The sequence below is a fragment of the Vigna angularis genome, chromosome 9 (assembly GCF_016808095.1).
Source record: "Vigna angularis cultivar LongXiaoDou No.4 chromosome 9, ASM1680809v1, whole genome shotgun sequence".
In the NCBI taxonomy this organism is placed as follows: domain Eukaryota; kingdom Viridiplantae; phylum Streptophyta; class Magnoliopsida; order Fabales; family Fabaceae; genus Vigna; species Vigna angularis.
The window spans coordinates 25,058,687-25,130,251 of NC_068978.1; the positions used below are offsets into that span (position 1 = coordinate 25,058,687).

At 32.9% G+C, this 71,565-nt stretch overlaps 7 protein-coding genes across 12 annotated transcripts; 2 read left to right on the forward strand and 5 right to left on the reverse strand.

The window, feature by feature from the left end:
- Window positions 1-13,253: 13,253 nt before the first annotated feature.
- On the reverse strand, window positions 13,254-15,870 carry LOC108346293 (alpha-amylase). Its single transcript, NM_001329839.1, has 4 exons — window positions 15,754-15,870; window positions 15,390-15,519; window positions 14,150-14,955; window positions 13,254-13,681 (listed from the first exon to the last, which is right to left on the reverse strand). The coding sequence occupies exons 1-4, from the start codon at window positions 15,835-15,837 to the stop codon at window positions 13,436-13,438; spliced, it is 1,266 nt and encodes a 421-aa protein (NP_001316768.1). The 5' UTR covers window positions 15,838-15,870; the 3' UTR covers window positions 13,254-13,435.
- Window positions 15,871-22,420: 6,550 nt separating this feature from the next.
- Window positions 22,421-38,667, reverse strand: LOC108318801 (NADPH-dependent aldo-keto reductase, chloroplastic). 6 transcript variants are annotated; one of them, XM_052867969.1, is made up of 9 exons: window positions 38,356-38,487; window positions 37,916-37,948; window positions 37,480-37,530; window positions 35,454-35,530; window positions 28,174-28,261; window positions 27,800-28,054; window positions 27,258-27,497; window positions 26,950-27,025; window positions 22,421-22,581 (listed from the first exon to the last, which is right to left on the reverse strand). In XM_052867969.1, exons 4-9 carry the CDS (start codon window positions 35,474-35,476, stop codon window positions 22,436-22,438), a joined length of 828 nt encoding a protein of 275 aa, XP_052723929.1. In that variant the 5' UTR covers window positions 35,477-35,530; window positions 37,480-37,530; window positions 37,916-37,948; window positions 38,356-38,487; the 3' UTR covers window positions 22,421-22,435. The 6 variants fall into 6 exon arrangements, with proteins under 6 accessions (XP_052723929.1, XP_052723924.1, XP_052723926.1 ...); XM_052867964.1 differs by lacking the exon at window positions 37,916-37,948 and having other exon boundaries at window positions 38,356-38,667; XM_052867966.1 differs by lacking the exons at window positions 22,421-22,581; window positions 37,916-37,948 and adding an exon at window positions 24,423-24,918 and having other exon boundaries at window positions 38,356-38,664.
- Window positions 38,668-40,249: 1,582 nt separating this feature from the next.
- Window positions 40,250-41,881, reverse strand: LOC108346671 (uncharacterized). The gene is made up of 2 exons (XM_017585733.1): window positions 40,741-41,881; window positions 40,250-40,647 (listed from the first exon to the last, which is right to left on the reverse strand). The coding sequence occupies exons 1-2, from the start codon at window positions 41,879-41,881 to the stop codon at window positions 40,250-40,252; spliced, it is 1,539 nt and encodes a 512-aa protein (XP_017441222.1).
- Window positions 41,882-43,164: 1,283 nt separating this feature from the next.
- Window positions 43,165-44,085, forward strand: LOC108346672 (protein MAIN-LIKE 1-like). The gene is made up of 2 exons (XM_017585734.1): window positions 43,165-43,407; window positions 43,516-44,085. The coding sequence occupies exons 1-2, from the start codon at window positions 43,165-43,167 to the stop codon at window positions 44,083-44,085; spliced, it is 813 nt and encodes a 270-aa protein (XP_017441223.1).
- A 13,470-nt stretch (window positions 44,086-57,555) lies between these two features.
- Window positions 57,556-59,209, reverse strand: LOC128193946 (lysine histidine transporter-like 8). Its single transcript, XM_052868147.1, has 4 exons — window positions 59,144-59,209; window positions 58,452-58,631; window positions 58,226-58,357; window positions 57,556-58,135 (listed from the first exon to the last, which is right to left on the reverse strand). The coding sequence occupies exons 1-4, from the start codon at window positions 59,207-59,209 to the stop codon at window positions 57,650-57,652; spliced, it is 864 nt and encodes a 287-aa protein (XP_052724107.1). The 3' UTR covers window positions 57,556-57,649.
- A 38-nt stretch (window positions 59,210-59,247) lies between these two features.
- LOC108347058 (metallothionein-like protein type 2) lies at window positions 59,248-60,369 on the forward strand. Its single transcript, XM_017586172.2, has 2 exons — window positions 59,248-59,388; window positions 59,943-60,369. The coding sequence occupies exons 1-2, from the start codon at window positions 59,324-59,326 to the stop codon at window positions 60,094-60,096; spliced, it is 219 nt and encodes a 72-aa protein (XP_017441661.1). The 5' UTR covers window positions 59,248-59,323; the 3' UTR covers window positions 60,097-60,369.
- Window positions 60,370-66,108: 5,739 nt separating this feature from the next.
- LOC108347211 (mitochondrial import inner membrane translocase subunit Tim9) lies at window positions 66,109-67,907 on the reverse strand. Its single transcript, XM_017586374.2, has 3 exons — window positions 67,618-67,907; window positions 66,888-67,075; window positions 66,109-66,423 (listed from the first exon to the last, which is right to left on the reverse strand). Exons 1-3 carry the CDS (start codon window positions 67,710-67,712, stop codon window positions 66,383-66,385), a joined length of 324 nt encoding a protein of 107 aa, XP_017441863.1. The 5' UTR covers window positions 67,713-67,907; the 3' UTR covers window positions 66,109-66,382.
- Between the last annotated feature and the right edge of the window lie 3,658 nt (window positions 67,908-71,565).

A 71,565-nucleotide genomic window follows, 5' to 3' on the forward strand; every position in this document is an offset into this window, starting at 1 on the left:
TAGGCCTTGTATTCGGCCATGTAGTATAGGTTTGATTAAGGCTTGTATTAAGGCCTAAGTAGCATAGGATTTTTCCTAAGTTAGATATTCAAACTAAGTGAAAAGTGTGTGTCATGTGTCATGCTTCCCTTGGAGAGGATTTGGTTTTTAAAAGGTAGCCACATGACACCCTAAGAGTGGAGAGGATTTCTTTTTGGTAGTGGCTACATGTCCCTCCACCATTCGAGATGATTTGCTTTTAGTAGTAGCCACATGACACTCTAGGAATGGAGAGGATTGTGTTTTGTGATTGGTCACATGTCCTCCCATCATTGAAGAGGTTAGAAGGCATCATTTTTTACCAATGAGAGCAAAGGTAAGAGATCATGCTCTTAGGGTTAGAATGAGACACCCTTGGCCTATAAATAGAGGTGTTTTCACCCTTGTATTTCTTCTTGGATTAATGTAATGTTATGCTACAAAATTATGGCCATATAGTTAGCAATCTAAAAGACTATTCTCATCTTGAATCCATATTATGACATTACCCTCATTTAGTTAGATAGTCCATATGTTAGTTTAGATCACACCCTTTTGTGTAAACAAAGTTTCCTATCCAAGAGTTAATAAGGTTAAAATACTACTTAGTTTTTAGTCATGAATGATTGAGTCTAAATAATACTCAATGTTTAGCCAAGAGTGGGTAGGTTCAAAGATTACTCGTTTTGTACCTTGCAACATTTGTATACTAGTCAAACTTTATCATATTAATCTAGACATGAACATAGTTTAGGTTTCTAAAAAAATCAGAATACAAACATGTTATGCATATCTCACTTTACTCTTATCTTTTTAAATCACATATTATTCTTAAAACTAATTGAAGAAAGAGAATTTTGTAAAAACAAGTTTTAGAAAGTGTTTTTAATGGTGCATCTATCAATTTAAAGTTGCATTTGACATTCTTCATCACACTTGTTAAAATTTTTAAAGTCTTAAATACATAATTTAACTCTCCTTTCTTATTTATTTTATCCATTTTCATAAAACTTTCCATCATGAAAGTTTTCCTTGGTTTATTTGGATCAACAAAAAATAAAAATGGGTAAGTAATTGTAATAAATTTCTAAAGAGAACATAATGAGAATAAGATGATGAGTTTTAGGCTAATGAAAATTGTGTATAAACATTTGATCTTCATAGAATTACCATTTTTGGATAACATTTAAACATTATCTTCTAGTACTCGTAAAATAGATCCTTATAAGGAGAATATGATAGTAATGGAGAATACATATGTCTTGATGTGATATTAATAATAGAAGTACTAATGGTAATATGGTAGTATTGAAATTATTGATTTTGTTTAGTTACTACTTTGATTTAAATGGTTTTCAGAATGATCACGTAGTCATAGTAACAACACATAAGGATCGAAGTGGAGATATATATAATAATAAAAATTATAATTACTAAATGTCGTAAAGCTATTTTAATAAAGGGAATATTAAAATCTATATATATATATATATATATATATATATATATATATATATATATATATATATATATATTAAAGTATTTTATTATTTTATTAAAATAATCCCATCCTGTTCTTTTTTCAAAGTTGTTCTTACCGGGTTTGGTCAAGAAATCTTTGATGTGAGCTAAGGAACCAGGCTCCGAATTTCAGAGTAAGAAAATCCACTTGCGAAATTATTCGACTCTCAAGTCAAGAAAAAACTTTTGAGTAAGTATTTTTGAGTAAGAGATAATGATATGAATTATACTTTTATTATAGGTTATAGGTAGCAAGTGTACATTAAATAATAAATATTATGAATGACTTTTGTTTCTATCATAATCATATATCACATAAATACTATTTTCTTATTTCACGGGATGGTTAAAATATCATATTTGGATCCTTAACTAGTAAACCTATTTGAGCTTGCTAACCTACATTATTAATTAGTGCCCAGATAGGTACTAGTATCCACGGACTATGTCCAAGCAATTTGTCTGTGAATCTTAAAATAATTATATGCTTAAATTATTTTATTATGTATTTACTTAAATAAAGTTTATTTTATCAACACAACTTCAATTTTATCCACGTTTAAATAAATTTTGAAATGAAATTTCCCTACAAAAGTTTTAATGGTGTGTATGAATAATATATATATTTTATTTATTTATAGTGCTTTTAGCTCATTAAACTAATATTTTTTCATTTGGGTTGGATTTTATACAGACATGATAATAACCAAGTAAGAAGAAAATGTGGATTTGAAATAACTAAATTTTATGAAATGTTAATATAATTGAGATGTTAAGTACACAATAATACTTAATATGGATTCAAAAGAACAACTAATTTTTACTAATATAAAAAGTTTTAAATCTTAACCAGATAAAAATCATTGTTAAAATTTAGACAAAGGTTCGTATCAGTTCTTATCTACGAACTTTCGTCGTAGAGTTAACAGTGAATAGTTAATTGGTTCTTTGGCAAGATCGAAGTTAGACTTCGGTTCAATCTTGTTAATGGAATTCATACTATATAAATAAAAAATGACATTCAAAAGTACTGAGACAAATTTCGAAAAAAATTAACTTCTGACAATATACAAAATTTTACATAATTATTATCGAGACTTAAACAAGAATGATCCCACATAATCTTTTTTAACATATATCTCACCGTGAGAGAATATGAGATAACTTCTAAAAGGCAAAACTACTAAAATAATGTTCTAAGTTGTTTAATTTAAGTGATTATTCTACTTATTTTATCCGATAATGATAAGATGATATATTCGATTATATGACTAGTATGTTGAGACTTTGTGTTATTTGCTTAGAGTGGTTGACTCTCGGAAATGATAATAGATGAAGATGTTTACAAGACATTATATTATTTATTCTTATATATGTATGGTTAAAAAATATAATGTCATATTTTCAGTATGTTTAAAATAGATTTAATATTATATTTATACGCATAGATCAGTAAGAGAACTTCACCCGTGTTATCCTTTGATCTAGTTTGTGTTAAAATCGTAGGATCAATATATTTCAATTAAGAGGAGTGAAATCTTGCAACCTACAAATCCAAATTTATATCTCAAAACTTTTCGATCAACTCCAACTACTTCACAATCAAGGCAAACATTTGAATTCTCATCGTACTCAAAGCACTTGCAACGATATTTGTTTTACCTAGGCATTACAATTCAAAGTTATAGTGCTTCATGTCCTACATCCACCTCTTTTATGTAACGCTCAAAATTCTGAAATGCCACAGGTTATTACAAAAGTCGGTAATTTTCAAAACCTTTTTTATATCGCACAAACGTATTTTAAAAAACTTCAGCATTTAAACTTGCATTGCATAATAGTTCTAAAATATTTGTCCAATTGCATTATATCAATAAAATCAAAATAACGAAGAAAATAAAATAGCTTCGATTACATTGTCTTTAAAACTAAATTGCAATAGCTTTAAATAAAACCCTAAGTTTGTCCCATCATCTCACGAATCTATCATGCTTTACCTTCATCTCTAGCATCAGCTGCTCCCATATAACACATCATATATTATACGATCATCGCAATCACATGCACAAACACAAACATGTATGGAGTAAGCTACCAATAAAACAATCATAACAACAAGATACATACATGATGATTATATAAACCATAATCAAACACACAACAACATACATACCTTCTGATTATATCACCCATAATCAAACACACAATAAGATACATACCTTGTGATTGTATCAACAATAATCAAACAACCATCAAATTTTCCATTTTTAACAAAAATACACTATGATAATCAATTATCACTTTTGATAATCGATTATATAAGTGAAAATCACCTAAAAACATCGTGCAAGAAGGGATAATCCATTATCATAAGTGATAATCGATTATTCTCGCAACCATACTCAATATCGACGTGCAATAATCGATTATCATTAGTGATAATCGATTATCTGCGAAACAAAACACAACTTGGACATAATTCAAGTTTGTAAACACCCATGCAATAACCCTAAAACACGAGGGAAATCCCCTAAAACATCATTAATGCATGCAAGCATCACATACCCTTGTAAACATACTCAAACACATACATCACAACAGTTGAATCATCCAAATTCAATCATTATACATATTATAACCCAAAAACCACAATTATAATGCATATGATTATTACCACACCTTACACATACATTTGCATGGAAAACCTCCAAGCCTCATAACTTTATTCTCCCTTGGCATCAAACCCTCTGTTGGGATAACCCAACAACCAGAAATACATTCATAGGGAAAACCCAACCCAAATATTACATAAACCTTACACCCATGGATACATAAACTCTTGCCCAACAAGAGTAACATACAACCATAATCATATTCGTATAAACATATCAACAAAGATTATTAATCAAAATAACCAAGAACACATATAACATACAATAATTAACAAATAAAGGTAACATTCCCCATACCTTGGCCAATCCTAGGGCTTTATCTAACTTCAAACTACCAGAAGTCCTCCCTTGCATTAAGGTACTTTGTAGCTCTTCCTCTTTTATCCTAGAAAATGTCTTTTCTTTCCTTTAACTCTTTCATTTTTCGTTTTTAGGAATTAGGTTTACAATGTGCATACCTCTTTTACACTTTTCCTTATTATCTTCTCTTATTCACTAGTGAAAAAACCACGTATAACATCACGCGTTCAACGTTCAACCACTGAATAACCAACGTTAAAAATGACCGGTGACATTTTTGTAACTAAATGCAATTATTAGACGTCGTTTAGAATTGTAATTCGACATCAATTTGTTATATGAGGTAAATTTTGCAAAAATGTTTGGCGCGAAGGTGAAAATGTATTTATGTATGACGTCGTATTCCTTAGAATTAGACGTTAAAAGGATATAAAACGTCGAATGTCCCTTCGTTAGACATTAAAAGGTTAGTGAATTCAATAAAAATTTGAGCAGGAGATTGAAAATTCATTCTCTTTATCTTAGCGCACGATACCCTCTTCTCTGCTCAAACTTTTCTGGAATGAAGTTTGATGACCATCACATGTAATATTTCTTTCATTGTTACAAATGCATGTTAATTAACTACTTTAGGTGTGTTTTTTGTTTGTTTTGACCGATTATTTTCGTGTTCTTGTACTTCATAGGTGTATTCTGCTTTCTCTTTCACTGGTGGCAATACTTTATTTCGATGAACCCACTTTTGAAGGTTAGTTTTCATTTTCGTTTTGAAGAACTTATTTGTTGAACTTGTTTATTTTTTTTTTAAACTTTTTTTGTTGTTTTTGTTTGGTTGAACCTGTTTGTTGTTATTGTTTGATTGAACTTGTTTAATATTTGTTATTATTGTTTGTTGTTGATATTATACTACACGTTCATAGTTCATGCTTTATAAAATATCAAAAATTGAAATTTGTTGTTTTCATGCTTTTGAAGTCTCATAGAGTTGTAAAAAAGGATCACAATTAATTAAAAAAAACAAAAAAATTTGATTAACATCAAATATTAACAAAATTCGACGTTAATTTGATTGACATCGAATTGTTCTATGTTCGACGTAAATTTAACGTCTCCCGATATGACGTCGATCTCGAATTCGACGTGTAAGGCCGAAAAAGAACGATGTTATATGGTGTTTTTGTACTAATGATTTTATATCTATTTTTTTAATTAAAATCATATCTCTCACTTAATCTATAAAACCAGCAAGATTTCCTCTTATTCTCTCTTAACTACTTTTTAAAATATCAATAACCACTAAATCTTTCTAAAATCCACTAAATCTTTTAAATTTCAGATTTATTTTTATTCATTTACTTCCTATACCCTTTTCATTAATTCTACACCAATTCATAAAGGTAAAAGACACTTTTGCCCTTGGGCCCAAATATACAAATTAAACAAAAGGTTACCTTAACTCTTTTTCTTTCTAGAATTTGGCCCACGCCTATTCAATCCTAAATCACCCCTCTACCATTAAGCCCACACATTACATTGGAAATATCACACACATACAAATCATCACAGTAACAACATATCAATCATGTGTTCCACTTAACATAATAATAATTATAATTGTAGAACACATTTAATCACCAAACATTAATTTTCAAACAAAATATCAAAGTCTCAAGACTACTTTATTTCTGAGACCCCTATTTTCTTGGGTGTTACACTCTGACACGTGTTCAACTCCTTATGACCAAACAAGTACTTCAGACTCTTATGATCACTGAAGACTTGAAACTGTGTCCCATAAAAATAGTCTTCCTCTTTTATCCTAGAAAACGTCTTTTCTCTCCTTTAACTCTTTAATTTTTCGTTTTTAGGAATTAGGTTAATAATGTGTAGATCTCTTTTACTCTTTTCCATATTATCTTCTTCTATTTTATCTCTATCTTTTTAATGAAAATCATATCTCTCACTTAATCTATAAAATCACCAAGATTTCCTCTTATTATCTCTTAACTACTTTTTAAAATATCAACAACCACTAAATCTTTCTAAGATCCACTAAATCTTTTAAATTTTAGATTTATTTTTATTGATTTACTTCCTACACCCTTTACATTAATTATACACCAATTAATAAATATAAAAGACACTTTTATCCTTGGGTCAAAATATACAAATTAAACAAAAGTTTACCTTAACTCTTTTTCTTTCTAGAATTTGGCTCACACCTATTCAATCCTAAATCAACCTTCTACCATCAAGCTCACACATCACATTGGTAATATCTTGATTATCTTGAAAGGTAATGTTGTTTTAATGCACGTGTATGTATGATAATATGTTCTGCATGGTGATATGACATATTATGTTTGTGTTAGGTTTTCCGTAATAAAGTATATACGGTTTTGTTGGGTTATCCCATGATAATATGTATTGATGTTAAGGGAGAACAAAGGTATGTTGTTTGAGGTTTATACAACGTAAATATCTATTATAAAGAGTGGTATGATGATCATATGCAGTATGTTGGGTTTGTTTAGGTTGTAATCTACATAATGATGGGTTTTGGACGATTAAGTGATGTAATGTGTGTATTAGGGTCTGTTCATAAGGCTATATGAGGTTTGAATCCATGCATGATGTATTGGGTATGTTCTCTAATGATTTAGGATTGATGTGTGTGTGTTTTGAAAACTTGAATTCTATCCAAGATGTGTTTTTATTCAACAATAGTCGATTATCATGAGTTATAATCAATTATCTGCTCTTTGGTTTCAAGTTTTGTCTTGAGAACAATCGATTATGTAGGATGATAATCAATTATCCTTTCATGTGTGATGAATATCGAAATTTGAAGTGGTGGAGCCACTAAAATAATTGATTATCATAAGTGATAATTAATTATCACAGTATATTCTATGTGATTATGAACTAATCGGAAATAATCGATTATCACTTATGATAATCGATTATCCTAGTGCATTTTTGTTAAAATTGGCGAATTTGATTGATAATTCTTAATTTCTTTTAGTCTTTAATTGTATAGAATAAGGTTAATTTTAAGACTTTTCTTTAAATTTGAAGTTTTATCAAATCGTAGTTAGAAATAGGTTTTTAGGAGTATTTTTGGTGTTTGAATATAATTAGGAAAATTAAGATTTGTTTAAAATATCTTTTAATACATATAGGCTAAAACACTCAAACCATGGTTAAACGTTACTGTGCCAAAAGCGTCCAAGAGAGTTTAGGTAAAACGCTTAATGTTTATCATAACTGAAAGAGATATTCAACATAACTCTCAGAAACAAAACAGTCAAGACAATGTCTCTACAAAACACTTTAAATTAGATTAATTGCAAAAGTTATCTAATAGTAAGAAATCAAAAAGCACTTTGTTGTTCTGAGCAAACATTATATGACATTAAATGCTCAATGTTCAAAAATAACAAAAGTGATAAGAAAAGACATATTTGGTGCATGCACAATTTACTATACTCTTTGATGATAAGCTATTCTACATGCATCCACAGAACTACAAATCAAATATCAAAAGTGGACGTTAGAGAAAAAGGAGATATTCACAAAATTTTATTCTATTGAAGTCGTACCCAAAAGAAGCGCACAACCTACTTCAAACAAAGTACTGAAAAAGCATACCTACTTTGACAAGTTGACTTACCTAACGACTATTGTACGAAGAAGAAAGAGAAAGCACGAGTATCAAGGCTAAAAGTTTAGCTTAACAGAAAAATATTCATGAAGCCTTAAAAAATAAGAGCTTTCGAAAAGAAAATCAAGAGGATAACTTAAAAGGATAGTCAAGTGAGAAGCTTACAACGAAAAATCCATCCTATAAGCATTAAAGAGAGAAGAAAGCAAAATGATTAAGAAAAACAATACATCTGATCTACAAAAGTGAAAAAAGAAGAGAAAAGAATAGAAAAAGAGAAAATAAATCCTTTTAAACTTCATTGTTCTATTGCTTACTATTGTAAGTAAAAAGAGCAAAAAACTTGTGAGTGTTTAGACTACTTTATATTGTAATCAAATCCTCCATGTGACAACTATAATTTAAACTACTTGTAAGGAATCATTGATTGTAATTCTAAAGAGAATTAAAATACTTACAACTGAACTCAATTTAAGATGAGGAATGTTAGCATGTTTGCTAAGTACCAAAAGTCATTCGAATACTGAAAGGAAATCTCGGCTAGGGTTGCTGAGTACCAGGAGTGGTGCGAATACTCAAAGGAAATCTTGACTAAGGTTGTTGAGTACCAGAAGTGTTACGAATACTCAAAGGAATTCTCAACTAGGGTTGTTGAGTACCAAGAGTGGTGTTAATACTCAGACCAGGAGTAATGTTAATACTCATTTGTAATCGTATGAAGATTATAGTGGAACCCTCTGCAGAGGAGAGTGGACACAGCTCAGTTGGAGCGAACCAGTATAAAATCACTTGTGCAATTATCTATTCTTTTGTATAAATGATCCTCTTACAAATACCTACAGTTACACTTTACTTTCTAAATACAAGAATCTTCCAATCTAAACGATCATTTTTTAAAAGGAAGTTTTTACAAAACGTTGCAGTATATATTTTGAATAGCACGTCAAAATTAATATCGTTCATATATATTTATCAAGTCGACCACCTAAGCATTTAAAGGATAATTTTGAGAGCTCGACAACGTGCTATATCAAGAGGGTTACCAAAAATTTTATATTAACACTATTCAACCCCCCACCCGTTCTACTATTTTTCAGGTACTTTAATTGATATGAGATTTAAGCTCGCAAGGTTAGTTCTGAGCAGAACTCGATGAAACGATCCAAAGCAATGGAAAACGAAGTATACGTCATCAACTATCAAATAAAGAGAGAGAAGTTTGACTACTAAAAGCAAAGAATGTTCGAAAATGAAAACATCCAAAGCATGTTCAGCAGGTTCTAAATGATCCTTAACGAGCTTAAATCTTTGGGAAAATCATATGACAACTTTTATCATATTAATAAAATTCTACAAAGTCTTCCCAAGCAATGGAGACTGTTGATAGGGGGAGCTAAACCTACCTTATATACCTTGGTTATTTATGATGAATAAAAGAATGGTTTTATGGTTTCTTACAGAACAAATGGCATAACAATTGCTTTATCTTTATTATGTTTGCGCTTGATATATTAATTCATTGTTGCTAAAGAATCATGCTTTAAATAGATTGAATATATCTTTTCTAGTTGAAACAATTGATAAACATTGTATATAATCTGTTAGATTTCACTAAATCACCTTGTATGCTTAACAGGGGCAAACTGCTCTATAGTAATCGATTACATAAGTTGTCTAATTGATTAAAACAGAAAGCAATGCCTTAATATGTTTCATAAGTGGGGTAATCGTTTTAGAATGAAAATTGTATTAAAAAGTTGCTTAATTGTATAATTAATCGATTACATAAGTTGTCTAATCGATTAAATCATATTGATTTGTTTAAATACATTTCATTTAATAGCTTAATCTGTTATAGTGGTCAAATGAATTTATAACTGGCTAGTATGATTAAATAATCGATTATATGCTAAGGATAATCTATTAAAATAGAAGCAAAACTATTAAAGTAGAAGGAAAAACTTAACAGATTACATAAAAACCTTAATCAATTATAACGCGCTAGGATTAAAAAAATCCTATATATATAGACAGGTAAACAAAAACTACACAAGTCGGCCTAAGCCAAGTAAATGCCTGATATGACCACATACACCAAACTAAACTCCCGAGACTAGTGGGGCTTATGTTCCTACCCGACTCAATAGACATATTAAAGAGTGTGTACCAATAAGGTCCTTTAAGCCTCTTCAATATGGAACAATTTAAATCTACACCTCTTTGGGTCATATATTACATATTATAACTAAATCTTGATAGTTTAATGTGTTATTATTATTTATCATTCTGTTACTATTTATTATACTACTATTATACTCCTCAGGTAAGTATTATTTCAAGAGGAACATAAGCCTGCAACCCATGTTGATCCTATAAATATAATTAGTATTCCCCGAAAAATACTCACTTTCTCTCATAAACATTGATAGTTACAATTTATACAAAGATACTAACTCTCTTACTTATTTGACGATCAAAGAGTTCTCTACAGGTAGATTCCCCCCTTTCAACAGCAAGGAGAGCCTTTCTTGCCTCAGGAGGAGTCTCCAAATTCTTAGAGTTCATATTTAAACTCATGTAAAATGTTTTATGGTCAAGTATAAAATTTTTTGGTTGTTGTTTACTTTCTGTTTTTTAATTTATGTCTTTGTTTATAATTATTTTTCTTTTGACTGTGTCCACTAACCTGCACGCAAAAGACAAGAACAATAAAAAATGTGAAGCACACAAACGTACAAAGTAAGAATATACATCGTTTAAATGTGTCTTTGTTAAACATAAAAAAGGGGACGATTGTTGAGACAACATTGTCTATACGCCTAAATGCTCTCATGTTTTGAAGTTTAACTAAATAACATTAAACAGAAGAGTAATCTAAAAAATAACATAGGATAAAAATACAAAGACTTATAACTAAAATCTCCAACACAGAAAACTTTATGAAAACACTTAGGATTTTAGGAACAGAAAAATAGCTAAGTCAAACACACATACGCAATGATAAAAGAAGTAAAAAAGGTCTAAGAGAGTTGAAGCTAAAAGCGTAAAGCTTATCATACCTAAAGGGTATTCATATTTGCTCTCGGGGAAAAGAAACAATGTCAAAGACGATGTCATTGACAAAACACACTTAAAGACTAAACTTAAAACATAAACAAAGTTAAACATTGTTTGTCTGTAAAGGAAAAATAACAAAAGCATTTACTATGCCTAAACGATACCATAAGTTAAAAAGTTACTTCGTCAGATGATGAAGCCCTTAACCCATGTGTGGTATCTTTGGAAGAAGAGCTTAATTGTCAAGGGCTACCTCAACGGTAGGAAATCAAAAAAATATTTGTTGTTTTGAGTAAGCATCAAATGACATTAAATATTCAACGTTCAAAAACAACACAAGTTTAAGAAAAGACATATCTGATGCATGTACAATTTACTCTATTATTTGCAGATGAGTTATTCTACATGTAACCACAAAACCTCAAATCAAAATATCATAAGTGAATGTTAGAGATAAAAGAGATATTCATAGAATGTTCTTCACTTGAAGTCATGTCTAAAAGAATATACAACCTACTTCAAGCAAATGATTGAAAAAGCATGTCTGCTTTAACAAGTTGACTTTATCCAATAGCTCTTGTACACGAAGAAAGAGAAAAGACAAGATTATAATGGATCCCTCTGCGGAGGAGATTAGAAGTAACTTAGTTGGAGTGAACCACTATAATATATTTATGAAATTACTTCATCTCTTGCCTAAATGCTTCTCTTACAAAACTTGTAATTAAAATTTTACTTCTAAACGCATTAAAAGAAATAGAAGGGTGGCGAAAAGTGTTTTTCTATTAACACTATTCACCAACACCCCCCCCCCCTTTCTAGTGTTTTTCAAATACTTTAGACTCAACTCTCAAAACCACTTTTTTTCCTACTGACTACATTTTTTCTTGGGTGTTACAAACTGCATTTGTTGATGTTTCACACTGTAGTCCAGTACATGCTACCGAGGAGGAAAGATTGAGGAATAAATTGTTAGAGGTTGTAGGTGGAAGGTACAAGGGACACTTATATGACATAGGAAATGTTAATTCTCAAGATGACTGTGTTGACAGTTATATTCGACAGACGTAAGCATATCTAGTCAGCAACCAAATGTAGAGGACATTATTTAATTTGAAATGCAAATAGCAATTCATGATGAAAAAATTCGACAAATCAATTCTCAATTTCAAAACTTTATTGGCGCCATCATGCAGTGTCTTCCTCCATCGACAATCGCAGCTGCACAACAATTTTTCCAACCGCCTATTAATGAACAACAAATGAGCTAAATAATGATGTCTAACCAGAAGATCAACCAGTAGAAGAACAAGTTAATTATCGTGATTATTAGCATTAGGCGGTTAAGAACAATATCTTTGAGTGTATGGCTTTATTTTATAATGTATTTATATTTAATTGTACTTTATGTGTAATAGAACAATATATTTTTATGCAATGAAACAATATTTCTGTTTTGTCAAATACTTTATTGTTATTTTCCAGGTTTGTTAATCATAAAAAAAAAACTAATTTTGGCAATATGTTAGGTCATTACATACGAAAAAATTTGTATGTAACATACTTATTTGTCCGTGTTTAATCCGTAATTAATGTTGTTTTATCTACATATTTTTTATATGCTACATACAAATTTGGGTGGTAGGTAACTAGGATTTTCTTGTAGTGTATAAATAGTTATTTGTTACATTAACGTGCATTTTTTCTAGAAATACATGAGTTTAATAAAGTGCAATGATGAAATAAATATATTATTTAGTTTAGGAATAAAACACAATTTTTTTTAAAATATTTTGAGAAAGAAAACACATTTATCATTATTTTTTATTATTTAAATTTAATATATATATATATATATATTAATTTTAATGTTTCTTTTCTTAAATCAATTTTAATTTATTTTTTTTAATACTTTTAATTATATGAACGAAATTAAGTGTACATTTTATAATAAACCATTATTAATAACTCTTGATGAGAAACCGATTTAGCCATAACAAAACCATCTTTTCATCCAATTTCTCACACAAGTAATAGATGAAAATTTTGCATAAAGATTTGTGATCTTGTAATTATGGTTTATAAATATTAAGGGAAATTGCATTGGGTAAAGGGGTGAATTAAACATTTCATAAAATGATCTTATACCCAATGACAAGGTAGTTTATGATAGTGTTCTTTATTGTATACTGTAATAAATTATTCACTCCCACACGGCATAGTCTTGGCCAGACGTAGCAACATGGAAATTTGAGGGAATAAGATTTCCAAGGTCCATCTTTGGTCCTATCTTCACCATGATCTTGTTGTCTATCTTTGCAACATAAAGGTCACCTTCAGATGCCAAAATTTTAACAGTGCTTTTCTCATTGATCCCATTCCTCACCCTTATGCTACTCAATTTGGCAATCTGCTCCTTCAAGCCCCAATCAAAGAAGTGGTCGTAGAACTGCATAACAACAAAGAATAATAAGAGTAAAAAAAAAACCTCATCCAACAAACAAAGTAACGTAGCCCACCATATCCTTTAAATTAAAAAGCATAATATACTAATATCCCTTAAGATTTCTTGACACATACATGATTCTATGCTATTTTAGTGTAAAATTAGCATATTGTGCCAGTACAATATACAGAGGTTAGTGTAAGAGTAAAATAGAGATGGATAAAGATTCTTTCACACAAAATAAAGCATTCATTTAATAACATTGATGGTATGGTAGGGATAAAATAGTCATAAAAAAAGAAATTTTTTTGAATTTGTTAAGAAAAAAGAGAGTGAAAGGTGGTGAAGATAATGTCAAATGAGTGTAAAAGTTTATGGTGTATCTTAGTCTTTAAATTTTTTCTGTGTTAATGCAATTTATTGGAAAAATAACTATGCATTGAAAGTTAAAGAGATTGGAGGAAATAGTACTATTGAGGGGGTGCCAGGGTGTGTTAGAATGTAGGCATATCCTTGCATGACTTTGTCAGAAGGGAATGGCCAAAGTCTCTGTGTGGAACCAGTGTCATGGTTGTCAATGAAAGTTACTGCATTTTCTGGTTTCACACCAATCATTCCAGGAGGCTTGCCATTTGGATCTATCAACCTCCACAATTCTCCTTGCACAGCAGCCTGAAGAATTCCTTTTGTTGTGAAATCAAATGCAGTAATAGCTCCACCTGCAGATTCAACCCAATTCACCAGTGCCCCACGGTGACTATCTTGGTTATAGTTTGGCTTCCCATCCTGGCCAGATGAGAGAGAATCCCATTTCTCACCTACTGCAAAATCTGGCCTAGTCTGTTCCATATAGATCTTGGAGATGCTAGGGGCATAGCCCTTCACAAAATCAAACCTCCATCCATCAAAACCAATCTCAGTTTTGAGCCAGTTCATCCATTCTGACAACTCTCTTTGCACCTGTGGATTGAGATGATCAATGTCAGGTGCAGCATCATAGCCCTCTCCACTGTCGTTGTTTCCAGTACCATCAGAATAAGCAGTGTCATCTCTGCAAATGAAAGATGGACCCCAATCAAGGCGTGAATCTGGAGTACCACCTTCAAAGATACAATATATTCCTCTCCCATCCTTCCTCTCTGCAGTTCTGTGGTTGATCACTATGTCAGCTAGGCACTTTATCCCCTTCTCATAAAAAGCAGCAATCAGGGACTTCAGTTCATTCTTGGATCCATATCTTGATGCATCAAGATCATATAGCCTTCCTGGAAGATATCCTGGATTCAAAAGTGGCATAAACGCTAAGCAGTTTTTCTAAACATCATTGGTAAAAACTAGGTTCGCACATATCATGTTTGACAAAAGAATTGAATTAGAATGCCATGTAAGTATGTAACAATTTTTACATTGTCATCTATCTAATCAGAGTGTCATGTATGGTTATGAAAGATGAAATACTTTTATAGTTGCTTATTTGATGCTAGCTTAGGATAGTTTCTGAAAATTCTCATTGTTTCGCAATTTGTGAAAACTAAACTCACACCTACTTTTCCTTTAGCCAATTCCTTGCTTTGCAAATTATATCCCAAAGTGACACATGACAATCATAAAAAAATCTGCTTGAAATTAAGTCATATCTGATGAAATTGGGTAGCAGATGCTGTTAATCATCCATTAATATTTTATTTGAGGGAGGCAGGTAGAGATGAACCTTCAGGAGAAACAGATTGAGAGGGAGGAGGGAGCCACACATGAGTGATTCCCGCATTTGCAAGGTCAGGAATAGAGTTCTTAAGAGAGTTGTACCACCCCCCTTTCTTACTTGATTCCCAGTTGAACCCCTGTGACAACATTAATCATATTCATGCAGAGTTAGTTGGAAATGTAATTCAAATAAGGGTTATGTTATGATGTACAAATATGAAACAAGTATCATATATGATATGTATTCAACATGATGACAAATTAACTTTTTAGAAAAATACAAGATATGTTAGGTTGTTTTGTTAACTGTGTTGTATGCATTTGTAAGTGTCAAACAAAATCAAAGAATAGGGGAGGTGGGGATGTGAAACCTGAAACAGCAAGGCAGGGGAAGAGAAAAGAGGAAGGAGTGAAATGAAGAGACAAAAAATGCTGAGCCGAGAGAAGGAATCCATAGCTTTGATTTTGTTTTGGCGTTGTGTTTGAGTGTTTCTGCTGCTTGCTTGCTGTGGCTTATATAGAGGAAAAAATTACCTTTTTTGCGTGTCTTAAAATCATGGTTGAGTCTTGAGTTAGGCAAATTAAGACTTGAAAGGGTGAAATTTACGTCATCAAGATAAGATACAGCATCCAAAACAAAGTGATAATCATTGAAATGGAGATGACTGAGGAAGTTCAGAAACAAGAGAGAAATCAAGGATAGTGTGAATTTGGAATAGAAACTTTTGGAGTAATTAGAGATAAGGCCTAAAGGTATGGAGACTTCATAAATTATACATGTATGATAACATATTTGGAAAACATGAACAGAAAAATACATCTCAGACACCAGTTTTGGAAGTTTTAGTGAAAAGGATGAGAAATTCTATTGTTTTTAAGAAGGAAAAGGCTGTGTAGCGTGTTTGAAAACTATTAGGGAGATGTTGACGTAGTTCATCATGTTCCCACTGAAGTAGTGGCTGTGTTTTCAATTTTTTGGAATAAGAATGCATTTATAAAGAGTGATGCATGACCCAGAATTAAATTCGTAATATTATTTTGACATCCAATCAATTTTTACATCACTTTATATTTATTATTTTACTGTTTAATTTATTTTTTCTATAAATATCAACGTTGATTTTTTAATAATTAAAGTATCTTTAAAAGTGGATTATCAACTCATGCAAGTGGAAAAAAAAAATTCCAATTTGGAGTTGGGAACCATTTTTCTGGAAAATAAGAAAAGTAAATGTAATGGTTGGTCTCTTGGAGTAATGGAAAACAAACCATAAGAGTCAAAGTCACGCATTATTAGTACAAAACGACCCTCACAAACGCGTCTAGCTTCTAATACCAAAATGACTTCTTGAGTTTTCTCATACGAAATAGAAAAGTTTATATTTTTTAACATATTTAATTACATTAAATTTAAATTAATTTTATTTTAAATTATTTCATTTTTGAAATATTTTATCTGGATAAAATAATTTTAATTTTTTTATTTGAATAAAATATTTAATTATCAGTAAATACAAAATATATTTAAATATTAAAAATTGATAATAACTAAAAAAACATTCATAATAACGTTCTTTTTTAGTTATCTAGATTCATGTTAATTTTCAATAAAAAAAATCATCAAGAAATTTAAGGAAATTTTTATTTTATCAGTGTTTATCAAGATTTTTTTTAATTAATGTTGATCACAGTAAATATGATTGGTTTTAGTCTAAAAGATATTTTCGTCGATATTATCAAACAAAGTATTAACATTTTTTCATCAAAATTTCAATCAAATCAACAATGTTTTAGTTTTATTCATGTATATACTCGGCTCAAAAATGTAAGGAAGCATGGTTTAACAAAGATTCATTAAAATTTCGATAGTTTTATTATATCTTTTAAATAGCTATTAAATGTTTCTAAATAATGTCTTTAACATGATTAGAGTACTTCAGTGTGCTATTGTTAAATATAATAGAAACTCGGTGCCTTAATACTCGAGTATAAGAACAATTCAGTATTTCAATGACCGAATATAAGAGCAACTTAGTATTTCAAAATTTGAATATAGGAAAAGTTCAACAATGACGCTATGATTAGAGAAGAGCTCGGTCAAGCATCTGTATCCCTTCAGTGCATGAAAAGAAAACAATAATCAAAGAAAAGACAATCCAAAGAGCTTAGAGAGATGTCCAAGATATCAAACTTGGTGAGATAGTAGGATAAGAAATACAGTGGCTAAGAAAATAAACAACCTCGTGTTACAATACTTTAATCGAAGAATGAACAATTTATACGGTACACCTAATCTAGAGAAAGTTTGGCAACACTCAAGACTTCAAGTAGAAAGAAAACTAGCACCCAACCAAGATGAACCGTATTTTATTATAGACTTCTCCATAATGGTCTACAAGGTAGAGGAACTTAATAGAAAGCTAATCATCGAGGTCACATCAAGACAAACTTCTAAAGTAGATAACGAAGAAAACGTCCATAGATAGAACACTGATGCATGCATTTTTATGCCCTAATATAGCCTCAAATCTTAGATTTTTAATTGGTTTTGTACTTTAAAACAATATTTTAATTAAGATTTGTTATAATTGGATTCATTGAGCATGAGATAGAAAAACATGTTAAACGTAGATTTTTCGTTGCATAAGTGTGTTTTGGATATTTTGATGTGTAGTAGTGTAGCTATAACAAAGTTAAGTACATGGAGGTGTGGAAATACAAAATATATTTAAATATTAAAATTTGATAATAACTAAAAGACATTTATAATGAGAGAGAGAGGAAAATGCTGATGTGGATAATATAAAATGATGTTGTAGCTTTTTTCAATTCCCAATTATAATTCTAAAATTTGTCCTGAAAATAATAATGGGAATAATTAAAGATCAAATAATTTAAATTAATTAAAATATGAATTATTGGTAAAATTAAGCCTAAATAGAAAAATTGAAAGCATAATGGACAATTAAGAACAATTCATTAATTAATTTCTATGCGGAAAGCTAAGTGAATAAGACAAAATAATGATACATCAATGACTCACATACTAACATTTATGATGAGAGAATTCATCAAGAGAAAAAATAATCACTACAAAATTTCTTAGAATTACTGATAAAAGTAAATCTATCGATAAATTTTTATTATTGATAAATTATACCGACACATTATGAATTATTTATGACTAAAAATAGATCCCTATTTCAATCAAATAAAAACACATTGATTTCTTCTAATTACAATACATATCAAAAAGACTTATTTGATAGAATAAGTAATATTTTTATCAAGAATTATATAGCAGAAGATACTCTTATTAGAAATATGGAAAAAAATCCGGATAGAAAATATTTGAATTGGATGGGAATCAATAGAAAAATACTAAATCGTTCCATATGCAATCCGGAATTTTGGTTCTTTTCCAAATTTGTGATATTTTATAATACATATAGGGGTAACTCGCAAATTATACCAATCAAATTATTACCAACAAAAACATTTGTTGGTAAATGAAAAATGTATTATCAAAGGATTTTTTTTGTCAGTAAATAAAAAATGTATTATCTACAAAAAAGGCATCGGTAAGTTCATCGATAAATGGAAAATGTATTATCGACAAAAAAAAACGTTAATAAATCCATCAATAAAAAGAGCAACAAATTTTGCACCTAAAATACTTTAGGTTTAGAGATATAACACATTCATCCCATCTTATGTAAGTGCCTCTCTCTTCCTTTCTTTCTCTGAATCTCATGGAGAAACTTTCAACTTTAGTTTGAATGAAGGAGCAACCACCTTCACCATTGTAGCACAACATTCCAATTTTTGTGGAAACCACCAAAACCTCCAATGCCACGGTCGTCGTTGTTAGAAAAGGTGATACCTTATATCTCAACCAAGAGTGGGTGAATTGGTTAGCCCTTTAAAATTTGATCATTTTAAAAACTTGATGAGTTCTTTTTGTTTCTTGAAATCAATATAACTATGATGAATCAACAATAAAAGAGAAATGAGAGAAAGATCAACACAATGATATATACTGGTTCGGCCAAGCCTACATCCAGTTTTCCTTCAATAACCTTAGTTGAAGGGATTCCATTATAATGATTGAGTTACAAGAATGCAAAGATATACCCTCTCAATGTACTTCTCACCATACTCAAAATCACTTATAGTACTAAGATGTGAACACCCTCACAATCTTACCAAAAGAGAGAACAATATCAGTTCTCCAAACACCTTGAAAGCAATCCCAGCTCTCAAGAAGAACAGAACAATTCTCTTCCCCTAGCAAACCTGCACAAGAACACAATCCATAGATTGCAAATGAAGAATATGATTTTCACAATAGTACACCAACAGTTGAGAATTGATCAAAATGCTTCAACTCAAATTTCCTAAAAGAATATTGATAATTAGCCCAATTTTGATCTTTGATTCTTCAAGATTGTTCTTAGACGCCCCTGCAATCAATACTAAATCAACTAGTTATAAATTTATAGTTCATAAGATTGTATTAATATAGCGCGCAAGACAATTATATATGTTTTGCAATTGATTTTTTTTTCCATTTGATGACCAATTTTATCGGTGGTTAAAATATTTTTCTTTTTTAGTACATTTACACTTAAATTTCCAACCAAATTTAGTCATCTTATTTATTTCTATCATATTTCACTATAAGCATGAGTTGATTTTAATTTATCTTCTATCTTCTATCTTCTAATATATTTCATGGATAGTGCGTAAGTAATATATTTTATGGATGATTAAGAGATTTTTGGTTTTTTACTAACTTAAGATACGAGAAAATGTAAAGAAATCCAACTTGGGGAGAATGTCCTTATTAGCTACGCATCTTTTATAACCTGAAAACGTAATATACAAAATATTAAATAAGTAGAAAATTTCCATTTTAACCCGTGTTAACCATCGACCCAAACATATATTCTAGTAGTATGAATATAAAAATAAAAGTAGGAAGAATAAAGAAAGAATCAAATGAAATAAGGTAATGATTGAAGTGACAATACAGATTAAATGACAGGGATAAGATGAGAAAGACAATTTTGGCTTTATCAAAATCTTAAGTGGTTCAGACAAAACCAGATTTAAGAGTTCGGCTGTTCATATTGCACTCTGTTCTCCAAAATGCACAATTCACAATTTCTCGTTCAACAAATAATTTCACAAACATCTATCCATGAAACACCAATTGTTTCTTCTTTAAGTGAATTTGAAAGAGTGGATTTGAGAGAATTTGAAATGATTTAAAGATAAATTTTTTTATCGTTTATTTAAGTGAATTTAAAGGTAAATGAGAGTGAATTTGAAAATAAAATTTGTAAGAATTAATATAGAATTGTATTGACGTGACAAATTAAAAAATTTTATTTCCAAATTCACTTTCATTTACTTCTAAATTCACTCAAATAAACATTAAAAAAATTTATCTTCAAATTCTCTCAAATCCCCTCAAATCCATTCAAAAAAAGAAGGCCTAAATAATTTCACAAATATTATCTATATGGTAGTAGATTTTGATTCAGAGATGAATTTCCAAAAATAATCTTCCATATGAAACAATTTATAGAACACTACGGAGTGATTCACTTTCTCAATATTTTTAATGCAAATAACCATGTTATTGAAAAGTCCCCTCCATATGGTTATCCAATTTCTTTAAAATAAGGTTAATTTTTACAAAGAAATCAGTTTATAAGTATAATAAAAATTACTTAATTAAATTTTAAATCATTTATAAATTTAGATGTTTTTAATTAAGTTTTATTAAATTTTTAATACATACTTAAAAATTTTATACTTTCTAATTGAATTTCTATCATATAATTATTTTTATTAATTTGGTGTCATAATATTAGGAAATATAAGATTTTATGATTAATAAAATATTTGTGGTTGATATAAAATGAGAAGATGACATGATAAAATAACACTTACATTATTCACTTAACGAAAAATGAAATCGTATTAACTTAAATGAAAAATATACAAATTTTAAATACTCAATAAAAAATTAAAAAAAATTCAATATAAACGTATAAAACACTTAAATGTGTATAACGATCGTGCATAACGATCCTTTCCTCGTGTAGTTAGCCTGTTTTAAATTTAGTGATTACACAAAAATTCTATTCTTTTCTCAAAATGCAAAACACTCTCTTACTAACAAAATCCCTTCACATGTTAAGGTATGAATATATGCACAGGTTTGGAAGCCCTCAAAACGCACAACATACTCTCCAAATAACAAAATCTCTTCACATATTAAGGTATGAATATATGCACAGATTTGGAAGCCTATGTATAGTATGATCATTTGGTCAGCTTAAAAATCAGATAGTTTTGTCAGTCTATAATCCTAAATGAATTAGTTGGGTAGCCAAGCGGTCAGATTAAATTGGAGTTAGTGTTGAAGATGATTATATTAAGCCTAAGCAAGACCATTCCAATTGAGTCATAATTAGGTCAGTGCTAATTTGAAGCCCAAACACAAATATATAAATACAGGCTTGTAATATTGTAGTAGGTTGATTAATGAAATAACTAGAAAATATTAGAATGGAGGGATTGAATAGTGTTGTGAAAATATTTTTGCCAAAAGGTCATTTAACAACTTTGTTACTTTGAAACAAGTAGGATATCGATTACAGCCAAGGGACAAGGCTCCCCTTCTCACAAGATGTCACAAATCTTGTTTATTCCTCTCAATTACAAAAACAACTACCCTTCTACAAGACACCCTTACCTATATATAGTCTTTCCCCCTAGGAAAACTATAACAGCATAACAACTCCAAACCACCTAACAACCTATGTTCTGTTTTTAATTCCCTTTCTCCTAACATAGACCCTCAATCCTATCATTACACGCTACAACTTGAACAACTTTGTCCTCAAGGTTAAAATCTGGAATTGATCCCATATGGTCACCTCATCCTCCCAAGTAGTTGCCTTTGGTCCCTTATTGAGTTTTTCTTCTTGTTGATTCGCCCTCTACTCTAGCACTTTATCGGAAAAACAAGTTGTCATTTTACCATGCAAGTCCTCTGGTAATTCTTTCTCCACTTGTTGAGTTCCCATCGCTACTTTTAACTGAGACACATTGCAGACTAGATGGATGTAGGCTGTATTTGGCAGTTGTAATCCGAAAGCGACTAGTCGCACATGTTGGAGCACCTGAAAGGGACCATAGTATCTAGATTACAACTTTGGGTATAATTTGGCATTAAGACTTGTCTATGAGGCCAAATTTTAAATACACTTAACCCCCCACCTTTGTCTTAAAAGGTCTGTGTCTTTTGTTAGAAAATTTCACCATTTGATCTTAAGCTCTTAATAAGTGATAGCGTAGTTTTTTGAGAGCCTCATCCCTACTCTTCAGCTCTTGTGCCACTGCCTTTACCAATGTCTCTTCTGGTAGGAAACGGGCTACGAATGAAGGGTCCTCCCATACTCTATCTCAAAGGGGGTACATTTAGTTAAACCTTGGAAAATAGTGTTGTACCAGTATTTTCCCTAGGTAGGAAATTATTCTAGCTCTTGGGCTATTTAGAACAGAAGCATCTCAAAGAGGTTTCTAGGGTTCTCTATTCAACACCTCTCTTGGTCCATTTGACTTGGGGTGATATGTTGTGCTCGTATGCAATTTTGTGCCTTGTAGTCCAAATAACTCCTTCCAAAATAAGTTTATGAAAGTAGGATCCCTGTCACTCACTATAGATGAGGGAATTTTGTGGAACTTTACTACTTCTGTTAAAAAAATATCAGTAATGGTTTTAGTTGAATAAGGGTGCTTGATGGGCATAAAGTGCCCATAACTGCTGGGCCTATTCACCAATACCAAAATGGCATCATATCCATTAGATTTAGATAGGCTTACAATAAAATACAAACTAATATTGTCCTATATGGCCTATGGAATAGGTAAAGGCTGTAACAATCTTTGTGGGGAAGAGGCCAAATATTTATGTTGCCAACAGACCGTACATGCTGCAACGAAATCCGTCACGATATTTTTCAAGCCTACCCAATACAAGGATTGGGAAACCTTCCTATACGTGCGGAACACCCCCGAATGTCCCCCTGTTTGAGTCATATGGTATTTGGCTATCAGTCTCGGTATCCATGGTGAATTAGCGGACAAGACTTATCGCCCTTTGTAGTGGAGGTGATCATGTTCCAGGGTAAGTGAAGCGTGTGATTCCACGACTGCTTCCAAATCCTTCCTGATTTTCTGTAAGGTTGGATCCCCTTCCACTTCCTCCAAGATTGTCTGAAAATCCTACCAAAAGGGCCTTGCAATCACCCTTATTTCTATCTCCCCTTCAGCCTTGTCACCAAATTTTTGTGACAATGTATCTGCCACCTTATTAGAATTCCCGGTTTTGTACACTTTCAATTTCATACCCCAATAATTTAGCCAATCAGTTCTGCTAGCTAGTTTTGGATAGTAATCCTTTTTTTCCAAGAGATATTTCAAACTCCTTTGGTTTATGTGAACCTGAAATTTGTCCCAGGACCTCCTTGAATGGCTAGAACTAAAGCCTTCAACTTTGAACAAGCCTATATAAGAGACCAAAACACCACTCCAACCCAAAACCTTAAGATAATAGTTTCATGGGTCATTCTACTTATATATTAGTCATTTCTTTTATTTTGGTCCAATGTAGGACTTCCAACTCACCTTAAAGTTTTAACACATATTATCATTGAAAGAACTTGTATTGCTTTCACTAATTTTCTGAGTAATCAATTCTTGCAACTTTTGTTGTAAGTAGGTAGTGAATTCCATAAAACGAGGATTCATCTTTTGAGACATTCTTTCTTTCATATCTTTAATACCTTGAACAGAAGGTGTAGCGTTTGCCATATGCAATTTCCAAGAAGGACTCACTGATACCAATTGTTATGTTTCCAAGAAGGACTCACTGATACCAATTGTTATGTATAGAGAAAGGGAAAGTCGCCAACACGAAGACGTACATAACAAGAACCCAAAACAGGTTGCCACAATAGAATTGAGAAGTAAAAACATTTTAATGTTTGATTACACGTATATTGACGTAGATTTATCTTCCTGTATCATACATCTTTTACAAAAGCAATCTCTATATATATCAATATATAACAGCTCAAAAAGCACTGCTTGCTACAAGCGGTTACTTTATTTATATCTATTTATATTACATGGAATGACAAAGAGTATTTTATGAAGTAAAAGTATTATTAAGTTTTAATAAAGAGGATCTTCACTTCGTTCCCTTTCCAATTTAAAAGGTCCCATTTAAAACTTAATAATACTTTAATCCCAAAGAGGAGGAAGTGTGCAGAGTGCAGCCGCAACAAATAAAGAGGATTTTCACTTCATTTCCTTTGCAATTTTCATTTTCCTGCATTATGGCTACACTGAACACTTCCTCATCTTTATTTCCTTCACCCCACTCTTTTTCCAAATTGCTTTGTTTAGGGTGTTACTCCTTCCATCACCACCACTTCTCTCTCCACCTCCCCAACCTTCTGCAAAAAAAATTTAATTACAAAAATAATCTTTCTTTACTTTCAAATATTTATTTACTTTAAACTCAAACCCTATCTTTCTATCCATTTTTACTTTTCACTTAATCCTACCTCCCAACTCTCCTTCTCTCTCTTTTCAGATTCCCACCCCCCAAACTCCACCACATCCATTTATTTTAATTACAAAAATATTAATATAATAAAATTATATATTTCGTATAATTAAACTAATAAATGATTTTTTATATAATTATAAAATTGTTAAAGAATACAAAAACCATATATAAAAAATATATATTATACAAAAGCATTAAAACAAAAAACTAATTACAATAAAGATCTTCAAAAATATAAATATAAACTAATATAATTATACGAAAAAATATAAATATAAACTAATAACAATAAAGATCTTCAAAAATACATTATTAAAATACATAAAAAATAATACATCAAAACATATAAATTACATTATTAAAATATCTCCAAAATTAATATAAAAAATAAACTAATAAAAATAAACTGGAAAATAAACATGTAATTTTAAATGGATGTGAGCATCCGTCAACGGATGTCAACATCTGTTTAAGGCAAAACGGATATCGGCATATGTTTTCCCTTAAACATATGTTGACATCCGCTAAGGGATGCTCACATTCGTTTAAAGATTATAGTTTATTTTTTTAGGGTTTATTACGCCCATTCACGATGAATCCTCCAAGTACCACCACACCACCATCACACACCGATTTTGGCACGACTGATCAATTACTTCCATGACCATTTGTAATCTCTCACTAAGCACACTAGCTAATGAAAGTCCATCACACTCGGAGACCACAATTCTATCACAACTAAAGAATGAGAGGAAGAAGTAGAACGTGAAAAAGAGGAAGAAGAGCATAATGAAACAATGAGAAAACAAACGATAAAGAAAAAGAAGAGTTGTCGTTGAATACACGTAGAAGATTAGAGTGGATAGAGGTTAAAAAATATTAACCCTAAAATTTTATTAAGAGTAAAATAGGAATGAAAAAATAAAGAGAGAGGTAAAACAAGAATGACGTGGTGGAGGAAGAAGGAGTGGTGGTCGAGGGATCAATACCCGTTTGTTTATTACCCTAAAGCACCAAAATAAAATAAAAAAAAAGGAAAAATTTGACCCATCCACCGTTTTTGTCTTTGCCTTGTGACTTTCCAAGCCCATCAAAAAGAACAAAAGTAACTGATATCACTGCAACCTTCAACACTACTGCTGCTTTGCTAGCTTTTTCCAGAGGCTCCTAATATTATTATCAACCCTCTACAACTATGACCAAGCCAAAACAACAAATAAATAAAACCCTTCTACTCAGACACAGTTTTGCTTTTACATTTAACTTCTTTTCCCCCGATTTGCCAACAAAAACCTATTTCTTCTTCTATAAACCTATTCTCCTATAGAAAACCGCTAGAACTCCACCCTCTCGCGCCTCCTCCCTGACCGCACAGAAAACGCCATTAAAAACCACTGGAATTCCACCATCTGGCGTTGTAGCACGATGAGTCAGTTGTCGTTGGTGACATCGCCAAACACCAAGCGCACCTCTCCATTGGAGTGGGACTATCCTTTCAAGAAACAGCTTGCGGAGAAAGAAAGAGAGGAGGATCGAATTGCAACGTGTAAATCTTGGTTATAAAACACATCATCCACTGAATTTAACACATGGACCCAATTGACACACTTTAAAAAAAAATCCAATTCCCAGAAATACGAGGACAAAGGTTTAAACCTATTATTAATTTTTTATGTGTCTCCATCGAATACCAAAAGAATGATATTTTTTTATTTTAAAATATAAAATAATTTGGGATGAATGAACTCAACAGTAAAAGTATTATTTTTTTATTAAGTGTCTCAATAGGAAGATCGAAAGATGTGCATATAACACTTTCTGCGTAAATTATTACAATATCATAAAGATATCTTTATTTTGCCTAAAGTCCGAGAAAAGAAAATAGGTATTACGAAAACAGTTATTTACTCACCATCCCAGAGTTCTTCAGTTGTCTTGTATCCAGGAGATGTCTTGCTAACAAAACCAGTTCCTGTAACTATTCTTTCCTGCATCAGTAAATCAGAAAATTTAAATAAATGTATGTTCTCACCGAATTTTCCTAACATTCTTGCATTGGCCTTAGCTATTAGCACATAAACTGTTTTAGTATCTTATTTGTATAGCAAGTAAAACTACGATATATGAGAAAAAAAAAATCACATGATTTGGGTATTAAACTAACTTATTTTCAAGAAAAAACATTTGTTATTGATCAGAAGACTGCGTGAAAGAACTAACCTTCTCGATGTCAGAGAAGTTGGCAAGCAAATCTGCAGGTATAGACCAATCAAACAGATCAAAGTTTTCTTTGAGCCTAGCATCATTTGTACTCTTAGGAAGTACACTGTGACCCATTTGTAGTCCCCATCTTAGAGCTATTTGTGCTGGAGTCTTCCCTAACTTCTCTGCCGTCGTGAGCAGCACTGGATTTTTAAGTATATTACTTTCACTGTATCCTTTTCCCAGAGGTGAATAACCCTGAAGAAGAGCATTAGTAAGTGGAGATAGTAAGCCAAATTCCAGTTCATAATAAAAAAAGGTTCTTGTATTCTCGTTTTTACAATAACCATACCAGGTTAAAACCTATGACCTCATGTATACTACCAAAACCCTCACCACTAGGCCGACACAAGTAGGTCACAAAACCTTTATGTATTTGAAAACAGAAGTTCATACAACATTTCTACCACACTCACTAACTCCTTCAAGATCGATATAATCGGACATATGTATTTATGTAGCATGTATAGCTATAACGACCTTAAATTCTGCATACTCACTGATAAGTGCACTCCCTTGGATTCACAGAAAGCATGCAATTTGGGTTGCTGTAATGAAGGATGCAATTCCACTTGGTTAACGGCTGGAGGCACATTCGCTATGTTCAACAGATCCTGAAGCTTCTTTACAGAGAAATTGCTGACCCCTATAGCTCTAGTCTTTCCAGAATTGTAGAGTGCCTCCATTGCTCTCCAAGTGCTAGGTATGTCAGGTTTGGTAAGCTTTCCGTCTTTTGCACTCACTGGCCAATGAATCTATAAGAATATAGACATGGAAAATAAACCTTTTGACATAAGTAGATAAATTCAACGACACTGTATAATTTTCAAACATAAATTGATGCAGAAAAAAAATGATTTTATGATTTACACACAAGGTAGAGATCCAAATAGTCCAGTTTCAATTCACGTAAAGTTCTTTCAAAAGCCTTTGGGACGTCTTCCGGCAAGTGATCATTACACCTAAAACATGGGCGAACTAAATTAGATAGAAATAATGTAATACACCATCAGACCAATGAAGTGTGTAATCAAGATTAAGAAAAAGAAAATAGCAAGCACCGATTGATTAAAAGGCAGAAATCAATTGATTTTGTTAGTGCGAAAGTCATTATGATAGGTTTCTTTGGTAATAAATCTATCTAACTCCTCTCACAGCACACACACTAACACAGAAAAGAAATGAAGGCTGTATATTTCTTCTATAACGAGCAAACAATGTACACACAAGCCTCCAAGGGAGCACTCCCCCTCGCCAGGATATAGATGTCATGTCTATACAAAAGAATTAACTAAAACTAAAAATTTACAAGAGTTCCTCAGCCTCTTATATAGGCTCCCCTCCCACTAACTAACTGATGCTAACAGTTACAATCATATCAGTGTCCTCCTAACCACCTAACAACCTTATTAATTCTTTTCCTCCTCTCATAGACTTAGTATCCTACCACATTAGCTTACCATAAACTTGTTAATGATTTTACACAATGCTATATGATCAAAACAGATATTGAACAGAGAGGAACAAATATTTTGATTGGAGAACAAATATTGAACAGTCAGGATAAGTGGAAGTATGAATTCTCCAATAATGGAATTTAGTATCATCAAAGCTTTTTCAATTCATTGTAACCTAAGAAGGCAACTCATAATACAAGTTAACTGGGGAACCTCTTCAGTGTGGATGGCTTAAGTGTAATACAGAGTGCAGCAGATATTGATGGGTTCTTGAGAGTAACATGTGGTGGGACTTTTTCGTGTATAGAGCTGCTATAAGAGGTTCCTTTTCTATTTCTCATTGTAGACACAACGGCTTTTCAGATCGAGTTCTTTGTCACTATCAATGCTATTAAGATTACTTATAACAAGAAATGGTTAGGTTTGTGGATGTAGAGAGATAGTACAAGTGTAGTTCAGGCGTTTACCACTTTTACTATTCTTCCTTGGAGGCTTTTGATTAAATTGTATGGATCTTCTTTAAGGAGAAGAAGTTTAAAGTTTCACATGCAAATAGAGCGGGTAATAGATGAGTTGACTTACATACAATACAAGATATTATATATCAAATTGAAAGGTGGTGGGATGTTATGCATTCTTTTCTTAGTATTGATTTCTTTAGAGATAGATATTATTTACCTTTATATAGGTTTGATTTTGCCCCCTATGTTATATATTGTTGTCATTAGAGGAAATATCTATAGAATCTTCTTAATTAGAAAATATTTGTAGGATCTTCTAGATTATTTTTTGTTGGAAAACAGTAGTAGGATGCTGGAATTAATTATTCTCTCATTCATGCTTTTGAAACAATACATAAGTGTTTAAAAAGAAACAAACTATTGTCTAATTAAGGTAAAAAATCTCCTGAAATAAATCAGGAGATATCTACCCAATAATACCTGATCTTAATAAAAGGAAATCTGCCCAATAATTACTAATCCTAATCCCTTAATTTTAGGGATTAGACATAATTGCAGGATTACACATAATTGCTATATTAATTGCACAATAATTCACATATTCTGACACCCCCCCTCAAGCTGAGGAATAGATATTGGTCATTCCCAGTTTGCTTATAAGATCTTGGAAGATAGGGCTATTGAGACCTTTTGTTAACACATCAGCTACTTGTTGCCTGGATGGGACATACGCCATGCATAATAGACCTTCGTCTACTTTTTCTTTGATGAAGTGTCTATCTATTTCAACGTGTTTTGTCCGGTCATGTTGAACCGGATTATGTGCAATTTCTATTGCTGATTTATTATCACAGTACAGTTTCATGGGACCCTTCAAATCAACTTTCAAATCATCCAGAATAATTTTTATCCATAATAATTCACATATTCCTTGAGCAAGTGCTCTGAACTCTGATTCAGCTGATGATCTAGACACTACATTCTGTTTTTTACTTCTCCAAGTTACTAAATTTCCACCCAGGAAAGTACAATATCCAGTAGTCGATCTTCTATCAATTAGAGATCTTGCATAGTCTGCGTCAGTGTAGGCTTCAAGGTTCAATTTTTCATTCTTCTTGAATAGGATTCCCTTTCCAGGAGTGCCTTTTAAGTAACGTAGAATCCTATAGGCAGCTTGAAGGTGAGACTCCTTTGGTTCATGCATAAACTGACTTATTACACTTACCGAATGGGCAATATCTGGTCGGGTATGCGCCAAATATATTAATTTTCCAACCAGCCTCTGGTACATCCTTTTTTCTACTTCTGGTTCATCTCCAGATTTACTCAGTTTGTGATTGGGGTCCATTGGAGTTGTTGCGGGTCTGCATCCAATAGTCTTCGTCTCAGCCAACAAATCGGTTATGTATTTTTGTTGGGATATAAAAATTCCTTGGGTAGAGTATGCTACTTCAATTCCTAGAAAATATTTCAGTTTTCCAAGCTCTTTGAGATCAAATTCTTGGACTAGTCTTTGTTTCAATTTTTCCTTTTCTTTTTCATCATTCCCAGTTACTATAATATCATCCACATACACCAAAAGAACTGTTACCTTCCCCTTTTCTGAATGTTTTATGAACAACGTGTGGTCTCCTTGGCTTTGTTTGTAGCCAAATCCCTTCATAACTTTTGAGAACCTCCCAAACCATGCTCTAGGAGATTGTTTCAGTCCATATAGTGCCTTCTTAAGTCTGCACACCTTATTTTGTCTATCTCCTTCAACCCCCTGTGGGATGTTCATGTAGATTTCTTCCTCTAGGTCTCCATGAAGAAAGGCATTTTTAACATCATACTGTAGTAGTTTCCAATCAAAATGAGCAGCTAAGGATAGAAGAATCCTTAGAGTATTCATTTTAGCAACTGGTGCAAACGTTTCTTCATAGTCTATTCCATATGCTTGAGTGTATCCTTTGGCCACCAATCTTGCTTTGTATCGTTCAAGTGACCCATCAGCATTATATTTTACTGTGAATATCCACTTACAGTCAACAATATTCTTTTCTTTGGGTTTATCCACAATTTCCCAAGTGTTATTCTTCTCTAATGCTGTCATTTCCACTTGCATAGCATCTCTCCACTCTTTCTTTGCTAGTGCTTCAGTAATATTATTTGGTATAACCACAGAATTCAAGTTTACAATAAAGCTTTTATGATTAGCTGATAATCTATCATAAGAAACATAATTTGAGAGAGGATAGAGAGGTTTTTTAGTGCAATTTCTAGTACCTTTTCGGATGGCTATTGGAAGGTCAATCTCATTTTCTGGTTTAGGTATTTCTTCATTTTCTGGTGCAGAACTTGGATTGGATTCATGGACTTGCATCATCTCTGGAATTTGCTTTCTCCTGGTGTAAACCTTGTTAAATCTCGGAGGATTGTCAGCTTCTATTCGAGTTGCTTCAATGGGGAAATTTGTATCCATAGCTTCTGATCCTCGTTCAGAATTATGTTGTATAGTTGGAGGCTCAGATCTGTTGGTTGTGATATATGGCAGAGTTAAGAACTCAGTATTTTCATGAGGGTCTTCTAGACATTGTTCTGTAGGATTGGTTTTGTTAAAAAAAGGTTTAGTTTCAAGAAAAGTAACATCAGCTGAGATATACCATTTTTTAATGATAGGATCATAACATTTATACCCTTTTTGTGTGGCTGAATATCCTAAAAAAATACATTTAACAGCCCTGGGATCCAGTTTATCTCTAGCTTGAACAGGGACATGTGCAAAGGCTGTACATCCAAATATTCTAGGAATCAGTCCATTTGATTTCTTAAAGTGAGGAAAGAAATTATTTAGGACTTCTATTGGACTCTTATTACTTAGGCCATGAGAGGGAAGTCTATTAATAAGATATGATGCAGTAAGAACAGCTTCTCCCCAATAATTTTTTGGAACATTCCCTTGAAAAAGAAGAGCCCGAGTTATATTGAGTAAATGCCCATTTTTCCTTTCTGCCACTCCATTTTGTTGTGGGGTATAAACACATGAAGAGTCATGGATGATCCCATTAGATTGAAAATACGAGGATATGGTTTGGTTGAAATAATCTCTAGCATTATCGGTCCTAAACCTTTTAATATTAACTCCAAATTGAGTTGTAATCATTGAGTGAAATATGGGAATGATAATGCTGACATCAGATTTTTGTTTAAGCAAATAGAGCCAAGTAACCCTAGTGCAATCATCAATAAATGTTACAAACCAGCGGGCCCCAGAAATATTTGGTATTGTAGACGGTCCCCATATATCACTATGAATCAATTGAAAAGGTTGAGAGCTTCTATTATTGCTGTTGGGAAAAAAAGCACGAGTATGCTTCGCTAACTCACAAGTTTCACAATGAAGTTTTGAGACATCTAAGTTTTCATACAAATGAGGAAACATAAACTGTAGCACCTTAAATGATGGATGTCCTAGACGATAGTGATACAACCATAGTTCATCCTTATTTGTTATACTGTGAAGGGATTTTGCTTGGTTGGTTTGGGATTCTTGAGATACTTCCAAGTAGTAAAGACCATCTTTTTCTTTAGCAAGTCCAATCCTCCTCCCCGAGTCCTGTTCCTGAAAAACACATAGAGATGGGGAAAACATTGCAGAACAATTGAGATCAGAGGTTAGTTTCTTTATGGAGAGAAGACTGGCTGAGAGTTTGGGAACATGGAGAACGTTTTTAAGCATAAGGTTCGGGTTTACTTGGATATTACCATATCCTGCAACAGTAGCTACTGACCCATTTGCAACAATAATTTTTCTATTACTTGGTGAGGGTGTATAAGAATGAAACAAGTGGAATAAATGTGTCATATGATCTGTAGCTCCCGAATCCACAATCCAAGAGTTCACATTATATGAGGTATTCATACAAGAAGTTTTACCTGAGAAAACAAGAGAACATGATCCAGAGGGTTCCTCCATATTCCCCAATAGCTTCTTCAATTTCTTTATTTCTTCCATATTGAAACTGTCTACTGCTGGAGATTCTTTAATCTCTGTTTGTGTTATGTGCACTTGGGACTTTTGTTGTCCTCCACGATTCACCCACTCCTTTCCTGGAGGTTTGCCATGCAATTTCCAACATTTCTCCCTTGTGTGTCTCGGTTTCTGACAATAGGTGCACCATAAATTATCTCTATTTCCTTTCCATAGAGAATTAGGAATTTGCTCATTTCCTTTCTGCACCAGTTCAGGTTTGGTAAGTAGAGCAGACCCATCCATTGGTTGAGACTCAAGCATTACACTCCTCCGACTTTCTTCTGCACGAACAATAGAGATGGTTTCTTCTAGTGAAGGAGTATCCTTTCTCCCTAGAATTTGCACTCTAACTTGATCAAATTCAGGATTTAGTCCTGCAAGAAAATCATACACACGATCCTTCTCTATGAAATTCTTCAAGAGGATTGCATCCTCAGCACACTTCATTTCAAAAACTCTGTAGTGATCAAGTTCCTGCCATAGATTCTGCAAGAGTGCCGCATATTCTGTGATTCCTCTGCTTCCCTGTTTTGTGGCTGCAGTTTTTATTTTGATTTCATATACTTGGGCAGCATCATTGGCTTTAGAATATGTGCGGTTTATGGAGTCCCAAATATCTTTAGCTGTATTAAGAAACATACAAGTGTCGCTGATGGTAGCTTCCATGGAGTCCCACAACCAAGACATAATCATGGAATCTTTTTCATCCCATGCTACAAATGTTGGATCCTCCATGCTTGGACCATTTTCAAGGAGATGAACCAGGCATCCTTTTCCCTTGAGATAGGTTCTAACAAACTGGGACCATTTGAGAAAATTTTTTCCATCCAACCTGTATGACGCTCGGAGACCTTGGAGTTCTCCATTTTTGTGTGAAGGACTAGAGACTTCTCTACTTGATGTAGCACCAGACATTGTAATCGGATGTTAGGTTAACACAGCGGAAAGAATAACAGCAGCAATTAAGGCTGCCCCTTTTTTGGACGAGAATGGCAATGAAGGCCAGCAATAGTTGAGGAAGGCAATGAAGGCCGTGAGACAAAAAACAAAGACCAGGGCTCCAGGAAAAACCTAGAGCTCTGATACCATGTTGGAAAACAGTAGTAGGATGCTGGAATTAATTATTCTCTCATTCATGCTTTTGAAACAATACATAAGTGTTTAAAAAGAAACAAACTATTGTCTAATTAAGGTAAAAAATCTCCTGAAATAAAGTCTCTAAATCAGGAGATATCTACCCAATAATACCTGATCTTAATAAAAGGAAATCTGCCCAATAATTACTAATCCTAATCCCTTAATTTTAGGGATTAGACATAATTGCAGGATTACACATAATTGCTATATTAATTGCACAATAATTCACATATTCTGACATTTTTCAGTATATTGTTTCCTTATTTTCCTTTTTTAGAATATTGATTGCTAAAAATAGAGCTAAGGAGAATGTAATTGATATGAATGAAAATAATAAAGTCACTCTCTTTTTCAAGTTGGTATCGGAGCTCCCGATCTTGGGAGCCCCAATTCCGCTGCAACAGTACTAATAATGGTATTGTTCATGAACTAACATATGTAAACATAAGTTGTAGGATTGAGTTAGGTTTAAAGTCTATTTTTTAATATATATATATATATATATATATATATATATATATATATATATATATATATATATATATATATATATAGTTTTTCTATTTTAATAATACCTAACTATGTTGCAGGTGATTGATGTTGCCTAGGATACCAAGAGTTGAAATTGCAGATAGGAGTAATGCAAGTGCATACTTCCTTTTAGTTAAAGAAAAGTAAAGGAATTATGTCCACAATTCAAGAAATAAAATCTCTGTTCAAAAGTTTGAAGAATTGAAAAACAATAACTTTTTAATTGGATTTTGCTCAAGTGTCCTCCACAAGAAGCAGTTCCACTCAAAGCAGGGTTGGGCATTAAATTGTGAGTGATTTCCATGGTTTCCCAATTTGTGGAGAACTAACCCTCTCTGCTTAATGGTGCTAATCCAAAATTTCTCCGTACCTCCTTCTAATCCTTTAAAAGATAATTCAATGAAAATACAGCAGAGTGCTGACCTCTTAAATTGTATTTCAAAAACTACAGATTAACGGGGTGAAGAAAGTGAAGACTTAAGGATTCTTCTAAAGTGATTATGTATATAAGCTTGGCAACAAAATAATTTGACAAGTATTATGTAAAAAAACAGACCATAGCTTGGAGGTGATAAACATATCTTCACGCTTAACTACACTATCAGCAAACAACTTCTTCAAGGCATCACCAATCTACATAAAATTTACAAAAAAAGTTATTAGAGAGAGTAGAGTACCAAAACAATGTTTTCAAAAAAGAAGCTACGAATTCTAACACTAAATAAATAAAAAAATCAATTCTACAACCAATGTACTCAAAGTCGACATGCACATTATTGTGGCCTTGATTATGTCTCTTGCATTAAACTACAGAATGTCTTATGCAAGGTTCTGACTTCCACTGAAGCCTTTCTTCTCTAAGAGCTTCCACCACTCTTGAGCTTGATTCCATGGATTCTCCTTCCATTAAAGAATAGAAAACAAGGAGAAGAAAAAATCTAGGCAAGGAAGATCCACCTACACGTGCTTCTTATCTATTATATTATAATTTTCCATTAACCAACCTTGATTCTCTGTGTTCATTTATGTTCCTAATGGAGATAAATATAATTCTTTTATGTACAAATACATTGAATGAGACTAGTAAAACATTTCTGCCTTTTCAAATGAGCAATCCTATTCACGAATTCATATTGGGTTAAAACATCCTAGTTTTGTGTTGGATGCCAGAGTTTGTTTTAATTCTGCTAACTTGCTTGAAGCATAAACATATGTGCTGTTTGAACTATGTTAACAGCACTGGTCTACTATGGACGTAAACTTCTTTCTAGAAACTCTAGCATTGTGTTCTAACCAATTAACCCAATTACAACATGGAGCAAACCACCACCAACTATTGCACTTATTGTTTCTCTACAAAATTGAATAAAAAGAATCCTGTATGAAGGCATAACCACAGCTCCATCAGAACTACAAAGAGTCTATTTTAGAACTGTCAAGCAATCTCAGAATGGAGAACAATAAAGCTGATATTCCCCCAAACTCCACAGCACGTCGTAGCCTTTAATGTCATTGATCTTAATCCAGAATTCTATGTGTTATACAATCCAGACAAGAGCCTGAAGGACTCAAAACATAGAGCAGACCATTTGTTCCAAGAAGATTTGGTAAGAACTAGATTCCAGAATTTCCTTTGCAGGAAGAATAAGGACTCCATTTTCACAATGCTTTAATAAAGTCTTGTTGGACTGCCTATGCTCTAATTTCATAACGTCTAAGTGATGTATTTTTACTGTAAACTGCATGTATACCCTTATGATCTCCCTATTTTGTCATCTGGTTGTTTATACCCAACAGCTAGCATTCTTACTATAGAACAGTAATTTATTTTCTGCAGCCGAACTACATGTTGAAATAAGCTCTTTGCTCAAGTTTCTTACACCCGCTAAACAGGAAAACTATTAAAATGAGTTTAAGTTTTATATTTTGTGTGTATATGTAAGTGTCAATCAAGTACAAATGACCCTTTAATTATTACAAAAGTAAATAATATCACCATTTATAAATTATCTATGATGGGAGAACAATGTGAAAAGATTTACAATATTACTGCATTCTAACTAAATTCCTAAAATATTTAATTTGTTTTAAAAAATTAATGTGTTCGTAGTTTACGAACATAGTAATGTACATGACTTTGTGGACCGCATATATTGAAGCTTTAAATTTTTATCCCATAAGTCAGAAAGGCATCAAAAGTCTTATCTCATTGAGGTTCACTGTGTAGATCCCACAATACCATTTTACTTTTAAGGCTAATTCTTAGATATATTACTCATGATTTTAACAACTTTTTTCGATGTTCTTCTTCATCTTTCTCTCCCTTTTACACACGACTAAAACTAATTTACCATCTGCACTTGTGTATTCAGTGACCTTAGTGGCAGGTGTCTTGTCTATCACCAAGACGAAAGACAACACAATGACCCAAATTCGAACAGCAGTTAAGTGACCACACCCAAACCTCAGTTACTTGTAAAAAGAAATTTAATATAAAACTACCATTGTACAATAACAAATTTACAAATATAAACACAATACAAATAACACGAGATTGTCTAAAATAAGCATAAAACTCTCACCTCCTTCTCGTTGCCATAAATTTGCGCGCAATCTATATGCCGGTACCCCACCTGCATCGACATGGTCCGCGTTGAGTCACTGTTAGCCATTTTTGCTCCAAAACCGTACACAATAGCACTAGACAAATCAACGAAGTAAATAACCAAAATACAAATAAAGGAAAATGCGTCAATTTTGGATATTTCTCTGTTTTTTTTCTCAAAATGACAAAAAATATCTACTATCATTTTATTTGTAAATGCCTTGATTTCACTCAAATAACCAATCCAAGGTTTGAAATTCTTTCTCCATTAACACTTTCAGTACCAACTTTTTTCAAACAACTGTTGCAAGATGACATGATAATAACTTTTAACAGCAAATTTATCATCATAAAGTGCAGTGTCATCAAGTGAAATTAACATTCTAACAGATTACACATATCTATAAACTTACCAACTGTTAAAACAAATTTCTTCCCAATCGCTCCTAAAAAAGCAAAATTAGAAGAAAATATAAAAAGCACTTTTCTCTAAACTAAAATTAATTTTACATACAATAATTTATATAATTTCTCATATTCTTAACTATAAAATGTAACTTTTATAAATTACTGTAAAAGCTCTCCTTCGTATTCAATTTTTTTCTACTATAAATAGTCAAGAGAAGTTTGTATGTATGTTATGTATTTAGTGAGAACTTCAGAACATTAGTCAATTCATAACCTTCTCAGTAAAGGGGAGGAAGAAAACAGATAATTGACCATTGAAAATTTAGATTAAAAACAAAACGTACAATCTGTAAAAAATTTAGAAACAAAGTGATGCTCTTAATCAAAGAGAAATTAAGAAATGAAGCAATGATGAGTAGTAGTGAGTGTAGGTAAAGTGTGAAACGTTTATTGCAGTGGCCAAAGCGTGAGCAACAACGCCAGGTTCAGCGAGCCAGGTGCCCAAACCAACTGAAGGTATCTTTGCTCCGGTGTTCAACTCGAAGAATCGGAGATCGTCGGTGGCCATTCTCTACGGTGCTGAACGGAACTGAGGTTCGGCTGTGAACCGGAGAAAGAGACAGAAGCGAACCGCACAAAGCAAATGCGAGAAGTGACGATGAAATCGAAGGACTTTTTTTACCAATCCAAATTTTCACAACACAAATATCACATTTATATAAATTATTATCAAAGCATGCCTAAGCCGTAACGATTTAAATATTATAATAATAAAAAACTTGATTAGTACATATTAAGAAATTTAAAGATGAAATTGACTGTCACGCGCAATGACAGTATTAAGGGGAGATGGCCACGGGTCAAACAAAGATGAAAGATGAAGACATGGGAGTGCACAAAGGGACACGTGAGAGGAGAGAAAATATTAAAAAGAGGGATTTCATTCCGGGATTATCAGTCGGTGGTATGTCTCTCAATTCTTCTTTTTTGATTTCAGTATGGATAAATTATCTAAATTCTTTTTTTTTATTCTTTTACAGAAATGGAACACATGGCTGAATTATGACTCATACAATTTTATTTTTTGCATGTTATTCATATATTACTTGTACTCAAACAGTTTTATTTCTCAGTAAAATTTCATTTTTCAGTTCGATTTTTATACATACCTCATTTATCACTTATCACTGTTACATTCACAAAAATTAAAAATAATAACCAGTTCACACATTCTCCTAGAAATAGAAACTACTTAACTAATTAAATCTTATTTATTTAGGCAACTAGAGAATCGCATGGTGATTAATTTGGCCGCATTCACTTGCAGGGAATGAATTAAAAATTTGCGCCACGCATGTCACGTGACTTCTCTCACAGTTAAGTCTCACGGTTTTTGCACGAAAGTAGGCAGAAATGACCAATTTATTATCGAAATAGGCAAAAATTGACCAAAAGTTAAGTCGTGGGGGTAAAAACGACTTCAAAAGAAGAAGTCGTGCCCCCCTGCACGACTTCACACTGTTCATAGGTACAGTGTTGAAGTCGTGCACCTCAAAAACGACTTCTGAGTCATGTAATCGATTACAATGAAATAGTAATCGATTACAGAGCGTTGAAATGAAGAGCCTGCAGGTTTTGAAATTTGTAGACAGAAAACGTACTGGTAATCGATTACGGCATGTGAGTAATCGATTACCAGGTTGATTGTGTAGCAAGAAGCAGTCGGGTAATCGATTACAGGGTTTGTGTAATCGATTACCAGTGTGTATTTGTTTGGTTTATGAAAATGATTTTGTATTTGACATATGTTATGTATTGGTTATGTTATAGGAAAAGAGAAAATAAATATATGTAGGAAATATTTATAGTAATATATGAGTAATGGATTTGATTACAATTTGGTAAGATTAAGAAATAACTATTGGCGAAAAGGACAATTTCCCCTATGATGACCTTCGTTGCAGCAGTAAGAGCATTTTTTTGGCTTATCTGGATTGGATTGATCCATTTCATTATGAAGCCTATTTGTATATGGTCTTCCGGATGCCTTGCGTCGCATTTTAGGATTTTGGTACGAAGTTTGGACCTGTATACAGAGACCAATAGTCTTCATTTTGGATTGGGTGAAATTGTACTTCGTATGCCTTGAAAATGTTGTTAAGACTGTATACTGGATCGATTACTTGGGTTAGTGGGATATGCGAAAATGCACAAACAACAATGACATGATGACATGGGAGACGAGTAGCCTGGAAGTGTCCACAATCACACCACCATTCATTTAGGCTGACCTTGTAGGAAAGTGGAACAGGGCGGTAGTGGTGAGGTGTTGAAATTTCTTAAACATCAAATTCAGAATTTTCACGATTGTAGCGATGAATATGACAATATGCGAATTGTTGTTGATTTTTCCTAATGATGTCGGCGATTTGTTCAGGATATTGGTGTCCTGCTTGTAGCATAGAGTTCGCCTTTAATCCGCGTTCAACAAACCATGATTGTGTCCTCTCAAATGTTGTTCTGATGAGAGCACATATTGGTAATGAACGTGCTCCCTTTAAAATGGAGTTGGTGCACTCAGCAAGATTAGTCGTCAGATGTCCATATCTTCTCCCTCCATCAAAAGCCTGAGACCATTTTTGTAATGGAATTTTATCTATCCATTGAACTTGTTGTGGGTATTGGTTTCTCAATGCAGCAAGTTTTGCCGTGACAGTTGGTTGCTTGACCTCGTAAGCTGTAATAAGGTAATAAAAAAAATACATTAAAGAATAATAATGTTAACAAAATTATAAAAGTATAAGTGTTAGAAGAATTTTTGTATGAGTACCTAAATTGATGAATTGTTTTTTTAGGTCGTGATTTTTGAATTTGCTGTTGAAGTTGGATGCTAGATGACGTATGCAATAAACAGAGTTCAAATCATCTTGTTCCCAACTAACTTCATCTGATCTTAAGGCGGATAGTATACCCTTTCCTCTGTCAATGATGATGCAAATATTTTGTTGATGACAAAGATGTTCTCGAAGTAGTTGAAAAAACCATATCAAGGCCTCCTTTGTCTCACCTTCTACAATGGCAAAGGCTAGTGGGAAAATATTTCTATTGCCATCTTGACCTATGGCGGTTAGCAAAGTTCCATGATTTTTACCCGTGAGAAATGTGCCATCAACTTGGAGAATGGATTTATAGTATTTGAATCCTTCTATGCAAGGACCGAAAGACCAGAAAACTCTTTCCATAATATAGCAATTATCGTCGGTTTCTCCATCAATATTCACAGGAGAACCAGTGCATTGTAAAATTGTACCTAGGTTTGCTTCCTTGACGGCATGCAACCACCTCGTCATGTGGTTATAAGAGTCCTCCCAGTCTCCAAACTCCATAGCAAGAGCCTTCTGTTTAGTGATCCAAGCTTTTCTGTACGACACAGAATATCCGAATCGACCCTTAATATCTGCAATCAAACTCTTGACACGAATGGATGGGTTTGTGCGGATTGAATTGGATATGATCGTGGCAATGTGAGTACTATCAAGATTTGTATGATCTTGAGATAGTATTATTGAGAAACACGAATGTTGTCCGTCTATATTTTTGATTTCCCAATATTTACGGACTTTGCTATAAGCTGCCCTCAGACGCCATTGACAACCGTTGTGATATTCCAGACAACGAATCACATAAATGTTGGGTTTGGACTCAACGACGGTGTATTTGTAATCGTTTGTAATGTGATAATGTTTGATTGCAAGAATAGTTTCCTCCTTTGACTGGAACTGCATACCTTGATTCAACTCTGGAATTACTTGTGCAGATGATTGTGTTATGTGGCCGTCGTCGTTGTTGTCATCTTCGAGTATGTTGTCTAATTCATCATCCGTGCTGAAGTCATCAACGTTATCCAATATTAAAGGTTCTTCATCAATGAACTGCGATGATGAAGATGATGGCAAGTTCCATGATGCCATTTTTTACTAAATATTAAGAAGAGTTTGGTTAGCAAGCTGTAGTAGAAGAGGTTTTGGACGTGGAGTTAGGATGTAAAGATGGACTTCTTATATAGCGTATAATACATTCACAAGTATGAGTGGGTGTTATGATGTAAAAAAGAAAGTAGTGAACAATTTTCCAGGACTATGAATATAGCACTGGACACTGTCCTCTATAGACATAGACTTTGATGTAATTATAAGGTACCAATAGTATAAGATTTATTGGTTTCGTATAAAGTGATATGAATATGGCTATCAATAGAGCACTGTGATTTTTATAGTTCCCCTAAACTAGTGATTCATAAAATAGTTTATAAATAATTTAAATTATAATAATAAAATAGTTTATAAATTAATTAAATTATAAATACATATATAAAGGATGTTTGAAAAAAAAAAGGAATTTTAAAAAAAAAATTAAAAAAGGATATTTTTGAAAAAAACAACACAAAAAAGGGAAGTTGTGGGGGTGGGGCACGACTTCAATAGGTGAAGTCGTGCACCCCCTACACGACTTCAATTGTTGAAGTCTTGTAGGGGGTACACGACTTCACCTATTGAAGTCGTGCCCCCCCCCCCCCCCCCCCCCCCAAACTTCCCTATTTAACATTTTTTTTTTCAAAATTCCTATTCCCATGACTTTTACAATTTAAAAAAATATTTGTACACTGTATTAAATTTATTAAATTGCTTGTATTATTTTTCCAATTCATAAAAATGTATTATATGAATTTAATAATATTCATTAGAAATATGTAAATTATATTTATGGATGCATTGGGCTACGGGACAAGAGATGGTACACATGCATGCTTCACATTTTCCTTTTCCTCTGACCACCAATAATGGTATTGAACTATGCTTACCAACTTTCCTATTCATCTTCCTATTCATTTGCATGCCTACATTTACATTTGCTGACCTTGAATGGTAATTGTACTTTTTCACATGGGTCTCTTATTTTTTGCAGGTTGAAGAATCTCTGAGGGGCACTTATTGTGTATTATATCAATTGTCATTTCCATGTGCTCTCTCCCGTGACTTTGAAGATTGTTGGGAATCAATTCTTCTACTTAAATTGGTACAGGGTGCATTTCATTTCTCTCAACGTCCTCTGAGTTCCAATACCCAAACCCCTTAAGCATGGTCTTTCCTTCCATATCCCTCTAGTCTACCCACTTCAAATCTGAGTTCCAATACCAAAAAGACTTCTCCTTTGTCATTGCTTGAATAACTCACTTTCACCCACAAAATTTAATATGGCTTCTGTCCGTCAACTTCTCGTTGATATGTCCCTTCTACGTCTACAAGATAAACACATCATCAATTTTATTTGGGAAGGCAATGAACAAGTCATTTGCCCTCGAAGACATGCAATTTGGTTAGCAAAGCATGTCCACGAAATTGATCAAAGAAGAAAGAATATTTTACATGGAGCAGGTTTTATCCATATTTTGCAAGCTTCAAGTCTGGAGATAAATCACAACCTTGTTACTGCTTTGGTTGAAAGGTGGAGAGTGGAGACTCATACTTTCCACTTCCCTCATGGTGAAAGTACGATTACATTGGAAGACGTTGCATTACAACTGGGGCTTACTATTGAAGGATAGGTGGTCACTGGCATCAGTAGTGGTCCCCTAACAGTATTTTGTCATCAACTACTTGGAGATGTTCCACCTGAGAATTGTGTAAGGGGAAACAGAATCAAGTTGTCATGGTTGAATAACACTTTCCGCCAATTGCCTCATCATGCAACGGAACAGGTTATTGAACAATACGCTAGAGCGTATATGTTGATAATAATTGGCAGTGTGATGATGCCAGATACATCTGCAAGCATGGTGCATTTGATGTATCTTCCCCTATTGGCCGACCTGCAAAACATTTCACAGTATAGCTGGGGATCAGCCACGCTCTCCTGCTTGTATCGTGCCCTTGATCACGGGACTAGGGCTGACCAAGACAATATCGGAGGGTGCATGATCTTGTTACAGTGCTGGGCATGGGAAAGAATAACATGTCTTTCACCAGAATTACTTGAAGTCACAGAACACGAGATTTCTTCTGTTGTAGTTTTTCCACTTGCGAAAAGATGGTGTCGCACAGCACAGTCAATATTCCAGGACACTACAACTATCAAACAATTTCGCCAGAAAATAGACGACGTATCACCTCGATAGGTATTTTTTAAATACATAACAAATATTGTGTTATAAAATTTGTGTACAATTGATGGCTTAATTAGTATACCCTAAACCAAAAACTTCATATCATGCAGTTCCTATGGACACCGTACAGACGTGCTGAAATTTCACATCTCATTCAAGTAGAAGTGCCACCGACATGTCGGGCAGTTGTGCCACTTATATGTTTCTCTGTGGTAGAATACCAACAATCAGACCGGGTCATGCGACAATTTGGTTTTAGACAAAATGTTCCCCATCCACCAATGAATCTAGATGAGGAACATAAATTGGATATGAGAGGACACGCTGATTGGAATTGGCATGAACACCATCACCAGTGGATTGCATTGTGGAATGACCGGCATAATCGTGTGTTCAACGGGATACCTTTTCAGAAAAATGGTCACTTGCGAGATGAATCGGAGTATATGCAGTGGTATATAACTCATACCATCCGCTACATTGGTTTAATAGAAGATTCAACGGACTCTGAGGTACTACAATATTCCCTCCATAAAAATTATGATAGTGTTCATATCTTGTGTTATTAACATCACAAATTGTGTTTGGCAGTATGACATGGACCACGACGAACACTTCCACCCGCCATCTCAACACCGTGCATCTTCTTCATATCATGATCCACAAAGGTCTGCCTCTGACCATGGAAACTATTAACATCCAGCTGTAAATTCAAGGTTTCAACAAAACATTCCACCGACACCAACATATCCTGGGGTTGAGAGTGGTTATTTCGCCTTTCCACCATCCACACCGTTCAGTGGAGGTCCATCCAATTATTTTGGAACCACCACAATGACTCCACCATCTGCATACATACACCCTTCATCCTCACATAACGTGTATCGACCGACATTTGACTTTCAAAGCCTTCAACAGTGCAATGAAAGTGATCCGACAGATGAAGACCAACCAACGCACGATCCCACACTTCAGCAATGATCACAAAGGCGAACCCAACGACAACGACGACGACCACCGTGTGGGACTAGAGGACATAGATAGACTGCTTCCCTTCTTTATTTTAAAATATGTAATTTGTTTACTTCTCTTAAAGTAATTAAAAACATTTATATCATCATAAACTAAATTGGTCATATTACCTTATTCAACTGAACTTTATATGCAAAGGAATTTTAATACACAATGCAATCAATTACTAATTTAACGTAACAGGTCAAAAATTATCCAAATCCACAGCCAAGACTGACTGGTAATCGATTACAGGTTTTCCGTAATTGATTACCAGACCACCAGTGTTAGAACTTGCAGGATTTTTTGAACTAGGCATTACCAGACCCACTGGTAATCGATTACATGCTGCCCGTAATCGATTACCACATTACCACTGATACCACTTAGTTGATTTTTTGAACTGGGCCTTACCAGACTGGCTGGTAATCGATTACATGGTTTTGGTAATCGATTACCAGTGGGCTCTTGTAATCGATTACAAAAAACCTGTAATCGATTACCCGTCCAACCCTACTCTATATATTCAACTTTTTCTCTCTCCTCACGCACCAACACCCCTCCCACTCGAGCAGCGGCGGCACCAAGGGTTTTTCCACCCTCTCCAACCTCCAAAAATCATCTAATATTCCACCTTTTTCACTCTAAAACACCATAACTTCACTCCCCTTTCAATTCTCTTCACTTTGCACCGATTGGATTTTGAAATGGCGGAATCTTCAAAAAGGCAAAGAGTAAGGGAGTCATCTTCTACAGGTGGGGGACGTCGCTGCCATCAACCTTCACCGCCACAAAACTCTCCGCCACCCTCACCACCACCGTCACCCACCGCTGAACACCACAATGTTCAGTTTTCAACTCCTTCACAAGCCCAAAGGTATTTCTCCCTATACAAAGACCGCCCAATCATTGAGCCAAAATATCTCAATTGAGCAGTATTTTGAGACCCATGATTTTGAATTTTTTGGCATGCTAAAAACTTTGGGATTGGATGAATTTTGCTGCGATTTTACTCCATATAATCCTCATTTGGTACGTCTTTTTTATAGTAACCTCAAATTTTCTGAAAATGGCACAATGAAAACTGAGGTCAATAATGTCCAAATTATTATCAAATCCAGCATTTTTGCTTCTATAGCCGATCTTCCCTCGGTTGGGTTGCCCTTTGAAGGGAAATTATGTGAGGATTGGGCCAATGATTTCAATATGAACGTAGCCAGACAATTATTTTGTTTGCCACACAATCGCCCTACCACTAGATTTCTAGCAGGGAATATGACAGTTGAGGCTAGAGTATTACATTATACTATATGTCGTGTTTTGTTTCCTCGTGTTTCTAACTTTGCACAGGCAACCGAGGAAGATATTCTGATAATGTGGGTTATAATGACGGCAAAACAGATCAACTGGACCCATCTCATCCGACATAGGATGAAGAAGGCTTTGAGGGACGGTGCTCCACTTCCATATCCAACATTGGTCACCCGCATCTTGGAACATTTTCAAGTTCCACTGGAGGATGAAATATCGGTCCCACCAACTAGGCATTGGATGATATCAGGAGCAGTCATACAATCATTTGGACTGATCCAAAATGCTGACAACAGATGGGTGCACAGAAATTCTCCTCCTCCACCTCAACGTCAGCGTGACCCACCTCCTGAACTACAACTACCACCAGTTCGTCCAACTAGTAGATTTGATGATGTCATGACGGGGATAAACTGTAAGATCCTTGAAAATATTTGTAAGTTAAATGCTAAAAAAAAAATGATGAATAGTAAATTGTGAATAGTAAATTGTGAATAGTAAAAAGTGAATAGTTAAAAAAAAAATAATATTTGGAAAGGATAAGTGTTCCACGTAGCTTTGAGATCAGAATTCATCAAATTGCAAATAAAAAATTAATTTTGTAATAGTAAAATGAATAAAAAAATGAATAGTTAAAATGAATAGTAAAAAATGAATAGTAAATTTTTTTGCTATAAATAGCCAAGGAGGGAGGTTGAAAATTTACACCAAAGAACTTAGAAAATTTTTGAGAGAAAAGAGTTGGAAGAATTTCTAATTTCAAAGGGGATATTCTGGAAGTTTTCAGAGAGCGAGGAGATTAAGTCTGTAATAGAGGTAAGGGAAGCCACTCTTATACTTTGCTTTGCTCAAATCCTAAATCTTGAATATGTAGTATTTTGTTGTTGTATGGTCTTGAATTTTGAATGAGAACATTTATTTGTTTCTTTTGTATTTTTGGAAGGACGAGAAGTTGTCTAACCGGCTCTGCCAGATTCAACTTCTTGTTTCCCCACACCTTTTATTTCTTAATTATATTGTATTTTTGGAAGGATGAGAAGTAGTCTAACCGGCTCTGCCAGATTCAACTTCTTGTTTCCCCAAACCTTTTATTTCTTATTTATATTGTATTTTTGGAAGGATGAGAAGTTGTCTAACCGGCTCTGCCAGATTCAACTTCTTGTTTCCCCAGAAATTTTATTGTTTTATCTATTTTTTTATTTCATCTTTCTGGAAGGATGAGAAGTTGTCTAACCGGCTCTGCCAGATTCAACTTCTTGTTTCCCCTGAATTTTTATATTAATATTATTTTGATGGTAATAGGAGCTAATTATTTTTGTATGTATTTATTTTATAATATATTTGCATATGAATGTTGAACTGGTGTGCTCTTGTGAAACTATTTCATGACTTTTATTATATTGGGTGTGATAACTGAAACTGTGAAATTGTACATGTTGTGATGTGATGAATTTAATCTGTTTTGAATGAGTTTGTTAGCTGAAATTGATCTTGTTGGAAGGTCTGAAGTAAAGGTTCTGTAAAAGCTTGTATATGGGTATGAAATAAATGTATAGATATTGTTTGAGGTTGCTGTGAGAGGAAGTGAAAATATTAAAATTTGGCATTTCAAATTTAGAGCATAAGAGAACATGATAGATAATTTAAATAAATCAATTGTTAATTATTGAGGGCCCTTCTTTGTTGGTAGGATAGAGGAACCTTAAAAACCTGAGTTGGCACATCCCTGATCATAGAGCAGCCCTGGCCTGGTCCAGTCAGTTGTGACTAGTCATATGTGCTGGCATCGAAGGTGAGTTTGATGCGTTCAGACATCTGGGTCCTCTCCGGTGACCAATTGGGGTAAAGAAAAATCTCTACTAGGATGAAAATAAAATAAAACAAGTTGATTGTAGATGCATAATATTATCATGGTAAAAATATCATATATTTTATTTATCATTACATTGAGCCCAGACTTTAGTATGTAGTTCCTAAGATATGTTGATATATTTTGGTTGATCCATGATCTTTGTTTGGTGAAAATATGTTGAGTTATACTCGTTATGGGCAAAATGAGTTTATAATATGAAGCATGATATCTGGCAATATGTTTAATTTATTGATACCAAAACGGGTTATTATGAATTTATGATTAAAGAATGAACATGATTGAGTTAGGTGGATAAGAGGGTATGAATTGTTGATTTTATGAAATGTTGGAATGGATATGAGAAATCATTACTTATGAAATGAGGTTTACTACGGGGAGTAGTATGTTCGAATTATACCATGAGAGTTTGGTATGAGCAAAGTAACACCTGAGGTTTATGAAAGCAGGCAGAAAGTGGTCTGACCACAAGGCTTTGACATAAACATATGATTCGTAAGTTTTATAGAAGCAGGCAGAGAGGGGTCTGACCATAAGGCTTCAGAAAGTAGGACATAGTATACAGGTGAGGCTTAAGGAAGCAGGCAGAGAGCGGTCTGACCATAAGGCTTCGTGAGTAAGCATGGTAAAATTGTAAGGTTTATGAAATTGAGGAAGATGATTTTGATAATGATGAATTAATGACATCGGGGTAATGATATTTTAGTAATTGTAGAAATACATGATTGAAATATTTTTATTACAAGTTTAATGATTGATATGATATGGTTGGCTTACCCTTATTTGTTTGTGCTATGATCATATAACTCATGTTATATGTGAATAGATAATGTTGCAGATGCGGTTGAAAAAGCTTAGAGATGAGAGAGATGCGGGGAAAAAACTTTCAGGGATATTTTGTAAAAAGAATAAATTTGTATTGGAAAAATTATGTTGTGTAAAACTTATAAGTTGAAATTTGAATTTATGTTAAGTGGTGAAGACTATATTGTTTGAAGTTTGTAAGTTTGGTATTGTACTTTGAGAGAATTGAAATAAAGTTGGATTGAAGATAAGTTAATTTAGTCTCTACTAAAAGTAATACTCTTTAAAATATTAGGGTATTACATAAACGATCTCCGAACATTTGTTGGGGACAACTTCAATACACTTAATGAAACGATGAATGCAAGATTTGAACAATTGGAGCTGAATATGGGTGACCGGTTCGATACTATTGATGCTAGAGTTGAAAATGTGGAGCACGACATCCAGTATCTACGTCGTCATTTTGGTCCACACGGTGGATCATCTTCCTAGATGCCTTTCAATTTGTACTGTCATTTTCATTTCATTTTAGGTTGTTCTTCCTTATGTAATGCACTTTTCATTGAATAAAATACTAATTTACGTTTCTCTTTTCATATTATGATATTCTCTTATTTCTATTACATCAAATCATATACTCTTCCTATACAAAAGAATACATCACAATGTAATCAACAACAATGCGTGCTTACACAACTTCATATCAACACACTTAATAAACGTCAAAATATCCACCAGAATTACAATACAAAATTTCATAAACCAACCAAAAACACACTGGTAATCGATTACCACAACCCTGTAATCGCTTACCAGTATGAATCTTCCACCAAAAACAACCTGGTAATCGATTACACAACTGTGGTAATCGATTACCAGTGCATATTTCCCATATTATTTGAAGTCGTGCTGGATGGCCACGATTTCAACACGGTGTAATCGATTACCATGACATTGTAATCAATTACAGTCCTCTGAAGTCGTTTTTGGGGTGCACGACTTCAGTATTGTACTAATGTACAGTATGAAGTCGTGCAGGGGGGGCACGACTTCTTCATTTGAAGTCGTTTGGGCCCCCCACGACTTCCCCATTTACGTAAATTTGGTTGAATTTGTCCATTTTGATAATATTATAGGCAAATTTGTCCATTCTCGTGCAAAAGCCTAAGTTTCACCAATTAAAAATTGATTTACAGATTAAAGAATTCTTTTTTCCCGTGAAAACATGCTTATTCACATTTTTACTACACTAAAAATATATATAACTTTATTTATTATTAATTAAAAATAAAAATAATAAAACAGTATAATTTTATTTATACAAATATATCTAATATTGTGCGTGTGCAGTAAGGATTGAGATGTACTTTTAAAATTTTTGCTCTTCCAATGTATTTACATTCTCTCATCTCAAAATCAGTAATACGACATTATTTATATATATATATATATATATATATATATATATATATTATTTTAGTAAAAGCTTTAACTATCCTTAAGCTAGAAACCGTTTTTATTCACCCGAGGCGGTGGATAGTATCTTATGAAGTAAAATAAAGTAAATTGGCCTATTGGTTCTTAATTTTGTTATATGAGACTCAATTTATTTGAATATTAAATGTAGTTTTTTTTATCATAATTTATATTCAATTTGATCTTTTTGGGTGACGAAATTTAAATTGTTTACGACACAGTATCTTGGTCAGATATCAGGAATGTGATGTCACACAATAATACTCATAGTGACTAACTCACGTCATCATCTCGTCACATCATCATCTTTTTCCCCAGATCAAAAACTCTAATTTTTGTAGGGTTTTGTGATTTAATGAAAAACGATATGGGAGTTTCGTTCCTTGCACATGATTTTGCATCATCAATGGAGGTTGAACAAGTTCAATGGTGGTGCGATTTGGGATTTTAAAGATTTTCACAAAAGAGGAACGATTTCGCGAATTGGGGCTTCATCGTGGTTTTTGCGATTTGGGTTTTGTGATTTTTTGGTTTTCTACAGGTTCAATGATTTTGTGATTTTTGGGGTTTCACTCTACAAGTTCTCGTGAAGTTGGAGAGAATATCAAGATGGTGAGATATTGATGGTGGTTTTCATGTGAAAGTTATCTTATTGGGCCTCTTATGGAAGCTCGGCCCACTTCATTTAGCCTTTTATTATCTTTAGTTTTCTTTCTCTGTAAACACAATACACATTCAATATTTTTCCGCTTCCTCTTTGTAATTCACAGTAAACACAAAAGGGGGTTTCTTTCCTTGCATCAATACACTGTTCTTCTTCTTCTGCATGTAAGTCTCTGAATCTCTCTTTTCTTTCTTTTTCTTCATCAATAATCCGCATCTTTTTCATCACGAATTGCATTGCATTTGCCTTGAATATGCGTCACTTTAACAACTGCATATATTATTCTAATATGGTATCAGAGCTCTTCCTTTTGAAGGCCTCTGTTGCACATTCTCTGTTCTCTTCCTTTTCCTCTTCTTTTTCTTTCTTTCTCCTTCTCTTGCTATTATTCTCTTTGCCATGGCAGAAGACAATAAGCTTTCTTCTGATTTCAAGCACACCTATCTATTTCCTCCACAACTGAACCTCGCACTTACAAGGAAGCGTCTAAAATACCTCGGTGGACCCAAGCTATGCATGATGAACTTAAAGCCTTAGAAATCAATAAAACTTGGATCATTGTTGATCTTCCCCCAGGAAAAACTGCTATTAGATGCTATTGGATATACAAAATAGAACATAAGTCTGATGGTTCAATTGAAAGATTCAAAGTCCGCCTTGATGCTAAGGGCTACACTCAACTTGAAGGCCTTGACTACCTTGAAACCTTTGCCCCTGTTGCCAAATTAACTACTTTAAGCCTTCTCCTTGCCATTGTTGCCTCTAACCAATGGATCTTAAAGCAACTTGATGTCAACAATGTCTTTTTGCATGGTGATTTACAAAAAGAAGTCTACATGCAACCTTCTCCTGGCCTCCCTATTCACAAGCCAAATCAAGTGTGCAAACTTTGAAGATCTCTATACGGGTTGAAACAAGTTGGCCGACAATGGTATAACAAACTTTCTACTTTTCTTTTGTCAAATAATTACATAGTTCCAATGTTGATCACTCTCTTTTTCTGAAACATGATACTTGTCATACTACTGCCATCTTGATCTACGTGGATGACATTGTTCTTTCGGGCAATAATGCCACTGAGATACAACACATCACCACTTCTCTTGACAATCTCTTCCATATCAAAAATTTGGGTGACCTTACTTCCTTTCTCGGTTGGAAGTCGCTCGGAATAGTTCTGGCATTCACCTCAGTCAACGAAAATACACCTTTGATCTCCTTACAGAAGCTGGAATGCTTAATTGTGCCCCTATTCCCACTCCTATGGCACACTCCTCTTGGTTAACCAGTCAAGGAGACCTCCTCAATGATGAAGACGCCTCCTCCTACCGTAGACTCATTGGACGCCTTATATATCTCACCAACACCAGACCCGACATCACTTTTTCTGTCAACAATCTCAGCCAATTTGTCTCCACCCCTACCACCCTACACCAACAAGTTGCCAACCGCATCCTTCGTTATCTAAAAGGTAGTCCTGGTAATGGCATCTTCCTCCAAAATAATAACACCAATTAGCTCAAAGCTTATAGTGATTCCGACTGGGCTACCTGTCTCGAATCCAGAAAATCCATCATTGGCTATTCTATCTACTTCGGTAATTCTATAATCTCTTGGAAATCCAAAAAGCAACAAATTGTCTCTAGAAGTTCTTCTGAAGCTGAGTACCGGGCACTAGCTAATGTTACTTGTGAACTACAATGGTTGACTTACATCCTTCAAGACCTTTGCATATCCATTGTTCAACCTACTATTGTCTATTGTGATAATCATTGAACTATTCAAATTGCATCCAATCAGGTGTTCCATGAACGCACCAAACATATAGAGATCAACTGTCACATTGTAAGGGAAAAGATCAACAATGGTCTCATAAAGTTGCTTCCCATCTCAACAAATGAGCAAGCTACTGACCTCTTCACCAAGCCTCTCGCTTCATCTACCTTCAAATATCTCAAATCCAAGCTGGGTATGACTGATATCTATTCCCAGCTTGAGGGGGGATGAAAGTTATCTTATTGGGCCTGTTATGGAAGCTTGACCCACTTCCTTTAGCCTTTTATTATCTTTAGTTTTCTTTCTCTGTAAACAAATACACATTCAATATTTTTCCGCTTCTTCTCTGTAATTCACGATAAACACACTTGCATCAATACATTGTTCTTCTTCTTCTACTGCTGCTGCTGCGTGTAAGTCTCTAAATCTCTCTTTTCTTTCTTCTTCTTCATTAATAAACCGCATCTTTTTCATCACGAATTGCATTGCATTTGCCTTGAATATGCGTCACTTTAATAAATGCATATACCATTCTAATATCATGGTGCATAACTATTTGGGCTTGCGGTTTGGGTCTGATTCATTGTAGTGAAAGGTTTCTTTTGCAGATTGGGTTTATTGGTTGATTTGTGGTGGCTTGTGCGGTTGCTAACAGTGAAAATAGTGGTTTTAAAAATAAAGTAGTTTTGAGACTTTGGGTCCTTGTTTGAAAAGTAGTGTTCTTCAAGTATATATTTTTGTTAGAACATAATTGTTATGTTATTTCTTTATATTTTTATATGTTTTATAAGGTGTAGAAAGGAAAAACATGCAAATAAAATAATCTAAATATTTAAAAAATGATATTATGTAAATCTTTTATAAGATTTAGTTGTTATTTAAAAATTAGTTAAATGAAAATAGGAGATATAATTTTGGTGGGTTTAAAGATTAAAAGAGATATTATTATTAGAGAAAAAAATTATTAAATATTATTAGATATTTTAAAAGATTATGTGAGTTTTAAAAAGATTTAGTGGTTGATGATATTTTAGTACCAAGAGTGGTGCCAATAGTCAACGGAAATCTAGGTGTAGTAGTCTAGTACCAAGAGTGGTACAAATACTGAGTGGAAATCTAGGCACGGTAGTCTAGTACCAGGAGTGGTTCGAGTAGTGAAAGGAAATCTTGCCAAGGGCTTCTAAGTACCAGGAGTAGTGAATACTTAGACTAGAAATGGTGAAAATACTCAGTTGTAATCTTGTGAAAATTATAGTGGAACACTCTGCGTAGGAGACTAGACGTAGCTCAGTTGGAGAGAACCAATATAAAAGTAATTGTGCATTAATCTTTTCTCTTACCTAAACGCTTATCTTATAAAAACGTGCAGTTGTGCTTTTATTTCCAAATACAATAACTCTCCAAGCTAAATGATTGCTTTAATTAAGGAAGTTCTTGTAAAACTCTGCAGTGTGCATTCTAAATAGCACGTCAAAAGTAATTACTATTTACAACTTTATATTAGGTCGAGCGTCTAAGTTTTTTAAGATATAATCAAACCTCGACTACGTGTTATATCAGAAGGGTTGAGAGCATACTTTTTGCATTAACACTATTCAACGCCCCCTCCCCCTTTTAGTGCTTTTTAGATACTTCATTCCTTATGTAACACTTTCGTCGAGCACAAGATTTTTCAAGTAGTTGTTAAACGCTCAACTTTGTAAATGATAATAATTAATGAACTCTTTTCTTCGTGCTATATAGGATATTCATTATAGTGTTTGTAAAAGCTTTCTTTTTAATGGAGACTCGTTTAGTATGAAAAACTCTTGTGTTTAAAACTAAAATGCAATTATTTCATAAGAGAAGTGTTTAGACAAAATTAAACAATAAATGCACAAATATTTCTATAGGCTTATTATCTATTTTGGTCCCTCGAATGAGGATGTTTGTTCAAAGGGGTCCTTTGTTTTAAAAAAAGTTTACTAATGTCCCAATTTTTGTAAAAACGGTTCAAGTTAATCCTTTTTCCTTACGACTTTAAAAATCTAACGGTGCAGCTGCCCCTTGGCCAAAACTTAATGAGTTGTCCACTTCTTATTGTGTGGTACTCTATGCTAAAACGGCGTGTCAATTTTTAATTTTTAAAATTAAAGCTAATGATGTGGAAATGTTTTAACATAGGGTTAAAAGAAAAGAGATTTAGGTTAGAAGCAATTCATGATTTGGGGTTGAAGAATCTGGTAAAAGTGGTGTTAAAATTGGGATCGTGGTGGTTCGCTGAAGGTGCAATTTCAAGAGCGTAGCTGAGGTCAGTGTTTTTCTTGGTATAATTTTGTGATTCCTATCTCGCCACAACTACTTTCTTCACCTCAATGGTGGCGCACAAAGAAAACGACCATGGCTAGGGGTTTCGAGACCCATGCGAGAGAAGAACCAACGAGAAACGAAATGCGAAAAACAAATTGGGGATTACCCAATTTAGGGTTTTTCCAATTTAGAATAAGGGTTTTTGATTGAGGTTCCTCCATGGCAACACCAGAAAAGAAGAAGGACATTAGAAAATTGAGGATTTTCCTTAGGGTTCCAAAATTGGGGCTTTTCCCAAATTAGGGTTTATTAACAAATGTAATCAAGATTTTCAGATATTACAAAAGGAAATACTTTATTGGGTTTTAATTTTCTGTTTTAATCAAACTATAATCATTCTTCTTGTTGTTTGCTTCCTGCTTGTATCATTCAACTTGTGTAAACTACTGTTTCAAGTAAAGAAAGTAATACCACTTTCATAAGCCACTGTCAACCACTGTAATAAGAGCTAAAGGACTATGAACCTTAAGCATGAACAGGGGAACAATGGATTGAAATTGATTATAGATATACCATTCGTAATCAATTAAAGAATCTCAAATTTGGTTCATGCTATCTTGCCCCTAGAAGAAGCCATTCCTATCTTGCCACAACTACTTTCCTCATCTCAGGGACAAAGTTGTACGAACCCTAACCCATTTTGTATACTAGTTCATTGCAACTAAGCTACGTCTAATCTCCTCTGTAGTCTTCAACAAACATTTAGCATAATTCTCTTTAGACGTGTAAGTTGTTTAGAGTTGTGTTGTTTTCCTAATGCTTTTTTTATAGATGCATGATTTAGAAATATTGTTTTTAGCATGTGTTTTTATTGATTAAATTTTAAAACATGAAATCATTTAAATATATAAGTTTTATAACCATTTTTGTTTTAACAAAATTAGCCCGAACAATATCTTAAAAAAAAAATGAAAGTTCTCGTCCTCGAGAGTCACAGTTGCAATATTACATCACAAAACTTCATGTTGAATTCATGTATTTGTGAGTTTCTCGGTTTATTCCAACGATAGGGTAAATATCTCTTTAAGATGAGAACCTAGGGAGACCCTCGAGATTCGTCTCGCCTTGAATGGCGACGTTTGGGCTAAGGCTTTTGTTAAGATGTTATGACTTCATCGAAAAATGTTTTTATATCCTCGATGATTGACTTCTGGTTTTCGGGATCGTTCTCGAGCAACTACTCTCACTAGCTCTAAGTCTTGACTACAGAATATCGTCTTCGAATGGTGGATCAAAAACCACCTTTGTTTAGGTCATCTAGCTTAGTCCTCAACTGCTATAAATCGACTTCATTTTCAACATTTGAATCACAATTTCAGTTTGAGTTCGTAGTATTCATAGAGTTTTGGGTCCATTTTGAATGTTACATGAGATGCTCCTATTTGATCGAATAGATAAACGAGGGAGTGAGACGATGAATTAGTGAGGCTAGAGGTAGTTCTATCAAGACTCCAAACTAAACCCCAAGTTGAATTTGAATTTTGAGTCTACAAGGAATCCTTTTTATTTAAACATAATTTATTACCTAATATAATTTTGGTTTAATACCATATTTTGTCCCTAGTTTCGCTCGAAAATGTCAAATTAGTCAATTCTTTAAAAAATGCATCAATTACGTCCTCACTTAATAAAATTTACATCAATGAAATCCCTTCCGTTAAATCCGTACAAACGGCGTTAATTATTTTTCTCTCTCTTCTACTTTTTTCTGCTTTTTCTGTACAACGCATCAGCTTTTTTTCTCTCTTTTACTATTCTTCTTCTCTCTCTTCTACTTTTTATGTACTTTATAATATAATAAAAATTTACACCTTTTAATTAAATCTTTCATTAATTGTTTCCTTGTACATGAACAGATTCGTGACTGCATCATGAATGTGACTAAATATATTAATTAAATCTTTCATTAATTGTTTCACTTTCCGCTAACTTTTCTTATGATAACGGATTCACCAAGAATCCAGAAACATGCATCTCTTAACTTCTTTTAATTAGTTTCAATTCTTTTAAATTTTTTATTGATTTTATTTTCGACAATACACTATTCGCATTTCAAAAACTTACTCTCTTTTTTCTTTTACGCAACTTACCATCTCCTTTAGATAAAAAGATAAATAAAATTTTAAAATAAGAGAATAATATACATAATTATATAAAATAACAAAAATATCCACGTAGCATAACTCTTTCGTGTAATAGGAGATATTAGAGGGACTAAGCTATGATTATATTTAGGGTTGAAAATAAATTAATGGTAATTAGTTGGTAAGCAGCTTTTAGCTTCTGTTCGTCACTAATGGAGAACTGTACTGTTATGGTCTGAAAAAGTTAGCATTCAAGCCTTTGTGAGACAGAGTTCTTGCAGCTGCAGCTAAGAGAAGAGCACTAAGAAGCAACCCCAAGCACCCGAGCACAGCGTTGAAGCACCATACAGAACCTCTTGGTCGAGGCTTCTTCAGTGATAGAAACATGAAACAGGGGTATGAATACGTGATCGACACCAGGGTCATGCTTCCAAGAAATACTGATAGGGATGGAAGGAATGGGAATGCGACAGATATGAAAAACGTCAATCCCCCGAAAAATAATCGTATGCATGTTCTCGCCAATCTCGAACATCTCTCATTCGTTATGCTCGTCAATCTTATCTCAAGGTTGTCGAAAATCGGCATCGCATAGATTTGGTAGCTGCTCAAACAATGTATTATCACCAGAACGTATATTGCTCCCATATAGAATTTCGTTATCTGCTTCCTGTGGAGTTGCGGGAACGAATACAACAATCCACCGTCGTTTATCTGAAACATGGAAGTTAATTGATTAGTTAATCAGTCGAATAAAACAACTTGCGTAATCTGGGAATATTGGTCGATTTATGGTAGTCTTGCGTAGCTTCCATAGGCGCAGAATCCGGCAATTGCAAGAGGAAAGACGCACATGGAGATCAGAACATATGACATGCTCAATCCTCTACGCATTGGTTCTTTGGATGTTCTATCGAAATCTGAAGGCAGCGTCCCCTGTAGAACCAAAATCTAAAACACCGCTGTTATAACTTATGTTGTGCATGGCATGCATTCTTATTAAAGTGTTTTGAGAAATTGGACAACTTGCCTGTATCTCGAGCAAAACATTATGACCTCTGTAGGCTAGCACGATGATTCCAATAGCATTGAGAACGTCGCAGATCTTAGCCACCACAATGGATTCTTCCGACAGGGTCGAGGTATACGATACGTTGTTGGGCCTATCCTTCTTAACGGAGAGAACCCAGAAGAGGGTGCAAATTAAGGCCTACCCTTTTTAAGTTATTATGCTTAAATCACTAACTTTTGTTATAACATTAAATCACTAACAAAATTGGTAGAAGAGAGAAGAAGAATAGTAGAAGAGAGAAAAAAAGTTGCTGCGTTACACAGAAAAAGTAGAAGAGAGAGAAAAATAATTAACGTCGTTTGTACAGATTTAACAGAAAGGATTTCATTGATGCAAATTTTATTAAGTGAGGACGTAATTGACACATTTTTTAAAGGAGGGACTAATTTAACATTTTCGAACGAAACTGGAGACAAAATAGGATATTAAACCTATAATTTTTTAAATCTTTGTATACTTTTTACTCAAATCCTTTTATTTATTTTTTTCTCAATTCAATTAGACTTATTTTTTTATCAATTTTTCTTTTCTCTCGTTCCCTTTCCAGCCACTTCAATTCAATCCACAGAAACTGAAAAGAGCATTAGTTGAGGAAAGCATTTCAACGCAAACGCTCGGATCCTTGGAAAGGGAAGAGTTATTAAAGTGACATCGGAATGCGGAGAGGACTGTATGAATTTTAGATTAATCTGACACGTGGACAATAAATACGTCATTCCCAATCCCACCTCTGGCTATAAATTGAGGTCAGGTTTCCTTTGCCAAAATAACTAGTTTCAATTTGTGCTTGTAGTAAGCATTGTTATCGTTTTTTGTGCTTTAATCTGAAAATGTCTTGCTGCAGTGGTAAATGTGGGTGCGGAAGCAGCTGCGGTTGTGGCAGCAACTGTGGCGGGTAATCCTTTTTCGTTTTTCATTTTTCATTTTTCATTTTTCAAACAATCGTTTTGGGTCTTTGTCTGATTTGTTGAAATGCTTTTCTTAATCTTTCTGATTGTTGAATGTATTGGTATTTTTTGTTTGCGTTTTTAGCTGAATTGCATGGAATTCTATGGTATTTTTTTCACTGCTTTTTTTTACTTTTCAATGAGTGGATTCTAATATCTTTTTCCAAGGCTCTCTCAGCTTTCAGAGTTTTTGTTACGGGGAAACTTTTGTTGGGTTGGGGCTTTTGATTGGCTTACTGGATACCTTCTTTACCAAGATGTCTAAAACACCAACAAAACAAAAGGGCTTGATTGGTTTGATGAATTTAAAAAATTGAGAAAATATGCTAATTTGAGGTGATGAAAAAGATAAAATGAGAAATATTTTTAATTTTCATTCACATCTCAACCATTGAACTATACAGTTCTTTAGGATTAAACCATGCAAACAATTGTTTTTCTCTCTTGAAGGTTTCTGGTCTGTGTTACTAGAAGATCTAATGCTCTTCTTTTTGTGATGCAGTTGCAATGCAGAGAAATCAACCACAGAGATTCTTGTTTTGGGTGTTGCACCTGTGATTGCCCAGATCGATGGTGTTGAAATGGGTGTTGCAGCTGAGAACAGTGGTTGCAAGTGTGGATCAAACTGCACCTGTGACCCTTGCAACTGTAAGTGAGGTGCAGATGACAGGGTGAAGCAGAGATAGTTCGTACCCTCCATTAGTTGCAGAAAAATAGCTATGTGTCTGTGTTTGTTGTGTAGTGTGGTGTTTGATGTAACATCCTTTGTGGTTTTCAAGTGGCCTTGGCTTGTCTAAAGCAATTTCCTATCTTATGTGTAATTTGTGGTGAGTGTCTCAGGCTATGGATGCTTTGTTATGTGTTTGGGTTGTATTGGGTAAAGAACACTCAGTCTCTGCTTCACAATAAAAATAAAAATAATTATGTTATGAGAGTAAAAGTCCTTCTAGTTCTGTCATTTTTTCTTCCTTTCACAGTTGAAGTATTTTGCCCATATCTTTTACCTGTTCATTGAGATTTAATGAAGAATCATAAAATTAATTTTCCTTAAATATAAAATTTCCTAATGTCAATATTAAAATTACCAGTTGGATCCCTAATTTTAACTATAAAAAAATATTTTAATGTCTATAACATTCCATAATGTTATTTTTATCATTTTAATAATTTTTCAAATTATAAAAATAGAAGGGTAAATAACGAATTAAGAAAGATAGATTTTTATACTCTATTTAGAATTAAAATACAATATAATAACGTGTTTAAAAAATATAATAATAACTAGAAATAAAAGGTAATAACAATAACGTACATACAAAAGAATAAAGATTTAATGAATATAAGATTCAAAGAAAGCATGATTTTCAATGTGCAAGTGATAAATGAAAACAAGAATTACAAAAACTAAATTTCAAAATGTCTACAAATTTACATAAAAAATTCAATAAAACTAAAATGTCCATAGAAATTATATGACTAAGCCTAGTTTAATTCATGGATTATTTACTTTTTAAATAAATATACTTTTTCTTAAAAAAATGAGTTTTAAAAAATATGAGGAAGAAAAAACCTTGCATTCACACTGCAGTTTCAGACTGGTCTCCCCTACTTCAAAATGAACTGAAATCTTATAAGCGAGACATCTATCTCTTTCTATCCTTTCGTAAGAGGAAAGAGCAAGCACCGTCATTGTCATAAAAAAATTTAGAAGTCGACCCTAATATCAAAAGGGTCAACCCAGTGCTTTCACACCCCAAACTTACTACCATACACATACTAAAATATTACTATCAAGAGTGATTAGTAATGGGTTCCATGTCACACTTTTTACAGACTACTTTCATTACTTAAGTTACACTATTCATGAACTTTTTTATCCTAAGTTTTCTCCTCGGATCTCGATATGTTAAAACCTCATTTTTGTCAACTTTTTTACAACGTCACGTGTCAGCATTTAATTGGTACATTTAAAATAAATATTTCTTTTGTAAAAAGGTGATGTTGAAAAATGTTGAGGGTTCAGATTTTGATGATTCAAAAAATACCCTATTTCGTTCTCCTTATCTCTCCATTCTCTCATTGTTCCCATTTTTTTTGTTTTCTCTCCATTTTCATTAACCATTATTTGTCTATTGTCTCTCCAAGCTTTCCTCAAGCTCTCTAGTTTATCTTTCCTTTGCCGTGAATGAACCAAAATTTGTCCTTTGTCTTGAAGCTTTGACCTTTTTGGTTTCTTTCCGTTGACAATATCATGCGTAATGGAATCCTCTGCTGACATTTGTGGTCTGAGCAAGGTATATGGCTTATTTCCTTTCCTTTTTTTTGTTTTCGCTTTGCCCTTTTTTTTGTTGTCGTTTCAGTATGTGTCATTTCCTTTGTTGTTAAAATATTTTGGGTATCGTTGTTGTAATGTGAAATTTTGTTTTCTTTCATGCAATTATATGTTCGTCATTCTTTCAAAACCAAGTATGTTTCTACTTTGAATGAAAGATTGATTGAGGATCACATGTCACTTATTGAGAAGATGTCATTTCGATGATTTTTAAATTTGAATGATAATGTTAAGTTCGGTAGGAATATTTTGAATGAATTATTGGTTAGATGGGTTGATAGAGTGGTCCAATTCAAGGAAAATGATTTTTGTTTAGGATTAGGGTTGAGTTTAGATGGAGAAAATATTAACTTAAAGAAGAAAGTTGAAGGTAGTAAGTGTGGAATATACTTGGTGAAAGAAAACATGATTTGAAATTGATATATGATTTTCTGTTAGAAGAACATGAAAACTTTCCTTTATCACATTTTTGTAACTTATACATTTTGGTAGGGATATCTGAAGTTTTATTTCCTAAACGTAGTACAAATGTCTTTCCAATTATGTTTAAAATTGTTGACAATTTAGGTCGTTTGGGTAATTAGTGTTGGAGTAGTGTAGTTTATCATTATTTGTTGCGTAGTTTATGCAAAGCTTCTATAACTTTGAAGAAAGGAAAAGGTACAAGCAACATGTATGTTGAAGGATGTGTTTACATGTTGTAGGTAAATTAGTTTATTTATTCACATGTAAATATTTTGATGTTGTGGCTTGGATTGTGACTAAATTTTGTGTTTTTCATGTATTTGAGGTTTGGTTTTGTGATCCTTTCATTCTTGCCCAAGGTCCTGTAGAGAAATTCCCAAGAATATTGCATTGGTTGAATATAAATGTAGGTGACAACTTCATCAGATGTGTTATGGAGACGGGTGTGGTATGTGCTTTGTTGTTTGAGTTTTGTACGTTATACTATATTTAGTGATCTTTGATGTTGAAATTAATGGTTGTATACTATGCTAATTTTTGTTAATTTTCAGGTGGGTGATGATGTTGGTGCTTCAAGCAAGGAAACTTCTTTGTGCTTTATGAAGACATCACCTTGGTGGGGGCCATGACTGATTGGAGGGTTAAAAGCATACTTTTGAAATGTAAACTCCTAATGTTTCGCGAGTGACCATTATAATGGTATTTTTCTAGGTTTGTTATTTCCCACGTGTTGGTATAGGAATAAAAGTGGATGTTGGGTTCGTGGTCTTTATTCAGTGTGTTTGTATCGTATGTGCTTTAGTAATGCTATTTAACGTCATTTTAACCATATTGGTTTCCTGTTTTAACTTAATTAAATAAAAGCCAATAGCAATGGAATTATAAATTGGTGAATTGTTTTGGTAAATACATGTTATTGAGAATATGTATTGATATGTGATACGAATACAAAACTATGTTATTTTCTTGTATTGTTGGGTCTCGAGCAAAGCCAGAGATTTGAGTGTGACCCTTCCTCCTGCGTGAGGACTTGAGAGGGTTGAAAGTCTAGTCCAATGGCTTTGGCTCGTGCTGAGTATAGTGCATCGGTGCGCATAGCGTTGGTGTTTTTACTTGTTAGTCTTTGAGAAATCAGGGAGAAGGGTCGAAAGTTGCGATAGAAGATGACTCAAATTGTCTTGTTAGTGAGAACAGTTTATGATGACACAATACAAGGAAACTATATTGGTTCATGAAGAATTTGACTGTGATGTTAATGCTGTGATGAAATATGTTTTTATGGTTATCTTACTTATGCGTTTAATATGATTATGTTACGTTGTATGTTATGATATTTTTTATTTCTCACCCTTACATGTTTAGGGTTATGGTTTTCACTTACAATGATCATACTTGTACAGGAGTAGATGTCGTTACAGATAAAATCAGATCGAAGTAGGTGACGAGAGTTGAGATCTTTAATTTCAGGTTTGATTATTTGCTTTTCATTATTTAAACATTTTTCAGACTCAATATTTTTATGTAAAAGAAATAATTTGATATTTTTATTGAACAAACAATGTTTAAAGTTATGATTTTGCTTCCGCATTATAATCGAATAAAGTTTGATTATCTTAAATGAATGGTTTATGGAAATGTTTTGAAAAAACATTTGCATTGTGACATCTCAAAATTCGAGGTGTTACATTATGATATTCGAGCTAGTCTCGTGTTGTGATTTTGTTGTTTGTGTAAATATTTTTGCTTATCTTTTGTGTGTAAATAGAAAGGATGTCGAGACGGGAAAGAGTCACTAGGTACAACAAATTAGAAAAAGGACTTTGTTATAGGAGCATATTGTATCTTATGTTTCAAAAGCAAGGTATGTATATTAGCAAAGTCATAAATTAGAAAGATGATTCTAAAAGGACACAAGAGTTGACTAAGATGTACAAGGATCTGAAGGAATCTTTTTGGTGGAGTGGAATGAAGAGAGATATGACAAAGTTTTTGATGTCTTTTTTGGTGTGCCAAAAAGGTAAAGTAAAGCATAAAAGGTTGGGAGGAATGTTATAGTAGTTGAATATTCCACAATGGAAGTGAGATAATATCTTCATGGACTTTGTAACTCATTTAGCAATATTGTGGAGAAGGCATGATTCCATTTGGGTAATAGTGGACAAGTTAACCCAGAGTACTCACTCCCTGCCAATCAATCATAAGATATCTTTTGAGAAGCTCATGGAATTATATATTCGAGAAATATTAAGATTACATGCAGTGCCTACAAATATTATTTCTAATCGAGATCTAAGATTCACATTCCGATTTTGACAGTTGTTACATATGAGTTAAGCTTATCATCTGCAAACAGATGGACAGTTTGAAGACTATCCAGTCTTTCGACAATTTATTGATGACATGCGTGCTTGATCATCTTGAAAGTTGGAGTGAAATCTTGTCGTTGATGGAATTCACATAGAATAATAGCTATCATTCTAGTATTAGGATGACACCATAAGAAGCCTCATATGGGAGAAGATTTAAGAACACCTTTATGTTGGTACCAAGATGGTGAAGTAGTTATTGTGGGTCCTGAGTTGTTACGAAAGACAGTAGAAAAAGTAAAAGTAATTGAGGAACGACTACAAGCAACTTAGAGTAGACAAAAGTGTTATGAACATAAAAGAGGAGATTATTGCAGTTCAAGGAAGGATATCGTGTATTCCTACGATTTATGCGAACAACATGAATTAAAAGGGAAATTAGACAAGGAAGTTGTCACTAACACTTTGTTCACTTGAATAAATTTGGGGGAGAGTGACCGAATGAATTTGAGAGGATTTGAATGTAAATTTTTTGTGGTTTATTTAAGTGGATTTGGAGGTAAGTGAGAGTAAATTTGGAAGTAATTTTTTTTAATCTGTCACATCAATCAAATCCTACACTAATTCTCACAAACTTTACTTCCAAATCTACTCTCACTTACTTCCAAATCGACTCTCACTTACTTCCAAATCGACTCAAATAAACAACAAAAAAGTTTATCTTTAAATCCTCTCAAATCCATTCAACCACTCTCCTCCAAATTCATTCAAGTAAACAAAGCTTAAAGTTCTTGGAGCTTATGAGATAATTAGAAAGATTGGACCAGTAACTTACAAGATAGCATTAAAATTTGCACAATGTGTTCCATGCATCATAGTTAAGGAAATATGTTTTGAGTCGTGATCATGTGTTAAAAGTAGATGATATCCAAGTTAGAAAAGATTTAACCATGGAGGTTGAACCAATGCTGAGTGTTGGATGTTCAAATCAAACAACTTCATAGAACTTGGAAGTTAGAAAAGAATATGAAGGAGTAGCACCCCATCTATTCTCGAGGTAAGCCAATTCTCGAGAACAATTCTTTTTGGAATTAAAGGTATTAGGACCCAAGAAAATAAGAAATAACTATAAATAATAATTATATGAATTTATAGTAGTTTAAGTGTCTTGGGTGAATGCATGTAATATTGCCTTACAAAATATTTTAAAAAATAAAACAATTTGAAATAACATCAATTCAAATGCAATGTATTTGAATGGCTTAAAAATTGTGAATTTCCCCGTCAAAACACAAGGTTAAGTTAAACCTTCACAACTTCTACACTTTACCAGAGATGAATTAATCCTCCCAAGCAATTGCTCAATACTGGTTTTCTTCTATTTGAATAGTTAGCTTGCTAAATGTTAATAGCGACACATCTAGCAATTGAATATTCTCATTATTAACATGAAAATTATGCATTAGCTAGAAAAACACTTGCCTTCTAGCACACTATGCATCAGTTACCAAACGAGAACACAATTCAATATTCTGACATGCCTTATCTGAACACAATTCATAATGTAACAGAACTAATACAATTGCAGAAATCATGTCTGTCAATATGAAGGCATCCATTTATTTTCCACCATTAATAGCTACCACATATGTGATGTATTTTGATCCTATCCTCTCACGTCGCAGTTTCTTTTGCGTCTTAAAGAACTAATATTACCTTTTTCATTCAATATTCTTTTTCATTAATAGTATACGCCGAAATTGACTCTGTATAAGTCAATACAAATTAGCAACTCACAGTAACAGCTCTCTGCTGAGAATTAACTCAAATTGCATGCCCTCAAGAATCAATTTTACTTTCTGCACCTGCAATGATATGCACTGAGGAAGGAGAAGATAACAAGAAATTTAGTAAATTGCAGTTTCATCTCCAATGTTGGAAGGTGAATTACAAAGGCTTTAAAGGCCAAATACGAGAAGAAACAATGGGTGATCTTGTTTGAAGAGAGAAACGGCCTGATTATTAAGCTAAAGAACGGCTCCAAGAAATATTGAAGCCTTGATATATATTTTTATATAAAATATATTATAAAAATCATAGGAATAGAAAATTGGAAAGAAAAGGTGTCATATTTAACTAAAAATGCTAAAATAACAATGTACACTGCTTCAAAGCAAGGTGTCAAAACCATAACTATAACAATTCCATTTCCTTTATTCTATCCAAGTAATTTCACAAATCACAAATATTCCCGGTTAGTAACAGAGGAAATAGAACACAAATATAGAAAAAATGATTCCTAGGTGATACAAAACGTATAGTCCAGAGGTTTACTCAAAAACACCTTTATCTGTTGTAGATGCTTCTTGGGTGAGATCTGAAAATCTCAAACCAACTTGCGTTGAAAGCCTCAAGAACTTTTGAGCACATCTGAGAACACAAGTTTCCTCTTGCTTGGTCAGGGATTTCCGATAAAATGCATTGACACATTCATTGAAGCATCTCTCCACTACTGAATTGTACATCCTTAGACTGCAGTTTTGTTGGAGCAGAGAACAAATCAACAACAAAATCTACCGTATGCAAAAAGGCAGAATAAAACTCCCACATTCACATCTTGTAAGTAGTGTCAATAATTTATGCAACAGAACATTTGTGCAAGTCCTGAGGAATCAAAGTGACAATTTCCACTCTGACTAATTTATGATTCCCATTAATACATAATTTTCACTATGAAATTCAATAGATAGTAGATCCACTACACACAAGTTAAGAATACAATGCCAAATACCAGAAACACAACATAATTAATAGTTTAGAAACCTTACACAATATTTAAAGCATCAATCTTCACTCATTTGAACAATAATAAAAAGTCAAAAACCGATCAATTCAAAGCACACATACATGCAAAATTGTGATTCATTTAAAGCACACATACATGCATTCAATTTTGAACCACTGATTTATTATTTAAACTAGGGGAACTACATCACACATATGAACATCTCATTACAACTAAACAACGGAGTTTAAAATAATGAATAAATAAATCAAAATAATTGATCACTTACCTGTCTCGGAATTGGAGCTGGTCTACAATGGTGGACATTCTTTGCTTATCTTCTTCAGGAAAATTATCCAAGTCTGAAATTATTTTCTTGTCCATTTTTCGATCAAGGCGCGGTAATAGAGGGACAGAGAACAGTGGCAGAGGGTTTAGGTCTTTCGCCAGTAACGGCTCTGTTTGGTGAGGAACAGAAAAAGAAAGCAGCGTCTATGCTTAAACCCTATACCCATACTTCATCTGGTCGGGTTAGCGGGTCAATCCACCCTACCCGTGTAAAGAAGTTACGGGATGCAGTATGAGTATACCTGTCAATTTGGCCCTCCTTACATGGTTTGGCCCTAACCCACGTGGGTTGGGGCCAAAAAAGTCCACAGGGCCAAAAAGCCTCTCATAGGAAAAGCCCACGGGGCCAAAATATCTTCAAAAGCCCTGTGGGCCAGGGCCAACCCATGGGCCTTTTTTTTAGAAAAAATGTTCATTTTGAATACAAGGAAAAATATAATTAACTCCTAATTTGTTACAAAAATAGTTACTATAGAAAATAAATTGAAATTTTTATAAGAGGAGAATTCTAAAATCAAGAAGCAAAAGCAAAATGATAATATTTATTGAGTTAGATTATCTAAGTATATAATTAAATGATAATTTAATAAATTTGAAATTTAAATATTTAATTTCACTTATTTTTAAGTTATAAGTAAGAAATTAACTTTTTATCTAAAATTATCCTAATTGAAATTTAAGAGAAGATTTTCTCTAATTGAAGCTCTTAATTTAAAAAAAAATAGGCTTCTTTATTTTCTTAGAAAGTTATTGAAAAAGAAATTAAATATAAATGATTTTCTTTTTCATTTTATACTCAACAAATCATGTTCATAACAAAAATAATAAATAAATAAAAACTCATAAACCTTGTGCAGACTGAAGTTGAAGTTGTATTCGCCCATAGAATTCAATCTCGTTGTACTACTCACTCAAAATGTTTACATTTTAAATGTCATAAATGTAAATATAAACATAAACATAAACATACATTTATGTTATGTGTTCTAATTGAAAGTTAAAAATAAATTATTTAATGTGTTAGTTAAAGAATTGAAATAGTAACATTTGTGATTCTTTAGTACTTTAGGTCTATTTAAATTTTTCATTTTTTTATAAATTTTTAAGAAATTAACTTTCTTTTTATAATATATCTTATGGTGATTTTGGGAAAAGATTATCAGAGAGAAAAAAAACAAAATAAAACATAAGTTTAATTTACACATAAAATATTAATATTATTTTTGATCAAAAAAATTTAGATAGTAAATTTTTGAATTATTTTTAATTTTAAATAATTAAAAGCAGATTAAGTGATATTTTAAAAGTCGAGGAAACAAAAACAATGATTCTTTTTAAGAACTGTAAAAACAGTGAAAATATTAAATCAAATTAATATGTTATTATCTCTCTTTGGGGTTATTTTGATATTACTAATTATATATAATTTTCTAATAATTGGTGTCTGCAACATAAGACATAATTTTATTAAAATTGACAACAAAATAAAGCATTTTTATAATATTTCAGTAAAATAAATTTGTAATACTATTTAGTTGTATAAAATTAAGTGTGTGGTTTGCAATTGTTTTTAATTATTTAAAAAAATGGTTATTTTGAATATTAAATATTCTATTATACTATAATTAATTAGTTTTATTTAATAATTTGAAATAAGAAATCCATTACATGAATATAAAATTAGTACTTTTAATAGTTGCTATTAAGAATGTTGAAGTTTAGTTTCCAAAAAAAATTTAGTGGGCTAAACCCACCTTAACCCTGACCCTAACCCCCTTGAGAGGGGGCTTTAGGGGTTGGGACTTTTTTTTTGGCCCCCATTTGAGGGGCTTCTTAAGATGGGGCTTTTTTAAGAGTGGGTTAGGGCTAGCCCCAGGGTCATGGGTCAAATTGACACCTCTAAGTATGAGGTTCCGCTGTCTCCCCCTTACATTACAAATTTTAGTTTCTTAAGATTTAAAAATTATAATTTTTGGACAAATTAAATGTAGGAAACAGAAATAGTGAAACTATCATAACAATTATACTTATATTTTGTTTTTCTTAATATTATTTTTTTCCTCTATTCTTTTTTATTTATTTTCATCTATTTTTTTAATTTATAATTCATTCTCTTTTTAGTCTTGGTTATTTCAATTTTTATAATTTATATTCAATTTGATATTTTTTATGATGTCATATAAATTATTAACAATATGAATAAGTAGTTACTGTTCAGTTTACTTTTCTTTTTTAATTTTTTTAATGTTTTTAAAAAATTTATTATTTTTTTAATTTAACAAAAGTATCTACATATCAAATTAATATTATGTCAGGTAACAATATCAGTATTACATGTCAATATTAAAGTTAAGTATCAAGTCAATATCAATGCCACAAGTTAATGTTAGTATTATTTGTATTTAATTTAGTTTTAATTTTTATTTTTTTTAATTTAGTTCCTAATTTTGTTAATGTTATTCAATTCAGTCCCAATTTTAAATTTCATAAGAAAAAATCTTCATTACTTTTAAAATTAGATGAAAAATTATTTATTATTTTTAAAAATAAGTTCATTATTTTTGAAATTAGATGGTAATTCTGCATTACTTTTATAATTAGAAGGATAAATTTTCATTGTTTTTAAAATTAAAAGGAAAATTCTTCATTATTTTTAAAATTAAAAAGAAAATTCTTCATTATTTTTAACATTAGAAGGAAACATTCTAATTTATTTCTAAAATAAGAAGGAACATTCTAATTCATTTTTTAAATTAGAAAATAAATTCGTTATTTTTAAAATTAGAAGAAGAATTCTTCATTATTTTTAAAACAACCATAACCCTATTTTTTACATGTAGAAAAAAACAAACATAAATATAAGAGGTACCTAGGTTTCTCAATCTTAGGTCTTTTACCAAGGTTGTCATCAATATAAGGCATAGCCTTGAAAACTCAAAGAGGTCATACTTCTCTCATCATATATTTGTTGGCACTCAAACAATTGTTCCACTTTTATCTCTCATTCCAAATATTCCTCAACATCATCTTTACCATGGAAGGGAGGAAGATAAAGCCTAGGTTCCCTAGGGTAAGTTTCTATTGTTCTTCGAGTTCTCCTAAAAGGTGATTGATAATGGTTATCTTAGTGATGACTACTATAAAGCTCTTTTGTTTACTATGTGGAGAGAATGTGTCTCCAAGGTATTTTTTTCTTCTATATGAAAACCCCATTTTGTTTTTGCCTTTATTTTGATTGATCAAGAGTTGACCAATCATGTCTTTAAGCTCATTAATTTCTTTCTCCCTTTGTTGAAACTTTTGTTCAAATTCTTCCCTCAATTGCATGCTATCATTGTTAGGTCCCACACTACCTTGTACACTATATTCACTCATACTTGTGAAATTTTTTAAAAATTGTTTTCACAAAGTTTTCAAGAACTTACACAAGTTATGAGTGAAAGAGAGTTTTCACAAAATTTTATTGTTTTTGGAATGAAGGATTTCTAAAGAGAATAAAAAGGTAAAGTTGTTTTTAGTAGCTCCCACGAAGCAGAGGTGAGTCACAAACGGACAAACTTAAGAACCAAGTCCTTCCTAGCTAGAGTTTCCTCAAATTATCTTTACCTAAGCTTCTAGGTAGAAATCTTTCAAAAGCTTTTTCAAATGTAAATTGAAATGCTCCTAAAACCAAAAGAAGGTTTAACTAGATGTTATGTTATCATATATATCACAAAGACTTAACACATATAAATCATTCAAGCTATCAAGCAAAATAATAGAGATGCAAATGAAAATGCTAGACGGTCCTAAGTGAAAGTACAAGTATAAATCCTTTTATATCTATCTATCATAAACATCTAGTATAATGTTTCAAATTGATAAACTAAGCTTTGTCATACACTCTGGT

Excerpts from the sequence above, each read along its gene's own strand:
- LOC108346672 (XM_017585734.1), top strand. The coding sequence starts at position 43,165 with ATGGCTTCTGTCCGTCAACTTCTCGTTGATATGTCCCTTCTACGTCTA. Across the intron at positions 43,408-43,515 it reads ACAACCTTGTTACTGCTTTG|GTGGTCACTGGCATCAGTAG; the intron begins GTTGAAAGGTGG and ends ATTGAAGGATAG.
- LOC108346671 (XM_017585733.1), bottom strand. The coding sequence starts at position 41,881 with ATGGCATCATGGAACTTGCCATCATCTTCATCATCGCAGTTCATTGAT. Across the intron at positions 40,648-40,740 it reads AAAACAATTCATCAATTTAG|CTTACGAGGTCAAGCAACCA; the intron begins GTACTCATACAA and ends ACCTTATTACAG.
- LOC108346293 (NM_001329839.1), bottom strand. The coding sequence starts at position 15,837 with ATGGATTCCTTCTCTCGGCTCAGCATTTTTTGTCTCTTCATTTCACTC. Across the intron at positions 15,520-15,753 it reads CCCCTGCCTTGCTGTTTCAG|GGGTTCAACTGGGAATCAAG; the intron begins GTTTCACATCCC and ends ATGTTGTCACAG. Across the intron at positions 14,956-15,389 it reads TCAATCTGTTTCTCCTGAAG|GATATCTTCCAGGAAGGCTA; the intron begins GTTCATCTCTAC and ends TTTTGAATCCAG.
- LOC108347211 (XM_017586374.2), bottom strand. The coding sequence starts at position 67,712 with ATGGACAAGAAAATAATTTCAGACTTGGATAATTTTCCTGAAGAAGAT. Across the intron at positions 67,076-67,617 it reads CAGCTCCAATTCCGAGACAG|TCTAAGGATGTACAATTCAG; the intron begins GTAAGTGATCAA and ends ACAAAACTGCAG. Across the intron at positions 66,424-66,887 it reads AGCATCTACAACAGATAAAG|TGCATATCATTGCAGGTGCA; the intron begins GTGTTTTTGAGT and ends CTCCTTCCTCAG.
- LOC108347058 (XM_017586172.2), top strand. The coding sequence starts at position 59,324 with ATGTCTTGCTGCAGTGGTAAATGTGGGTGCGGAAGCAGCTGCGGTTGT. Across the intron at positions 59,389-59,942 it reads TGTGGCAGCAACTGTGGCGG|TTGCAATGCAGAGAAATCAA; the intron begins GTAATCCTTTTT and ends TTTGTGATGCAG.
- LOC128193946 (XM_052868147.1), bottom strand. The coding sequence starts at position 59,209 with ATGACGTATTTATTGTCCACGTGTCAGATTAATCTAAAATTCATACAG. Across the intron at positions 58,632-59,143 it reads AGTCCTCTCCGCATTCCGAT|GCCTTAATTTGCACCCTCTT; the intron begins GTCACTTTAATA and ends TAAAAAGGGTAG. Across the intron at positions 58,136-58,225 it reads TCTGCGCCTATGGAAGCTAC|ATAAACGACGGTGGATTGTT; the intron begins GCAAGACTACCA and ends TCCATGTTTCAG.
- LOC108318801 (XM_052867964.1), bottom strand. The coding sequence starts at position 38,478 with ATGGCCACCGACGATCTCCGATTCTTCGAGTTGAACACCGGAGCAAAG. Across the intron at positions 28,262-35,453 it reads TTTATCACCTCCAAGCTATG|GTGTAATGATCACTTGCCGG; the intron begins GTCTGTTTTTTT and ends CCCATGTTTTAG. Across the intron at positions 22,582-26,949 it reads AACTGAAGAACTCTGGGATG|GTGCTCCAACATGTGCGACT; the intron begins GTGAGTAAATAA and ends GGTCCCTTTCAG.